We start from the raw sequence: 63,720 nt of genomic DNA on the forward strand, positions 1-63,720 counted from the left end.
AACAGTAACTAAGACGCATGGGTTCCCTGTCCCCAAATGGCCACACAGGGAAGCATTCCTTCAGAGTCAGCCTGCAGGGTGCATAGAGGCCAAAGCAACTGTGGTCATCATGGTCTAGCCACAGTGTAGGGACAGGCTACATATAAAGCTGGCATTGGAACTTGGCAGCATTATCAACATGCTACTGGTTTAATGGTTATGCAAAATACAATAGTTAGTGGGTCACAGAGGCTTGACCAAGGTCACAGAAAGCTACTGAGGGCAGGAAATGTGTGGCAGAATCTGGTTCCCTGCAAGGAAGCCTTGAGAGGCCACTGTGTAAAGCTGGGAAGGTAATGCTTCAGTTGCAATGGAGACTCCAGAATATTGGACACAGTAGGACTGTGGGACGTTGGCCAAGGAAAGCCTTAAGTGTGGAGCAGTGCTAGTCTGTGGAAGAGGGCGCGTGATAGAGATTGCAGAGCTGAAGAGGCAGGGCTACCCAAGCCCTTCGGAGCCCAGATGCTGCAGGATTTGAGTGTGATTTGGGCACTCTGAGCCAGTCTTTGCTGGTCACGTTTCCATTCCTCCCTTTTGGAAGGGCAATGTTCATGCTGTGCCATCGTGTATCCTTCGTACTGACTTGATTTTACAGGGGCTCTGTCTTAGTTTCTGTCCCTGTGATAAAACACCCTGTCCAAAACAGCTTGAGAGAGAAAGGGTTTATTGTGGCCCACAGTTCCACTCCATCATGGTCAGGAAGATATGACAGCAGGAATGTGCTGGCCGTCACAGTGCGCTGGCAGTCTGGCAGCAGAGAATGCTGGACGTGGAACTAGGTTACCCAATCTCAAGTCTGTTCTCAGTGACATGCTTCCTTCAGCCACGTTCCACAACCTTTCCAAACAGCACCTCCAGCTGGGGACCAAGTGTTCAAACACATGTGCCTATGGCTGACATTTCACATTCAAACCACAAGAGGCTCAGAGTAGAGACTGGCTTCAGTCCTAGAAGACCCTTTGGACTTTTTAACAGAGTTGGAACTTTGAAGGTTTAAGGGCCTTTTAGAGATGGACTAAATAAGTTTTGCAATATGAGATGAAGGAGACTTAAGGGCCAAGGGTGTAATTGTTACTACTTAGTGTGCTGTAATTTGGTGTCACATTGAGAAAAGATGGAGTTGTGCTGGTCTTCTTTGTCAGCTTGACTGGATTTAGAATTACTGTTGCAGGCAGCAAAGCTGGAAGGATGGATCTAACTGAACTCTTTTTTGTTTGTTTGTTTGTTTTTTGTTTTGTTTTTCGAGACAGAGTTTCTCTATATAGTTTTGGTGCCTGTCCTGGATCTTGCTCTGTAGACCAGGCTGGCCTCGAACTCACAGAGATCCACCTGGCTCTGCCTCCCAAGTGCTGGGATTAAAGGCGTGCGCCACCGCCACCCAGCTCTATCTGAACTTTTCGACATCAGATATGGAACTACAGGATTTTGAGTTTGCCTTGCTGGTTTTGGTCTTTTTGGTCCAGTATTTCCTCTCTATGTCCCTTTCCTCTCTTTTGGAATGGTAATGTATATTCTGTGCCACTGTATGCTGGAACTCTGTAATTTGCTTTTTGAATTTACAGAGAGTTTGGTGTAAGAGTTAAGAGATTGCCTTCAGTCTCAGAAACAACTTTAGATTTTTAAACTGTACTGAGACTGTGAAAGACTATAGGGACTTTTGAACTGGACTAAACGCATTTGTTTATGATATGGCCACCTATACGGATCAGGGAATGAAATGCAGTAGTTTGAATGAGGATGACCCCCATAGTTTCATGTTTTAATATTTGGTCCCCTTACTGCCAGGCATGATGGCACACACCTTTAATCCCAGCACTCGGGAGGCACAGGCAGGCGGATCTCTGAGTTTGATGCTTGTTCTACAAAGCAAGTTCCAAGACACAGCTAGGGCTGTTACAGAGAGAAACCTTATCTCAAAACACAAAACAACAATAGCGAAATAAAAAAAAAATGGTCCCCAGTTGGTGGAACTGTTTGGAAAGGATTAGGGCTAGGGTTAGGGTGTGTCCTTTTTGAAGAAGGTGTGCCACTGGGGGACTTTGAGGTTTCAAAGACTCAAACTATTCCCAGACACTCTCTCTCCCCATCTCTCTCTCCCTCTGTCCCTGTCTCTCTCTCCCTCTGTCCCCCCCCCCCCCCCCCGTCCCTCTCTCTCTCCCTTTGTCCCTCTTTCCCTCTCTGACTTGTACTTGTGGATCAAGATGTGAGCCCTTAGCTGTCCCTGCCACTATGTCCTCATTTTACTATCTTGGACTCTAACCCTCTAAAACTGTAAGCTCAAATTAAATGTTTTATAAGTTGTCTTGGTCATGGTGTCTTTACTATTTGTTTATTTTTTTAGAGACAAGGTTTCTCTGTGTCCTAGAACTAGCTCTATAGACCAGGCTGCCTCTGCCTCGCAAGTGCTGGGATTACAGGTGTGTGCCACCACCATCCGGCTTGTGTGGTGGTTTCTAGCTCCTCATTCCTTCTTTGTATATTAGTTGGTATTTCATAATAGGGATTTTTCTATCTTTTACATTTTTATTTTTTAAAGTGTGTGTGTGTGTGTGTGTGTGTGTGTGTGTGTGTGTGTAAGAGGCAGGAAAATGAATGGCAAGGTGTGCCCACAATAAACTCAAGAGTTATATGGAGATAAACCATGAAAGGCGAGTAGGAGACATGGTTTGCAGGTAGACTGTCAGCCTAGAATCCACCAGTGACAGTGGCTTACTGCAAAATATTTGTTTACACTGTGTGAAGATGTGTCACTGTGATTTGTTTAATAAACAGCTGAATGGCCAATAGCTAGGCGGGAGAATAGGTGGGACTTCCGTGGAGAGAGAAACTCGGGAAGAATTGAGTGTGCAGAGATGCCAGCAAGACACTGAAGTTGGACACATGGTACAGAGAAGAGGTAACTGAGCCATGTGACAGAATGCAGATTAATAGAAACAGGTTAATTTAAGTTATAAGAGCTAGTTTGAAAAGGCCCAAGCTAAGGCCAAACTTTCGTAATTAATAAGTCGTCTCTGTGTCGTTTTTTATGAGCTGGGGGCCCAAAGGAAAGTCTGGCTACAGTGGCTCAACCTTGGGCACATAACCAGCATGCACAAGCACACGGTTTGACTCCCAGCACAAGAGGAGGAGGAACTCTGACAAGGCTCAACCTTAGAACACCTAAAGAAAGAGAAACTCAGTTTCTTTAGCCTAGCGGTGGTGGCGCGCGCCTTTAATCCCAGCACTTGGGAGGCAGAAGCAGGCAGATCTCTGTGAGTTCGAGGCCAGCCTGGTCTACAGAGAGAGTTCCAGGACAGCTAGGGCTGTTACACGGGGGATGGGGTGGGGGGACGGATGGGGGGAAAGGAGGAGAAGAAGGAGAGTAGAGGCCTGCACTGGTTGGTCACCATCTATGATTCTGCACAGTAGGTGCTCAACTGATAAATCGATTGTTAAAATATGCTCCATAGTGTCTTCTTACACAGCTTTGCTAGCCAAGCGCTCTGTAGCTCTCTGTGCAGCTTCGGAGCCTTTATACACCCTATATCTCCACCCATGTGTCAGTAGAGCCAGGACCGAGCCTGGTACCAGGCAAGGGCACTTAAAGACTGAAAGACTGAATGAATGCACGATTGCCTTTGTCTATTGTGTGGGGTGGAAGAAGCAGAGACACGCGGGACCCTCCCCATTCACTATGGCCCACTCCCTGGAATCAAAGCATCTTTCTGAAAGGAAGCTGGGCTGGGGGGTTGCTTTCGGCCCCCTCGCTGACTTCCCAAAGATCCTGCTTTCCTGGACGCTGAGCGCAGTCCTCCAAACCCCGTCATCTGACTTTTACTGCCACCTCCCGCCCCGTCCACCCGTCCGCCCACCCGCGCAGCCCCGCAATGGTTCAGCCCGCCGCCATTTAGACCAAGTGAGGTCGGACCACTGCGCGCACGGTGTGGGGGGAGGCCGAGGCGCGGCGGAGGGATCCCTCGGAGCGTTCCGACGGCAGGCGCCCATTGGCCGCGAGTGCAGGCGGCCGCCGCTGATTGGTCCGCTCGGGGCGCCGGCCCCGCCCAGGTACCGGAGGCCGAGGGAGAAGCCGGGCGGAGTTTCCAGAGGACCGAACCGGGCGCGCGGGGTGGCGGCGGCGCAGGTGAGTGTCCCCCGGCCGGGGGCGGCCTCCCGGGCGTGGAGCCGTGGCGGCGGGGTGGGGCTGGCCGCGTCGGGACCCCAAACACGGACCCCTCCCCGCTGGCCGGGGCCTGCGGGCCGCCCTGCCCTCTGCTCCCGGGACGCTCCCTGTTGGTGGTGGGTCCCGACCCCTCCCCGGCCCCTGCCCAGAAGCTGGCCGCGGGGGCACCGAGACCACCCAGGTCCGGATAACGAGAACAACCGCAGCAATAGTTTGAATCCCCCCCTCGCTAGCCCGGACCCAGCGCTTCCTCGTCAGACGCTTATGGTGCACAGCACTGAATCAAAACAGCCTCCTGGGAGGGGCTGTTAACTTCTTTTAGAAGTGAGGCATCAGGGCCAGAGAGGTGGAGTGTCTCACTCCAGGTCACACAGCTAGTAAGTGGCGGGTGGGGATGAGGGACCCATGCCTTTGGGTCCAGAAACTAGTCGCAGAGATCGTCCCTGACCAACCCTGCACGCATTGCACACCGCCGCCTCCATAGTCACTTCGGAGCCGCACCTGCTGGGTTTTGCTTCCTTCCCCGCGCCCACAGGTCACTAGACAGCTTCCAAGTTGCTCTCGTGTCCCTTCTCTTGAGCTGGAGAGGCAAGGCCCAAACACCGTGGGCCCTTTCATCGCATTCCCTCTCCGTCTACCCTGTCACTCTTTACTGCGGAGAGAGATGACTGGGAGTGTAGAGGCTGGGTGTCTCGGGAGCGGGGCTACGGCGGCCAAGACAGGGCAAGCACCGGGCAAGCGGTGCGTTCACGCCCCTAGCCCCCGCCCCGGAAACACTGGAGAGATGAAACCTTCAGGATCCGGTTTTTCAAGAATGAATCAGAGGCCTCCCCGCCCTCCTCCCCAAAGCAGTACTGTGCTGGGGGTTAGGAGGGAGAGACGACAGAGGAGCAGGTGTAGTGTCCCCTAAGCCAGGCTGTTATTTGAGCCCCAGGAACCCCCTTCCCTACTTCCTGCTCCTCCCACTTAGCTTTTCTGTGACTGCGGGTTGCTAAGTTTTAGGCCCTTCTTGGGATGAGAGCGCTGGACTCCGGAAATCCATCCAACCCACTTCCCTTCAGCTCCTGCAAACAGCGGGGAGGTGCTCAAAGCTCTCTAGCAGTCATGTTGGTGAGGCTTGGGCCACGGTCAGGGCTATAAGACATTCATTCTACAGTTCAGCCCTTGTGGAACCCGAGGCCTCACATGCCAGGCAGGTGCTCTACCTCTGAGCTACACCCCCATCACCTACAAATACTAAGCAGCCCTGTGCCAGGCACCATATTTTGCTTGGAGGGGACTGTCCTCCAAATGCAGGACAGAATTCTCATTCTGGTGGGGAACAGGCAACAAGTTAACATGGGCAGCCATTGCAGATCCTGAGCATCACTGGGCAGGGGGAGATCACACACACCCCAGACAGAGCAAAGTATAGACTAGATGAAGCTAGAGATGGATTCTATAGAAGTTTGGGGTGCCTGGTACACAGGACACATTTTTTTATTTTTCGAGTTTTCTCCTATCCGGTGAGATCCCTTTGTAAGGACAGAGATAGATGAGTGATGCCACCTGGTTTGCATTTTTTGTTTTGTTTTGTTTTGTTTTTCGAGACAGGGTTTCTCTGTGTAGCTTTGCGCCTTTTCCTGGAACTCACTTGGTAGCCCAGGCTGGCCTCGAACTCACAGAGATCCACCTGGCTCTGCCTCCCAAGTGCTGGGATTAAAGGCGTGCGCCACCACGCCCGGCTCTGGTTTGCATTTTAAAATAGACACAGGCTCAGAGAGTGCATGCTAGGAGTTCGGTTCCCAGCACCCACATGGTGGTTCACAAATGTCTCTAACTGCAGTTCTTTCTGACCTCTTCAGGCACCAGGCACCCAAGTGGTGCACAGGTGGACATGCAGCAAAGCCCTCATACACACAAAATAAAAATAAAATAAAATAACTTAAAAAATAGAGACACAGGGTTGGGGATTTAGCTCAGTGGTAGAGCGCTTGCCTAGCAAGCGTAAGGCTCTGGGTTCGGTCCTCAGCTGGGGGGGGGGGGGGGGACACAAAGATAAATAACAGCTGGGACGTTGGGAGATGAGCTCTGTTAGGGTAGCATACAGTTAAGTTCATAGGCCTGAGTCCTGTGGAGCAACTCCCATGGGCTGGGGCAAGCCAGCTGCCTGGAGAAGTCAGGAATAGGCCTTGCCAGGCAGAGGAACTGGGTTGCTCCTGGGCCAGGGAAGGAAGGATGTAACAGTAATACAGACTGGAGCAGTCTGGAGGTGTGGGTCAGTTTAGCGCTGCCGAGACTCCAGCAGGGAGGGGTGAGGTCAGCAGTGGAGTGCCTTCCTAGCAGATGAAAGCCTCTAGCTTCTGTCTCTTTGACTGCAAATAACACTCACTTCCTGACGTGGTGCACTAAAGTACTGAGCAGGTCACATGCAGCACAGTCTGTGGAGTCCCGTAAGTACCCCGAGAGACATGAACTCTGCCAGATTCTCACATGAGGAAACTGGGGCCTCATAAAGCTAAGCACTTGGCTTTGTCTGTGTCACTGGTGAGTGTCAAGGATGGAACTTGACCAGGCCGCCATACTGTCTCGGTCTGCGGCACTAGTCACTCCAGAGCCGTAAACATGTACAGAGACAGAGAGGAGGCTGGGGTGTGGGGTTCCAAGACAGGGAGGAAAGGGGGTGCATCAAGACTTACACACCCCCAATAGTGTTCTGAGAGCTGTCCCAGGCCCACACATGCACTTACACACCCCTAATAGTGTTCTGAGAGCTGTCCCAGGCACACACATGCACTTACACACCCCCAATAGTGTTCTGAGAGCTGTCCCAGGCACACACATGCACTTACACACCCCCAATAGTGTTCTGAGAGCTGTCCCAGGCACACACATGCACTTACACACCCCCTAATAGTGTTCTGAGAGCTGTCCCAGGCCCACACATGCACTTACACACCCCCAATAGTGTTCTGAGAGCTGTCCCAGGCACACACATGCACTTACACACCCCCAATAGTGTTCTGAGAGCTGTCCCAGGCACACACATGCACTTACACACCCCTAATAGTGTTCTGAGAGCTGTCCCAGGCACACACATGCACTTACACACCCCTAATAGTGTTCTGAGAGCTGTCCCAGGCACACACATGCACTTACACACCCCCAATAGTGTTCTGAGAGCTGTCCCAGGCACACACATGCACTTACACACCCCCTAATAGTGTTCTGAGAGCTGTCCCAGGCCCACACATGCACTTACACACCCCCAATATTCTGGGAACTGTCCCAGGCACATATATGGTTTCCTTTGAGCTCAGAGTGGTTAAGACACTTGGCCTAAACTGGGCAGTGATGGTGCACGCCTTTAATCCCAGCATTCAGGAGTCATAGACAGGCACATCTTGGAGTTTAAGGCCAGCCTGGTCTACAGAGCAAGTTCTAGGACAGCCAGGGCTACACAGAGAAAACAAAACAAGGAATATGATGATCAAAAGAGTGTACCAGGGAGGTTCCGCCACTGCTGCTGCTCTCTACTATTGAATGTGGTGACATAATTTTAGAGGACAGTTCTATGTAATTCATTTCAGTTTACCTTTGTCAAATAGCCAGTGAGTGACTGTAGTATACTAGGATACAGAACTGTGGACAGAGAGATGAAGGAACCAGTAAAAGACTAGTGCCCAGAATATATAAAGAGTTCTCACAAATCAATAATAAAAAGGTCATCCAAGTAAAGCCAGCCAGCCAGGTGTGGAGCAGGCCTGTTATCCCAGGACATGGGAGGTGGAGGCAGGAAGATCTTCAGTTTGAGGCTATTCTGTATTGCACGAGGAGACCCTCCTTAGAAAAGCAAAGCAAAAGAAAACCATGCAAGGGCCATGCAGACTGTGGAGATGGCTCACTCGGTAAAGGGCTCGCTGTGCCAGCTGAATTTGACAGTCAGAACCCACATGACAATGCTGGGCCTTGTTACCCCAGCACTGGGGACATAAACAGGAAGACCTATGGGGCTCATTGGCCGGCCAGCCTAATTGGAGAGCTCAGGCCCAGGAGACACCCTGATTCAAAAAGACAAAGTGGTGCTGGGGACATGGGCTATAACTTAGTGGTAGAGCCTTTGCCTAGCATGTCTGAGGCCCTGAGTTCAATTCCCAGTACAAAAGGAGTGGCGCACTGGAGAGATGACTGAGCAGGTGGCCATCAAGCCGTGACCTGAGTCTGATCCCCAGACCCACATGGCAGGAGCAAAGGACTGACTCCCACAGCCTCTGCACACCGGCAACACGCATGCACACAATAAATAGAAGTGACTTTTTTTCTCTTTGAGATGGGGTCTCATTATGTAGCTCTCGTCCTAGAACTTATTATGTTGGTCAGCCTAGCCTCAAAGTAAATTTTTTTTATTTTATGTGTTTGAATATTTGCTTGCATGCATGTCTGCGCACACAGGGCAGAAGAGGGTGTCAGCTCCTCCTCGGAGCTGGAGCTGGAGTCAGCTCTTAGCTTCATGTGGGTTCTGGCGGGTTCTGGCATTAGACTGTTTTTTGTTTTTCGAGACAGGGTTTCTCTGTGTAGCTTTGCGCCTGGAACTCACTCTGTAGCCCAGGCTGGCCTTGAACTCACAGAGATCCGCCTGCCTCTGCCTCCTAAGTGCTGGGATTAAAGGAGTGCGCCACCACCGCCTGGCAGGTTCTAGCCCAGAACCCAGGTTTTTTGGAAGAGTAGGCAGTGCTGTAACCACTGGGCCACCTCTCCAGCCCCAGTAATTGGTTTTTTTTTGTGTTTTTTTTTTTTTAAGTCAAGTGATGACATTTGAGGGCCAGTACCCAAGGTTGACCTCTAACCTCCACATGTGCCACACATCTGTGGGCATGAATGAGCACGTGCCCACGGAGCACGGTAAGGGCTGGAGACATGGCTGTGCTTGCTGTTCTTCTGGAGGACCTGAGTTTGGTTCCCAGCACCCATGGGTGGCTTGCGACTGCTTGTAACTCCATACTGAAGGGATCGGTGCCTTTGTCCTCTGCAGGCTCCTGGCTCACAGACCCACACGCAGACTCCTACCTATACACATAATACAAAATGCAGTCTTTTGGAGGAGGCATGGCTCAGTGGCTAAGGCGCTCGCCCCCAAACCTGAAGAGCTGGCTGTGCCCTCCAGGACCCACACGGTGGAGGCAAAGAAGTGACTCAGGCATGTTCTCGGGCTGACACACACACTGAGTGTGCATCCATACAAACAGTAAATGTAAATGACATAGGTTAACAACAGGCAGCCCACTGAAAAGCCCATCAGGAGCGTCACAAATGTGTAAAGGGGGCTTGGCACCATTGACTCGTCAAGTGCAAGAGCAGGCCTACAGCAAGAAGTCAGGTGGTGTCTCCCTGCCCAGCACTGCCCGGAACAGGTGAGGGCCATGGGGTGGGGCTTGTGCTGTCCTGGGAGATGGCCAGTCCTGCCTTCCTCCCTCAGCCACACAGGACACTCACTCATCAACATGGCTTATCTGTGGCTGCTCAGTGCCATCACTAGTGACACACAGATCTCTCCCCTCAGCAGACAGTGGACAAAGACATAAGATACCCATCCCAGCTGAAGGAGGTAAGGAGGGTACAGAGAGAGGAGAGGAGCAGTGCGAAGGCCCTGCGGCAGCTCTGGCCTAACTGTGATCCTATGGAGGAGGCCCCAGTGGCTGATGGGAAGGAGCTATAAAGTCGGGTGTGGGGCAAAAAAGTTAGGGGTGACAGTGGGATTCCTGGGAGAGCAGAGCAGAGGATGAAGTGACATGAGGGTCATTGTAGCTGCTGTCTTGACAGGAAACTGCAGGGTAGAGGGCGCCTGAAAAGCAGGCAGCTGTAGTGTAGGTGAGTGGGGTGGGAATGGAGCACGTGGGTCAGAAGAGGAATGCATGGTGGGTTGAGCAGGAAGCCCTCTCAGGAAGGTGTGCTCCAGCCAACTGTCAGGAGGGAGAAGCTGCAGAGCACAAGAAGTCCCTAGGGCGTGGGAGACTGAAGAAGAAGGTCAGGGGTTGAAGGCAAGCCTGCGCCACTGGTGTGACCCTGCTCAAAATGATGAGATGGACTGAGCCAGGAGTGCTGATGTACATCCGTGTTTCCAGCACTCAGGAAGATACATAGCAAGTTTGAGGCCAGCCTGGGCTACATGATCCCCGGTGAGGTGGGTGAAATGTCACTGTGGCTAGTTGTCAAGGCCAAGGAGCTTCCTCAAGGAATTAAAAATCAGACACCCTTGAGTGAGCATGTGGCTTTTTTTGCTTTAACATGTGACTTGAAAATGAAGTCGGGCTGGGTGTGGTTCAGTGATTGTTTACCTGTGTGCAGAGGCCTGGGTCCATCCCAGCACTACCAGAAGGAAGGCTCTGCCTCCTCCTCCCTCCCCCACTCCCTCCAGCCACACTTAAAGATGTGCTGAGTGTGAACTACTTTACCTCAGGGCCTTTGTACTGTTCCCATCTACCTAGAACATTCTTATCACAGATGTTTGTGTGTGGGAGGTCAGGTGGGGGTGTTCTAAAGATGGGACCCAGGGCTTCTCACGTGCCAAGCTTCTTTCTCTGCCGCTGGGGCCACGCTCCCTGCTCCAGCACCACACAGTTCTCAGTGGACGGTCCGCTCCAGCTGGCTTATTGTACCTCTTGTAAGTAATCAGAAAGATAGCTTTCTTCCAGAGGCGCAGGGCACAGCAGGGGACAGCCCAGCAGGCAGCTGTGGGTAGGGGTTCACCCCATTGGCCACCTTAATACCCACTGTGTCTGCAGCATAGTAAACAACCTGCAACTGGGTGTGGTGTTCCTAGTCAAGGGTCTGGTTTCTTAAAATAGAATAGGCCTGAGCATGGTAACAGACGCTGGTAGGCCAAGCTGCTCGTAGGCTGAGGCAGGAGCATTACTGGACCAGAACTCAAGACTAAGCTGGACAATAAAGCAAGACCCTGACTCAAAATAAAATAAAGCTGGGTAGTGGTGGTACACATCTTTGATCCCAGCACTGAGAAGGGCAGAGGCAGGTGGATCTCTGAGTTTGAGGCCAGCCTGATCTATGAAGTGAGTTCCAGCACAGCCAGAACTGTTACACAGAACCCTGTCTTGAAAAAAACAAAAGAAAAAAAAGCAAAACAATCAAATCAATAAGTAAAAATGAATAAAACAAGTGCATAAATATAGTTCTACCCCAAATAGTTTGTTTGCGAGAAGGAAAGGGGGAGGGGCTGGAGAGATAGATAGTTGCTGCTCAAGTGTGAAGACCGGAGTTCTGATCCCGGGACCAGTATTGCTGCGGCTTGATGGCTGCCAGACTAGCCAAAGAAAAAAGAAAAAGGAATAGGTGGAAAGTGATAGAGAATACCATGTGGCGTCCTTTGACCTGAGCACAGGGACACACACTAAAAAATAAACATGGTGGCCCACACTTGTTTTGGCAGGGGTGGGGTACAGTGAGACAGGATTTCTCTATACAGCTGTGGTTGGAACTCTAGATCAGGCTGGCCTTGAAGTCACATAGATCCACCTGCCTCTGCCTTCTGAGTACTCAGCTTCACACGTGTGTGTATGTACAATATGTTCTTAAAAGGATGAAGACAGGTACAGGGCCACTTTTATGCTCAGCAGGTGAAGGTGTTGGCTACTAAATCTGACCCGACCCAACACTCAGGCACGTGTGTGCCCTGGCACCTATGTGGAGGTCAGAGGACAACCTCGGCCCTCAATTTTCACCTTGTTGGAGGCAGAGTCCACATACCAGACTAGCTGGCCCATAAACTTCTCAGCCCTCTGTCTCCACCTCTCACTGTAAGAACGCTGGGATTATCACATTATCTGGTGCTACGTGGGTTCTGGGGATTTGAACTTAGGTCTTCATACTTACACTGAGCTTTACCCACTAAACTCCCTGGTCCTTGCTTTTCAGACAGTAGTCACCTTGTACTCCAGCCTGGCCTCAAGCTCATGACAGTCCTACCTCAGTCTGAATCCATGCTGCACCCCTGTGCCTGGCTGGTACTTATGCTCTTGCTGCACATACATTGCACCTTGTCAGAACCCATACATGCTGTCTTAGTCACTGTTCTGCTGCTGTGAGGTGACACCATGACCAAGGCAACTTAGCAGAGCAAGCACTATTTAAGGGCTTGCTTACAGTTTCAGAGGGCACGTCCATGGGCATCGTGGCAGAGAGCGTGGCGGCAGGCAGGCAGGCATGGTGCCGGAGCATATTCTGTTCGGAGGCAGAGAGAAAGAGACTGGGCCTGGCACGGGTGTTTGACACCTCAAAGCCTACCCTCTAAACACATTGCTCCACAAGGTCACACCTAATCCTTCTCAAAACAGTCCTGTCAGCCAGAGACCAAACATTCAAATGTATGAGCTTATGGGAGCATTCCCATGCAGACCACCACACTTACTGTCACTAAAGACCCACCCAGCCTGGTGACGGTACCACCGTGTCAGCTCTTGCTGGTCATGCTCTCTAGGAGCTATATGGCGCGGGAGAATTTTGCTCCAGTAGTTATGTTTCTGTGGGGATGTGTCACATGTTACTTCCTCTTAGAACTCATTGGCAGAGCTAGTCATCAGCCTGCCCTGTCCCAGGGTTGGTTTCCTCTGCGGTGTGCTTTATTATTGATCTGTTGTTTCTTCCATGTGCGTACGCATGTGTGGGCACACATGGGACAGTTACACGTGAAGGTTGGATGACAGCCTGCATGTCCTACCATGTGGGTCCAGGGCACCAAACTCCGCGGCCCGGTGGCAACTGCTTTGGCCCACCAAGCCATCTTGCCAGTCTCCCTCCCACCTTGGTGTTTGAGACAGGCTCTCACCTGGGACTCACCAAGTAGGTTAGGCTGGTTTGAGCACTGGGGATCCTCTCTCCAGCTCTGGGATTGCAAGTGCATGTTACCATACCTGAGTTTTATGTAAATTCTGGGGATCGAACTCCATTGCTTAGAAGCACTTTGCTGACTGAGTCGTCTCCCCAGCCAAAGACTAAGAAGTTTTTTGCACATAGCATTAATGATCGCGGCTGATAGAAAAATGAAAGGAAGCGGAGAGCAGGAGGTTGTGAGTTCTAGGCCAGCCTGGACTATAGAGTGAGACCCTGTCTCAGAAATGAAAAACCAAGGGAGGTACCAGCACTGTGTCCTCCCTTCACTTATCTGTTTAAGTGGGCGTGGCTAGAGCAGGAGGCATTAAGGAGCTCTTGAATGAGGATTGAATGAGGTCACACACAGCAGGTGGTGTGGGGCTGTAATAGGTGTCAGCTGTTGTGATTACTGCTGTGGGGGTGAAGCTTCAGTCTGGTGCTGGGGTCAGACCTGGGGCTTTTTAGCCTGTGATCCTCCACTGAACTGCACCCCAGCATCTGGGTTCTATGTAGAGTCAGCCCTTTACCTTCCATTTGTTGTGGATGCCCAGCTCGAGTCCACTGCAGATGGAGCACACCCGGGTCAGGCAGACGTGCTGGCATATGCCTGTAATCCCAGCCACTCTGGAGGCTGGGCAGGAAGATTGTAGGTTCAAGGATCACCTGAGCAACTAAGAGATAAATGTCTCAAAATAAAAAGAAGCAGTCTAGGCATGTAGCGTGGGTACACAGGTACATGACCAAAATCTAACCCCAGTATGGAGGAAGGAAGGAGAATTGGTGGATTCGGGGAGAGCCTTGCACCTGTGCTGAACATGGACAGAGTTTTTTGTTATTACCCCTTAAATAATACAATGGATCAAGAGTTTCCATAGAGTTGAGTCTGTAGAGCTGATTCTGGTGCATGGGAGGGGCTGCAGCTCTGTGGCCCAGCACTAGCTAAGTGTGGGGAAAAGAAAGTACACCCTCAGCAGAGTGCAAACACAACACAGGTGTGACAGGATTCTGGAGGTGCCCGGAACCCTGTGCCTGGGAGCCCAGAGTCATGTCATCAGGGCTGGTTTAAAGCTCAGTGGGGGAGCATCAGCCTGCACCAGGCCCCTGGGTTAAGGATGCCTGCTCTGCAAAACAGGACAATATTGGTTAGTGTTGGTATCCTGTGGTGGCACCCGAGGCTGTTGTTACTCAGAGCATGAAGCCCACTTCTCTTTCTGCAGGTCTCCTGGCCGGGTCCCCACTTCCGGCTGCTCATGCCACTGGGACTGGGGCGGCGGAAAAAGGCACCACCTCTGGTGGAAAATGAAGAGGCGGAGCCAGGCCGGAGCGGACTGGGAGTGGGGGAACCCGGGCCCCTGGGTGGAAGTGGAGCAGGGGAATCCCAGATGGGCTTGCCCCCACCTCCTGCTGCCCTCCGCCCTCGCCTCGTATTCCATACCCAGCTGGCCCACGGTAGCCCCACGGGCCGCATCGAGGGCTTCACCAATGTCAAGGAGCTGTATGGCAAGATCGCTGAGGCCTTCCGACTACCAGCTGCTGAGGTACAAGTGGGGCCAGGGTCCCCTGAGAGCCAGCCACAGGCCTGGGCAGCTGCTGAGGTACCAGTGGGGCCGGGGTCCCCTGATAGCAAGCCACAGGCCTGAACTTGCATTCTTGTGAGCTGGGGCTCAGGTGCTCATGTTCCCCGCTGGCAGGCAGCCCCTGAATCTAGGAGGTATGGCTGCAGCAGGATACTGAGTTCCTATCTGGCCTTGAGAGACTTGTACGCCAGTAGGTATGTGGGAATGGGTTTCCCATCAGGCCTTGAGAGGCTTGTAACCTAGTAGGTTGGGGGGGGGGGGTTTGCAGGTGCTGATTTCCCATCATGTCTGGAGTAGCCTGGTAGGTTGCGGGGTGGTTGGTGGCCACATGTGGTAGCTGGATTTCTATGAGGCATTAAGAGGCCTGTGCCCTAGAGCACTATGGGAGTTGGAGGTCAGGAGCAGCTCATATTTCTCCATGATGCACTGGAGGCATGACCCCAAGATAGAAGCAGAGAAGCCACAGTGAGGGTAACAGTGGGGCTGAGCATCAAGTGGAGACAGGTGGAAGGCTAGGTGGGAATCTAGACTCCTTCATTCATTCCTCAGCATTTATTGAGTGCTCACTGTGTACCAAGCTAGCACTGAGTTCTTACCGGGACAGAGATCCTACTCGTAACATTTGATGTACTAGTGGTCCTTGCCCCGGCTCTGGGTATCACCAAGCCCTGGGATAGGTATCTTTTCCGAACTCCCCTCCTCTCCCAAGTGTTAGGAAAGGGGACCCCCAAGAGGAGGGGGATGAGCATCTCGCCCCACCTCTGCAGGTGATGTTCTGCACCCTCAACACCCATAAAGTGGATATGGACAAGCTCCTAGGGGGCCAGATCGGACTGGAGGACTTCATCTTTGCCCACGTCAAGGGGCAGCGCAAAGAGGTGGAAGTGTTCAAGTCTGAGGAGGCGCTGGGGCTCACCATCACCGACAACGGGGCCGGCTATGCCTTCATTAAGGTGCCCGGGTGGGTGGCACACCCTTAGTCAGTGGTCAGGGTCTGTCATGGGACCTAAGGTGGAGCTTCCAGGGCTGATGCCTGCCCCTCCACAGCGCATCAAGGAAGGCAGTGTGATAGACCACATCCAGCTCATCAGCGTGGGTGACATGATTGAAGCCATCAACGGGCAGAGCCTGCTGGGCTGTCGGCACTATGAAGTTGCCAGGCTCCTCAAGGAACTGCCCCGAGGCCGCACCTTCACCCTCAAACTCACAGAGCCTCGAAAAGCCTTTGGTGAGCAATTCTTGGACCACCCACAGGGATGACCTTGAACTCTTCAAAATGTGGATTGCAGTACTGGGAAACACCAGCAGGTGGCACCCAAGCCTGCACTACAAAGTGGAGACAGCCCCACCCTACCCTAGACTTGGGTGCTGGCTGGCAGCCTAGCCTGAAGGAAGTTGCCCCCACACCTAACTTCCAGGAGCTATTAGCCCAGCCAAGTGCCCCCAACCCTGGCCAGCCCCCTCAGCCTGGAGAAGTGAGGCTTGGCTGCCCTGTACAACTCCCATGTCCTGCCCCCGTTTCTACCTGGCTTCACTAACTCTGAGGAATTGGCCTGAGGCGCCCCTGGTGTGGGTAGATAGGACTGATCTGGGACCCAGCAGTTATACCCACCCCTTCCCAGCTCTCGCCCCTTCAAGTAGAAGTAGAAACTGCCCTTGATTCTCTTCTCTCGCTTCTTTTATGCTTGACCCCCACTGCCCTCTCCATTCATGCCAAGTCCTGTCCTGGAATCTGGCAGAACTTGGAGATGGTATGTAAGCCTAGCTGCCCTGTACTGTACTGACTGTGCTGAAATTCCCATAGACATGATCAGCCAGCGTTCAGCGGGTGGCCACCCTGGCTCGGGCCCACAACTGGGCACTGGCCGAGGGACCCTCAGGCTGCGATCCCGGGGCCCTGCCACAGTGGAGGATCTGGTAAGTGAACCACCTTTGGCCAGTGACAGTGTTCTTATTACCTGAAGGTCTCTGGACGCCTGCTTAAGTCTACCTCCTCCCAGCTTTGGGACCTTCCTTGGGCAAGTGAGACTTGGTTTTCCTATCTGTGAAGCAGAAGTCTTAGTACCCCCTTATCAGAGTGGACATTAGGAACACAGACAAAAACTACAGCCGGGCATGGAATCTCAGGCAACTTAAACCACAAGAGCTTGTCACCAAAAAGAAAATATATGAAAGCCAGCCCAGTGTGGGCATGCACCTGTAATTCTAGAGACCTGGGAAGCTGAGATAGGAGGGTTTAGTGTTCAAAGCCAGTTTGAGCAACGTAGAAAATGTCTCAAAATAAGAATAATAATATCTGAATGTTGGGACTGGAAGGATGGCTTAGCGGTTTAGAGCACATGTTGCTCTTGCAGAGGACCCAGGTTCAGTTCCAAGCACCCATAGTAGGTGGCTCACAACCACCCATTAACTCCAGCTCCAGGGCATCCAATGTCCTCTTCTGACCTCCATGGGCACACACCTAGTACACATACATGCATGCGGGCAAAACACTCCTACACATAAAATTAATAAACGTAAACACATAGCTGGGGGTGCAGCTCATTGGTGGAGCTGCTATCTAGCATGCATGAGGCCCTGGGTCCTGTCCCCAGCACTGTAGACATTCACTGTGTCTCACAGCAGTTCTGTTGACACTGCTGTACAGCTGTCTTGTCCCCTCCTCCACAGCCATCGGCCTTTGAGGAAAAGGCCATTGAGAAAGTGGATGACTTGCTAGAGAGCTACATGGGGATCAGAGACACAGAACTTGGTGAGTGGGGGCCCCGCTGTCTGGGGGGTGGGAACAAACAGGCTTCCAGGGCGCACCCAGGCTGAGGTGAGGCAGCACTTTCGTCCCTCATGTGTCTGTGTCTCCATCTTTGTCCTCTCTGACAGCTGCCACCATGGTGGAGCTGGGAAAAGACAAAAGGAACCCAGATGAACTGGCAGAGGCGCTGGATGAACGGCTCGGTGACTTCGCATTCCCAGACGAATTCGTCTTTGATGTCTGGGGAGCCATCGGGGATGCCAAGGTTGGCCGCTACTAAGACTGGAAATGACCTGGACCTTGAGATAACATGGGCGTGGCCTGGCTGGGGCCTCCAGATCGGGTGCCACAGCCACAACCTGAGCATCCAGCTTAGGCACATAACGCAGCAGCCTGGGGATGGCACGGGGTAGAAGTGGCCTGTGGCCCTGGCCCCACTCTATCACCACGGTGCCCAGCCTGGTTAGGGTCCCCGGCCATCCCCTGCCGGGTTCCCCACCTACCTCAGTAGAGTAAGTGCATGGGGAGGGACCAGCACTGGGCAGCCACCTCTGTCCCCAACACTTTCCACCGTCAGCCGGCAAACTGCCCCTCTGTCTCCCTGGACCTCAGCTCAGTTTGGGGTCATGACCTCCCTACTTTACTTTTTTGCTTTGTTTTTTCAAGACAAAATCTCACTACCACTACGTAGCCCTGGCTGTCCTGGAACTCACTATGTAGATCAGGCTAGCCTCCAACTCACAGAGATCTGCCTGCTTCTACATTGCCGTGCTGGGATTAAAGGTGTGCACCACCACGCCTAACTCTCCCTACTTTCTTGACACCAGAAATGTAGAAAGGGGGCACAGCCCCCCAGTAAAGGCAATAAAGCCGTCCCCTTGGCATCTCCCACCTGAGAGGAGTCCTCTAAGTGGGGTTCTGTTACCTCCCTTTGAGTGGGCACTGCTATGAACCCTGGTCCTTCGGCATCGCCCTTAGCCAGTGCCAGAGGAGGGGTGAGCAAGGCGGTGGCCCCATACCCTCACTCTCTGGATGTAGAGACTCCTCTGGGAGCTGTTTGGCTTTGGGATAGGAGGGGTGGCCAAGGAAAGAATGCAGCAGCTGAAATCTATCTCCTGGATCCAAATTGAATTAGGAGTTGGCTGGCCCACTGCCCCCTCCCCCTGGCTCTAGGCCATCTAGCTTCCAGGCAGTGGTGGAGATTCTGGCTTACTTGAGGTTCAGACCTGGTTCCCCACTCACCAAGGCCTCACATGCCCCTCTCGTACGAGGAGGCAGCAAAGCCTGCTGCCCTATTGCGGTACCCTGGTTGAGGCTGGTTGTGCTTTGGGCACAGGCATCCATGGCACAATGCTTCACAGGGATATAAACCTGCCAAGCTTGTTTTGACAGTCCATTTCATCCTAGGATTTAGGGAGATCAAGGAAAGGGTGGGGTGGGACCCTGGCCAGACCTGGAGAGGAGGGAGGCAGTTAGAGCAGGGAAGCCAGGCCAGAGGTCCCTCTCCAGTGCCCAGGAGGAATGTTCGGGGGCGAGCGCAGCAGAGACTGTCACTGCAGGAAGGCTGAGCAGGCCTGGTCCCTGACTCCAGGCAGGAGATGAGTACTCTGGATACCAGACAGTTATGTGCACAAGCCCTGTGGACAGCCACTCTCGGGATGACTTGCTATCCCTGATCACTGAGGTCGTTTTTCAGTACTTACGGTGGAACCCATGGCCTCACATGCTAGGAATGCGCTCTATCACTGAATTATGCCTCAAGTCCTCCATTGGGGTCTTGCAAGTCTCTGATGGGAGCAGCTGGGAATGTGTGGCTTTGTTGAGTGGAACTATGAGTAGTGGATGATGGGTAACCACGTTGAAGCAGGGTTGTCACCACTATGGGTAAGCACTGGGTCCTCTGAGTTTCAGGGAGCTGTGGGGTGTGGAGTGTGGTCATCTAGCGGTGTCCAGTGTGTGCATGGGTCTCAGGTGTATCCTTATTTGGGGGTCGGGTAAACAACTAGGTCTTAAAGAGTGTCTAGAGACGTGATTATGTAGCTAAGGTGGGACAAGGTCTGGGTGCCCATGGGCATTGGTTTGGGGGAGTATCTCCAGGAAGTGTGCTCCAGGACTGCAACAGACTTTCAGTGCCAAGTGAGATTTACACCCTATGTTAAGGTGTGAGCGAGCATCAGTTTCAAGGGGTCTGTATTTGGGAACATTAAAGGAGTGGGTATTAACGCCAGCATTGATGGGAGCTACCTGGTGTTTACTTGCCATCATGACTGACTTGACAGTGACTGCATGTCACTGCATGCTCCCCTTCTCAAGACAAAGTGAGGCTGTAGCTGTGAGTGCAGGATGTGGCTCAGGTGCCCTAAGAATTGCTTACTCCACCTTAAGACAGGATGCAGATGCTAGCCTGGCTCCTCAGAGCGATCAGCCACCTCCCTTTCTCCTAGGATGACTCCCCGTTGCCTGGTCTGGGCTGCTCCCCTCCACCCCCACTGTGACATCCACAAAGGCTTAAGGGCAGGCAGCATTACCAGGTCCCATCACACAGCCAGCTCCAAAATCCTCAAGCCCAATGGGGACAGCACCCCACCCCCATGAGAGTGCGTAGACCTCCCAGCCTGCCCCAGGCGATGCTCACATTTTCCAGTGTTTAGATTTTATCCACTTTATTAATGAGGCAGGCAAGAGGCCCGGGTGAGGGTGTGGGGGTTTGCTTCTGCCCTGATGAGAGGAGGGGGTCACAGACTCCAGACCAATTCAGAGAACTTCAGTCCCTGGCGGGAAGAAGCTGGGCCCAAGTGGCCCTGACCATTGCCAGCAGCAGAGGTTTTGCCCACTCAAGGCTCCCAGCCCTAGCGGGCAGACATGCATAGGGTGGAGCAGCCCCTGGAGGCCAGTGGGGTGCGGGTGGAGGCGGCACAGAGCCGAGGAGCCGCCCCAGGAAGAGGGAGCGGCCTGCCGGGAGCCAGGGAGCAGCTGGCGCAGGCAGCAGGATCCTAGTTCCGGGCCATGGGGACCCTGCATCCTGAGCAGCACTGGGTAAGAAGTTGGGACTTGAGGGTCCACAGGCAGGGAAAAGGAAAGCATTTTGAAAGATGGGCTGTGGCCATCCTGGGCTCACTGTGTTCATGGCTCTCAGCCCAAGGCTGTCGGTCTATCCCTTAGGTCTGCTTTAGCCCTCTCAACTAGAAAACGAAGAACAAGCCAGAGGCTGGTTCACATAGGAGTATGGGGTGGGCATCTGAATGAGGCAATGTCATACTGCTGAGATTGCCATGGAGACAGGTGTAATTCTGGCAACAGACATGGGACTCTGGGGAAAGAGGTGGGTCCTTGGAGTTCAAGAGCACCGAAGAGATCAGAGATGGGTCCATGGAAGTAGGGGTCTGAGGACAGACCATGGAGGCAAGAGGATGCACTACAGGGTACAGCAACCTTGGGGCACAGAAATTAGTCTTTAAGTACGGAGATGGCTTGTTCGGGGAGAGATGAAACTGGAGATCAAGAGTGGTCTCTGGAGGCAGGGACATTGGAAAAGATGGGCTATAGTAATGAAGCTGTTGGGACATGGGACATCAAGGGTAGGATTAAAAGGTGACCAACAGCTGGTCATGGTGGTGTGAACCTTTAATCCCAGGACACAGGAGGCACAGGTAGGGGGATCTCTTTTAACGCCAGCATAGTCTACACAGCCAGTTCTGGGGCCAGCCAAGGAGACTTACAAAAAAGGAAGGGGGGTGGCAGACATGGTGAAGGTTGGAGTTGGGATCAAAAGTGGGTCAGGATCTATTCCATGGGGCCATGGACCAGGAATCTGATGTGCTGGGGGGGGGGGGAGGTGAGGACAGACACTGAGGACCTCTGCCACGTCTGTCAAGTCCCCAAAGCAGTAGATAGAGAAGACGATGCCGGGGCAGAGTGAGGTCAGGCACAAGGGATGAAGTAGTGAAAGGTGAAGTGGGATCTGAAATGGAGCAGCCAGGGTCCTGTAGAGGTGCCCTGGGCACAGAGGCCACATTGTTACATGGATCCTGGTGATGGGTGGTGGGACACTAGCCTCACTGCACCCTCCTCTTATCTACTTAGCCCTCTTGGCCACTGATATGAGCCCCTGCGGGCTTAACGCGAGCCTAGTGGACGAGGAGGCAACAACGTGTGCAACACCCAGGCTCCCCAACACATCTGCGGTGCTACCAGTAGGCGATTCCAGCACATCACCAGCGCTGCCTATCTTCTCCATGACCCTGGGTGCAGTGTCCAACGTGCTGGCGCTGGCGCTGCTGGCACAAGCTGCAGGTCGTCAGCGGCGGCGCCACTCAGCTGCCACCTTTTTGTTGTTCGTTGCCAGCCTGCTGGCCATCGACCTGGCAGGCCATGTGATCCCGGGCGCGCTGGTGCTTCGCCTGTATGCTGCGGGACGTTCACCTGCTGGCGGGGCCTGTCATTTCTTGGGAGGCTGCATGGTCTTCTTCGGCCTGTGCCCACTTTTGCTTGGCTGCGGCATGGCCGTGGAGCGCTGCGTGGGTGTCACGCAGCCGCTGCTCCACGCGGCGCGCGTGTCGGTGGCCCACGCACGCCTGGCACTGGCCACGCTGGCCGCCATGGCTTTGGCAGTGGCGCTGCTGCCGCTAGCACATGTGGGTCGCTACGAGCTACAGTACCCTGGCACCTGGTGTTTCATTAGCCTTGGGCCTCCTGGAGGTTGGCGCCAGGCATTGCTTGCCGGCCTCTTCGCCGGCCTTGGCCTGGCCGCGCTCCTTGCGGCACTCGTGTGCAATACACTCAGCGGCCTGGCGCTCCTGCGAGCCCGCTGGAGGCGTCGCCGCTCTCGACGTCTCCGTGAGACCACAGGTCCCGATGATCGCCGGCGCTGGGGGTCCCGTGGACCCCGCTTGGCCTCCACCTCGTCTGCCTCTTCCATCGCTTCAGCCTCCGCCACCCTCCGCAGCTCCCGGGGCGGCAGCTCGGCGCGTAGGGTTCGCGCACACGACGTGGAGATGGTGGGCCAGCTCGTGGGCATCATGGTGGTGTCGTGCATCTGCTGGAGCCCTCTGCTGGTGAGGGGCGCAACCGCTCCTCAAGCCACACTCCTTCCTGCCCCCTCCTGGGCTCCGCCCCCTTAAGACCCTGCCAGCACAAAAAGCCAACCGTTTGTCTTATCCCTCTGCTATCCCTGGCTCTACCTTCGCCCTCTTTGTATCTCTGTAACGTACTCCCACCCACTCAAGCCTGTCCAGTTCGTCCTTCCACTTCATTCATTCATTCCTAGCCTTCTTCCTCCCCGGCTTTTTGACCTTTCTTCTGTCCTGTGTGCTGGTATAACGGGTCTTCTCTAGCTAGACTCCGCACTCACTGACGATCTTTGCTTAGTCACTCTCCTTCCCACACAGTATTTGCCCTGCATAGCCCACCCTGGTATCCTAACCTTACACCCCACCCGTTCTCTCACATGGGCTCCACTGCTCACACCTGCTTTTCTCGCAGGTGTTGGTGGTGTTGGCCGTCGGGGGCTGGAATTCTAGCTCCCTGCAGCGGCCGCTCTTTCTGGCTGTGCGCCTCGCGTCGTGGAACCAGATCCTGGACCCATGGGTGTACATCCTGCTGCGCCAGGCCGTGCTGCGCCAACTGCTTCGCCTCCTACCCCTGAGGGCCGGTGCTAAGGATGGCCCAACCGAGCTGGGCCTAACCAAGAGTGCCTGGGAAGCCAGTTCATTGCGTAGCTCCCGGCACAGTGGCTTCAGCCACCTCTGAACGTGCCCAGAAGCTAAGCCAAACCACTGCACAGGGTTCAAGGGTATAGAGAGCCTCAAACACAGCGTGCCATGGGCGATGCGTCCTGTGGGGCGGCAGCACACACTGTGACAGCACATTGGTGCAAGAGGCTCCACCCAGACGAGTACAATTCTAACGTTGGCCACGCGATGGCGCAGACACACGGGACGTTCCAAATATCAGAGGTGGGATGGGTCCCCAGGTCAGCAGCTCCAATAGCATGAGCACAATGCTGAGTCTTAGTTCTGAGATTGGAGCTGCCCGTAAAGGCAGTAAGGTTTTGGATTCACTCCCTGTCTCTGCTGCCGCCACAATAGACTCTTGCAACCATTCTGCTCATTTTGGTCCCTAACTATCCTAACAGTCTCAACACCCTGTACCCACTGCAGCCTGAAAACCCCAACGCTCTCCAACACAGCCCTGAGCCCTGTCCTCGCTTCCCACTAATGCATGTTCCCAGCTTGACCTTTCAAATGAGCCCCATCACAGTTCTGTCCCTGAGTCTGCCTGCCTCCGGCACCTGCTCCAAGCACACCCTACCCCAGATTGCACACAGAGGCTGAAAATGCATGTATGGGGTAAACCCCAAAGGCCTTTTTAAAAACCAAGAACTCTTGGGCAAGGCAGGGGCTTGGGGCTAGTAGCCTTCTGCCACAAAGTCGAAATCCCGGAAGGCCGCCTGCTCGGCAGCTGTGAGGGGCCGGGCATCCCGGGGTGGGCTCAGCGTGGGCGACTCCCCAGTGAACTCCTCATCGAAGTTGCTGACATCTGTGCGCCCCGAAAGTGTAGGCACGAAGGGTGGGGGCAGGCGACGAGCCAGCAGGACGTCCCAGCCCAGAGTCTGTGGAGAGGGGGACAGAGTCATGATGGAGACTGAGGGGAGTCTGGAGACCAGCAAGAAATAGACAAGGTGCAGAGGGACTGAAGCTCAGATCACTCAAGGAAGTCTGGGGTAGCTCAGGATAGCCCTGGAATGCCATGGGCCTGGAGAAGCAGAGGGAGTGAGGAGTGGGGGTAATGAGGGGTACAGACAAAAGGAGCTAACATTTGAGAGGAATCATGGCGGATGGGGGGTGAGGTGGGGGGCGGCGCGACAAAACTCTTGAGATGGAGCAACTAGATTTGGGGTGGGCATGAACTGGGAGAAACATCCAGGTCCTTGGGGGTGACTGACAGGGTGGGGAGGAAGTCTGCTCACCCTGAAAAAAGGCTGTTTTTTCACATCTTCTGCATCTCGCTCAGTGGATCCCAACCTCCTCTCTGGGTTCCTCCGCAGCAGCTGTGGGATGACGCACATGCCAATGTGTATCCGATTCCCGTCCCTCAAGACCCTTTCCTGCCCACCTTGTACTCCGTGGTGGGGAGGTAGGGGGTGTGCTTACCCTTCTCATGATGCCAATGGCCTCTGCCGACAGGAAGCGGGGATAACGAACCTCGTCGTTGACAATGCTGTCAAAGACCTCCTCCTCATCATCCCCGGGAAACGGAGACTGGAGGGCAGAGAGCCAGGTTGAATAAGATCCCACTTTTAGCCAATCCAGCTCACCCGGCACTAACAAAGGGCCCTACCCCTGGGGGTGCACCCACCCTTGCACCAGCCCTGGCTTACAGAGGGTAAGTGTCCCATTTCAGTTACAGAAACTGAGACCGCAGAGGCAAAGCTGACGCGCAGTAGGAGCAGATTCCCGTCCCAGGCAGGGACACATGCATGCCTCACCTCGCCAACCAGCATCTCATAGAGCAACACGCCCAGTCCCCACCAGTCCACTGCTCTAGTGTAGGATGTGTCTGTCAGAACCTCCGGCGCCAGGAACTCTGGGGTTCCACAGAATGTGCTGGTCCGGTCTCCATAGCCCATCCCTGGGTGGAGTGGAGTGCAAAGCCATGTGAGCCACTGGTGGTTCGGGGGAGTAGAGCGTGAGGCAGCCCTACCCTCGAATCAGTATGGGAGTGACCCGGGGTGGGGGAGGCGACCACAGTTGGGAAACTACCCTGAAGCTGTTAGGGTGAGAAGGTGCCTGCAGACAAAGCCCATAGAGAAGAAAATGTCGCCTGACCACCTACGTACAGAAGGTAGCCCACCCCTACTCCTCTTTTCCCAGGACTGCAGCCCCTCACCCTCCTTGCAGAGGCCAAAGTCTGCGATCTTGACGTAGCCCTCAGTATCCAGGAGCAAATTGTCCAACTTCAGGTCCCTGGGGAATGGGCGTGTCAGGGGATGTAAAGAGGGATGATTGGCAGTGGGGACTGGGGCTCTACACAGAGCTTAGCATGTCCAGTCTCTGGGCAGAACATGCTCTCATGTACACACCTGTAGACAATCTTGTGTTCATGGAGGAACTGCAGCCCCAGCACCACACAGGCCGAATAGAAGCTGCAGAGATGTACAACATCACACAAGCCTGGCTCCACAGGAGCCAGGATCCCTAACCCCTGGGGTCCCAAAGCTGTGTGGGAGTCAGGCCTCAGGATGGAGGGGCGGGAGGTAGGGTGGAGGGGCGAAAGCAGGGTGGAGGGGAGGGCGGGGCCTCCAAGGACGGGTAGGAGAGAGGCATGGTGCTGGAGGAAGGACTCACACAGCCCGAGGCTCTGAGAACACATCACTGTGGATGTGGAGCATCAGGTCTCCGCCCGCTGAGTACTCCATCACAAAGCACACGTGCTCTGGGGTCTGGAAACAGCCGAAAAGGTTCACCAGGAAGGGATGTCCTGCCCTGGTCACGGCCGCCAAAATCCGCTTCTCACACATCAAGCTGGGCAGGAGGCAGAAGTCAGAGGGCCCAGCTGCTCCCTGACCTATGCCCATTCCCTCTGGGGCTCGCTCAGCAGATCTCTGTGGAAGGCCTGCATTGCTGTGCAACTTTGGGCAACTGGATTACTCTCTCTCAGTTTGGGCAGCCTGGGTTGCTACACATCCAGCATCTACGCATTGTCTTGGGAAGCAGGTGAGGGCACAGGCTCAGGCTGACCAGAGCAGTCCAATCCATGGTGGGGCCTGGGTTAGGGACCAGCACCAGTGAGGACTGAACCGGATCTGATCTTTGGTGTGGAAAGGCTTCTCTGTCTCGTGAGAGAAGTGGAAGCTCAGCCCACAAAGGAGCACACAACCAGAAACATCCTCAAGCACCTGGGCACAGCAACGCCATAAGGCAGACACGCCGGCTTCTCTCCAGATCAGTAAATAAATTCCTGACTCATTTAAACTTTGAATCAGGTTCCTGGTTATTACAAAGGTGACCGGGAAGTCTAGGGACAGCTTGACGCCTCTAAAGGGATCAAGGACTGTGAAGAATACTTTAAATAAACCTTCTTCCTTGATCCACCAGACAATCCTATGAGGAAGGCATTTCCATGGGTATTTGATGGATAGATGAGAAGGCTAACTTCTGAAGGGAGGCCAGCTTTCCCCAGCATCTGGAAGCACAGCTGGCAGAGGCATGATTGTAACCTGGGACCCTGACCCCTGAACTGAGGCGGTCCCACATCCCTACATTTGAGTCCTGAACCTCCTGCCTGCCTGCTGTGTGACCCCTGACTGTCAGATCATGGGCAGAATGGAAGACAGTAACAGTGCTCACTCTGGAAGGGGAGAAGGGGGCACAAATGAGTCACAGTAACTACTTCCTAAGTCATTGCTCTTAGGTAAGAGGGTCGTAAGTTCTAGTCACGTGAGTCTCTCTCACTGAAATGCTCAATAGTGACTACTCTTGGTCTGTTTCCCAGAAGTCCTCAAGGGCCAGGACAGGGCCTCACCTCTCCACCTCGTCTCGGGCTACAATGTCACCTTTCTTCAAGGCTTTGATGGCAAAGAGCTCCCCACTGGAGCGGAATTCGGACAGCAGCACCTGGCACACAGTGGGCACAGGGGCCTTAGTGGACAGCCTGGGCCCTTGAAGGAAGTACGCCAAGCCCCTAGGCCCTTCCCCTGCCTCACCTTCCCAAAATGACCCCGACCCAGCACTGCCAGGAACTTGAAGTCCTCAAGCTTCAGGGGTGACTTCCTCAGGGGGCTGTGGAGAAAGGGGGCTGGTGAGCTCAGAGAGTAGGCAGGAGTGTGTGGGGGGCCAGGGAGGGGCATCACCTGCACACGCCAGGGCCTGAGGTCTCCGGGGTCTCTGAAGGCAGCTCTGGAGAGGTGGTGGATTCATGGGTTGGAGAACTCTGTGGTACAGAGGTCACAGTAGCCACAAGTCAGAACTATCCCCAAGAGCCAACAGAGCCCTGAGCTGCCCCCCCCCCCCCCCCCCGTGCCTGGCCCACACCCCTCCCCAGGACCTTTTCCTTCTCAGATTACTTTGCCTTCAGGTTTACACGATTTTTTTTGGTAGGACTAGGGATGAACCTGGGCCATCACACATGCTATCCCTGGCACTCTTTATTTTCTTTGAGCAGGCCCTCACCAAATTGCCCAAGCTACCCTTGGACTTGTGATCTTTCTGCCTCAGCCTGCAGGGTAACTTAGACCCCAGGCATGCATCAACAGGCCCAGGTCTCCCTCCTTCTGTGACCCTGTGCAGGTATCGGCTGACTCCTTATTGAAAAACAGAGCTCCTCAGAACACCCTGTCCATCTCTGCTCCATTTTCCTCCCAGTATACTTCATATTCAAATACCTTTTATCTGATTATTTTATTTTCTGGTTTCAGCCTGGACAGACTGATAGATTGATTGATTTATACTGCTGGGCATGGAATCTTGGACCTCACACCTGCTAGGTGAATGCTCTCCTACAGAGCTTCATCCCAGCCTAACCATGCCGCGTGAGCACATAACTGAAGAGAATCAGGCCTGAGGCAGCCTTCAAGATGGCTCAGATAAGGGAGGGTGCTTACTATACCAAGTCTGGTGACCAGAGGTAGCTCCCAGCACCCACACAGTGAAAGGAGAGAACCAACTCCTGCACGTTGTCCCCTGACATCCACACTTGTGAGGTGTAACATATGTGCACCCCCCAAAAAACAACAGCATACAAACATACACATTGAAAGAGAGAGAGAACCAGGTGCTGAGGGTGCAATTTGTGGTACAACACTGGCCTAGCCATGCGAGAGCCCGGGTTCCATCTTCCGTCTCCTTTCCAAATGGAAAAAGGGGACAAATAGGTGCACAGTCTCAGCACCCAGGAGGCCGAGCAGCCAGGTACAGTGGTGCAGTCTCAGCACCCAGGAGGCTGAGCAGTACGATATGAAAAGAAAAGACAATGGCCAACAACATGCCTTGGTGGGTAAGGTGCTTGTTGCCAAGCCTGACAACGTGAGTTTGAGTCTTGGGACCCACATGGTGGAAGAAGAGAACTGAATCCTGCAAGTTGTTCCTCTGACCTCCATGAGCGCACACACGTTCACACAAAATAAATAGAAAGATGGAAACTTTAAAAAGAAGCCAGGTGTGGTGGAACACACTTTTAACCCCAGCACTCAGGAGAGAGAAGGCAATCTCTGTGAGTTCAAGGCCAGTCTGGTCTACAGAGTGAGATCCAGGACAGCCAGGGCTGTTAACATAGAGAAACCCAAAACAAACAAACAAATAAATGAATATAAGAGGAAAATAGATAAATACTGCATACTAATGGGCCAGCCTATGGATACATAGTCTACCAGCGCTAGAAATGGTTGGAGGGAATGTGAAATAAAATGGTGAGTGGCACTATTAGGAGGTATGGCCTTGTTGGAGGAAGTATGCCATTGTTGGGGCGGGCTTTGAAGAATCTTTTGCTCAAGCTTCACTCAGAGTGATACTCATACCACTTTCTGTTTCCTGTAAGATATAGGACTCTCAACTACGTCTTCAGCATCATGTCCCCTGCAAGCCACCATGTCCCACCATGATGATAACGGACTGAACCTCTGAACCATAAGTGAGTTGCCCCAATTAAATGTTTTCCTTTATAAGAGTTGCCATGGTCATGGTGTCTCTTCACAGCAATAGAAACCCTAACAAAGACAAGGGAAAAAAAGAAAAGGGGTATCTGGTAACCCACACAAGTTCTATCTATGACATTCCCACTATGTGATCGAGAGTAACCGTGGAGCCTGGCTGTAACCACTCATCCACACAGCATTCAACAGGCTCACCACAGAGCTAGAGGAGTCAGCTGGAGGAGACAGCTGCACTACCACTTCTCCTGGTAACCCCCACCAAGAGAGCAACACAGTCTGTCTTTGATATAAATTTTTTTTCCTTCATGTTTTGGACCAACAGCTCTCTAACCGGACTTAAGACCCACTCAACCAGAGGGAAACCATGCCGGGTACTAGAAACCCAGCCAACTGCCCAGGGCAGTGAAGTCATGGCTCTTGGAGGAGAACCTGCAACCTCCACTTTACTAAACCAGCACCATCCCTAACTGCACTCTAAATACTTGTCCTTAGACCCACAGGTGAGTGCAGTCCTCACCTATCATCAATGAAACTTCTCTTTGCTACAGATGGAGACCACTACAGAAAACCACAACCAATCAGAATCCAGAGCTGTGGGGCCCAGTCCCAGTGGACACATCTACAAAACTCTCCCACACCTAAGGCTCAGGGACTCTGGAAGAGGAGGGGGAACAACTCTGAGAGCCAGAGGATGGGGGTTTGCTATGGGACTGTCTCCTTCAGGTGTCAGAAGCTACACCTGTAAAGTCTCCACAGCATGACTGCCCAGCTGTGAGCTGAACAAGGACAGTAACAACAAGACATGCCAAAGTGGATGGGGAAAAGCCCATGAGGCCTCAACGCTATCCAAAGAACTACAGGCATCTAAGGGATGCTTAGAGTAAAAGAATTAGTCTTCCCCAGGGAAAAGTACAATAATAACTGGTTATCCGATATTAAATGCTCAGCCTTGAAATCATATAAATATGTGACATTATAAAGGCTGAACAGGTTGTATTTAGGAATATATAAATGTTTGCACATACATATATGCATGCAACAGCAATTAATGAAAAAAGAGGCCATGAATTTGAAAGAGAGCAAGGAGGGGTCTACAGGAGGACTTGGAGGGAAAAAAAGGAAGAGGGAACTGGTATAATTATATTATAATCTCAAAAAGAAAAGAAAAATGCCCCCCCCCCAAAATCTGCTACATAGTTGAAGATGACCTGAGTTCTCACTCCCCAGAGCAGGAATCACAGGTGGGCACCTTTTCTGCCCTTTCTCACTATCTCACGGTTCATGTTTCTTTTTTCTTGTTCAGTCTGGGGATAGAACCCAGAGCTGTAAGCACACTGCTCAAGAGCTCTGCTAGAGAGAGAATCTCTAGCCCCCAAGCTCACATCCCCCTAGCTTTGGTTTCTGAGACAGGGTCTGGGTGTGTAGCCCAAGCTGGCCTAGAACTTGCTATGTAGTCTAGGCTAGACTCAAACTTGTGGTGACCACTCTGCCTCAGCCTCCCCTTGCTGGGATGCTATGCTCACATCACTTTGCCCAGCTTCCCAGCTGACATTCTGAAGCTAGGATAGAAACAGCTGAGGTACTGGGATGTAGTTCAGTTGGCAGAGCATTTGCCTAGCATGCAGAAAGCCCTGGATTTCATCATCGGTACCCTATACGCCAGGCTTGGTAGTCTCAGCACTCAGGGGACAGGGGCAGGAGGGGCAGGAGTTCAAAGAGTTCAAAGCCTGAAACTATACTCAACAAAAACAAACAAACAAACAAACAAACAAAAAGCCTGGTCCTACTGTGTGATCCTTGGTTAGTTCCTGGAGGTTTCTGAAAAATTAGCTGGTTCCCTAGGCTGCCCTGCTTAGAGGAGGTGAACACTCACCAGGCTACATAAGGTGGAGGGCAGCCCTGGTGGGCTCTTCTGGGACGAGCTGTCTGAGTCAGCACCAAGGTTCAACTTTTCCATGGATATATCTCTGCAGGAGAGGGAGGGGGATGAGTTGGGGACCTAGCACCCTGGAAACAGGAGGGCCAGGTAAGACTGGGGCCATTCTCCTTCCTTACCCAGTGTGCCGGACCTCGGCACCTGGAGATGCGTTGGGACTGAAGGTGCCCGTGGTGACAGCATTAGGGATAAGTCTCCGGAGCAGCCGCACCCAAGTTGCCACATCAATGTTCATCTGTCTGGCACGCTGAAACGCCTTCCCTAGGATAGCAAGGCTAGGGTCCCCGCCTTGACATCCCGAGGTTCCCGCGCCGGCCCACCCGGTGCTCGGGCCTCTCCTTACCTTGCTGCTTGGAGAAGATTTTTTTCTGCCTTTGGAGCCTAGGGATCCGCTCAATGATGGGGTTGCGGAAGGTGACCTGTGGGGACATGCTCAGCTGCAGTGGTCTCAGGAACAGAGGCACTCATGACCTTAAGTACAGGGCACTAGGCGTCTCTGAGGGCAAGTGGTTTGACTCTAGCAAACATGTAAAGCTAAGTCTTCGGCAGTGACTGTGCGTGCACAGTGCAATGACCTCCCTCATGGATTCATCTCCTGATGGGTTCAGAGCACGATGGATTAGTGGGAAGAGGAAAGGTGTCATCACTACCAGACCTCCTCCTCTCTTCTCTTCCCTCTGTCTCCCTGTCAGCATGAGAGAGAACAGCTCTACTCCATGTCGTGCTTCGCCACAACCTGGAAGCAATGGGGTCAAACCGTTGTGACCTGAGACCACGGACCCAAGGAAACCTGCTGCCTTTGAGTCTATTTCCTCGGGCCTGTTGTCCTGAGGACAGAGGATCAACACAACTCACTGCTTGCCTTCGGAAGCGCTGCACTGCTCTCTCCTCACTGACAGAGTAGTCTGTCCTTGTGCACAGCTTAGGGAACACAGTCCGTCACGGAAGGAGACATGCAGCTCAGGCAGTGAGGTTCACGGTGGCACAAGACTGAAGCAGACACTTCTCCCAGGACCAGGAGGCAGAAAGCCAGCAGGAAGGAGGCCTAACTATAGTCCTCATGGTCTGTCCCCTAGTGACACACTTCCCTAAGTGAGGCTCCACCTCCCGAGGGTTCTATAACCTCTTAAAACAGCCACCAACTGGGGAACAAGTGTGCAAACACAAGCCCTCATGGGGGTTGCAATAGTTAGTGTTAGTTATCAACTTGACCAGAATCACCTAGGAGACCAGCCTCGAGGCATACTCGTGAGGAAGGCCAGCCTCGAGGCATACTCGTGAGGGATTGCCCAAGGTAGTTATGCCTGGCAGGGAAGGACACACCCAATGTGAGAGGCACCTTTCCCTAGGTGGGGATCCTGGACCAGCAGTCACCTCTGCTCCCTGATGTCACTTCCTACGCAAGTGACCAGCCACTTACAGTTCCCACTGTCTTGGCTTCCCCACCATGATGGACTGTGAGCCAAAAGAAACCCATTCTTCCTTAAACTGCTTCTGTTAGGGTAGTTTACCACAGCCACAGGAAGAGTACTTAAGAGGGAACATTCATATTCAAACCATAACAGGCTTCCATTTTGGAAATGGAGGAAGCAGGCAATTAGACCCCCCTCTGGAGGGAAGGAAGGGGTCTGAACCAACAAGACTGATGTGTGAGTCCAGAAACCAGTGTCACATCATCTACTGACTTGATTCCCAAGTGTGGTCCCAGGTTGGCCACACTGGCATCATCTGGCACTGTTGTTGAGCTGAGCAATGTCCCCAAATGGCCCTGTGTATTGAAGATTTGGTCACAAGCCTGTGGTTCTAGTTGGGGGGGTGTGTGTGTAAGCTTTAGAGCAGGTCCTAGTGGGAGGAAGTGATGTCTTTGGGGCATGTCCTCATACAGGATATCAGGAGCCCAGCTCCTTCCTGTGTCTCTTTGCTTCGGCATCCCATTAGGTGCACAGGCCTCCTGCACTTGTACTGCTGGATAACATGCTGAGCTACATGTGGTGGTATTGTGTTCCCCAAAATATTGTGTACCTTAATAAACTTATCTGGGGTCAGAGAACAGAAAAGCCACAAGATATTTAGGCTAGAAAATGTTAGCACACACCTTTAATCCTAGCATTCCAGAGACAGAAATCCCTCTGGATCTCTGTGAGTTCCAGGTCGCATTGGAAACAGCCAGGCCTGGTGACTCATGCCTTTAATCCCAGAAAGCAGCCTTTAATCCCAGAAAGCAGCCTTTAATCCCAGGGAGTGGTGGTAGAAAGCAGAAAGGTTTATAAGGCGTGAGGACCAGAAACTAGAAGCATTTGGCTGGTTAAGCATTTTAAGCTTTTAGGTTTCGAGCACAGTTCAGCTGAGAGCCATTGGGATGAGGAAACAGGACCAACTGAGGAATTGGCAAGGTGAGATAGCTGTGGCTTGTTCTGTCTCTCTGATCATCCAGTGTTCACCCCAATAACTGGCCTCGGGTTTGATTTTATTAATAAGACTCTCTAAGATTCCTGCTACAGCTATAAACCTAGATGAGTGGGGCTAAGGGGCCATGGACAGAAACCATGGCCAAAATAAACCCTCTCTCTTTGATTATTTCAGGTATTTATCACACTGACAGAAAAACGCCTTATGGACCTGGGAACTTCTAGAAATATATTCTCAGGCCCCTGTATCTCTTCGACTGAATCAGAAACGTAAAGGATAGAGCCTGGCTCTTTGTTTCAGAAGCCCCCAGTGATGACAAGGTCACCTATGAAGGGAAACCATGATGATTTAGTTTAGTATTCCCAACTCCAACACATTACAGGTATTGAATTCTAGACTCAGAGTGTTCCTGTATAGTTGCCATGTGTGGAGATCAAAATTTAAATTACTTAAAACTTCAGTGAGGTAAAAACTTTGGTTTCCACTTACACTAGCTACACTTCAGACAGAACATTCTATCCACAAAGGAACTCAACACGATAGGCTCGGTGAAAACGGAGCTCCAGGAAGTTCTGTGAGGTGCGGCCTTCACTGGCTCTTCGGCACCAGCAGCATCTTATCTCTGTTTAGATGGTTGTTGCTGCTGTCTTGTCGTGCTGGGGATGGAAGCCAGGGCTCTGAGCGTGCTAGCCTCATGCTCCATAGTAGGCTTCACCACAGAGTTTGGTTTTTTGACACAGACCTCACTATATAGCCCAGGCTGAAGTGGCAGAAAATAGGGGTTTGGGGCTTGTTTTTGTTTTCCAGACAGGGTCTCTCTATGTAGGCCTGGCTAGCCTGGAACACATTATATAGATCAAGCTGCCTCAAACTCAGATCTGCCTGCCTGTTTTCAGAGTGCTGGATTGAAGGTGTGCACCACCACATCCAGCTGTTTGTTTTTAAGGTAGGCGCTCTCTCTCTTTCTTCTCCTTGGTTTTTCGAGACAGGGTTTCTTTATGTAGCTTTGGCTGTCCTGGAACTTGCTCAGTAGACCAGAATGGCCTCAGATTCAGCGATCCACCTACCTCTGCCTCCAGAGTGCTGGGATTAAAAGTGTGCACCACCACCTGGCTTTGGGTTTGTTTTTTGGTAAATCTTTTATATTCCTGGCCTCCTGTTCACCATGTGGCTTGAGGTTATATGACAGCTAGTTTTTTTTGTTTATTTCATGTTTATTTCAGGGTGTTTTTCCTACACGTATGTCTGTGCACTACATGTGTACCTAGTGACCAAAGAGGCCAGAACCCCTGGAATTGGAGTTAACAGACAGCTGTGAGTGGCCATGTAGGTGCTGGGAATCAAACCCAGGTCCTCTGGAAGAGCAGCCAGTGCTCTCAACTGTTGACCCATCCCTCCAGCCCCCACATCTAGTTTTATCTGGACTAGAAATGGGACCCAGGGCTTGGTGCATGCTAGGCAAGCATTCCACCCATTGAGCCCCATCACCAGATCAACATGTAATCTGCTGAGCACAATCTTCTGGGAACTCATCACATATGTGGTCTGTTACTGCTGAGCCTTTCTTAGGTGAGACATGCTACCCCTGGCCTCCTTCCCAGTTTTCAGGAGCCTTACTTCCCAGGAAGGCTCAGAGCCATCTGAAGTGAATCTCCCCAAGCTGGACAACCAGGGGCAAGGGGTCAGGGGTCATCAGGCTGTACCTCAGCCACCAGGCAGCCCTGGGGTTCCATGTCTAGCTGCACCTCATGCCTCTCGTTGTCCAAGAAGTCCTCCAACTTCAGAAATTTGAGCGCACACAGGCCCCTCTGGTCCCGCCAGAACACAGCCAACTCCAGCTCCCGGGCCTTGAGGGAGAAGAATGGGGATGGGGCCATCATTTCAGGTGTCTGAAGCCCAAACTCCTCCTCCTCTGACCCACTGTCCCCCAGTTCAGCTCACCCTTTCCAGCTCCAGGGTAAAACTCTGGTCCCAGGCATGGGGGCCACATGGCTTCCAGGCTGTCTGTCCCACCACTGCATTGTCCAGCTTGAGCACAGTGCTGACCTCAGCTGAAAGCAGGAGAGGGAGGAAGAAAGGGGGGAGGGGGCGTGCTTGCTCCACATCTTGTCCATGTCTTCCTAAAGACCTCCCTCAACATTCTGCTAGCTTGCCTTGCACAGTAAAGCCTTCAATTCAGATGGTGGGTTTGGGGAGAAGAGATTGTTCATTTTGTGTGTTTTCCTTTTGGTTTTGAGACAGAATCTTACTCCAAAGACCAGGCTAGCCTAGAACTCACTATGTCACACAGACTGGCCTTGAATCCTCCCACCTTAGCATCTTAGGTGTGAGGATTACAGGCACGCACCACTATGTCAGTCCTCATTTTTGTTTTAAGTTGAGATAGTGTTTCATGTAGCCCAGGCTGGCCCTGAACTTCTCTGCCCTTCCTGCTTCTACCTCCTAAATTCTGGGAGGTTTGTATGATACCAGACGTGCGTCTGGTTAGTTTGTTTTTGAGACAGAGTCTTGTGTAGCTCAGGCTAGCCTTGGATACACTTCTAGGCTGATTATGAACTTTTTTTTTTTTTTTTTTGATTATGAACTTTTTATTGCCCTGTCTCTACTTCCAAGCCTGCTGGGATTACAGCTGTGTGCTAGCATACCTGGTTTATCCAGTGCTGGGAATCAAACTAACGACCTCACATATGCTAGGTGAGCACTACACACAACCTCTGTCCCTGGCCTACTGCCATGCCCTACCAATACCACTCATCTCCTTCACTCCAGACAGGCTCTGAGCTTCAGTTTAAGAAGATGTAAACCTCTTTCCCTAGTAAACACTCTCTAGCCCAGCACCTGCCATTCTGTTTCCTGTCTCCGAGGGTCTGATGGCTCTGTGACACGCTATGAGTAGAATCAGGCGGTCCTTGTCTTCTTGTGACTGGCTTCTTTCACTTACCACACAGTCCTCGGTGTTGATCCATGCTGCGGCATGGCACATAGTCTCCTTGCTTTTGAGACTGAATCTTAGTCCACTGTTTGCCTAAAACACAGTGTGCCTCTCCATCCATGGACATGGCTTCTCCTTTTACCATCATGAATAATGCCACAAACTGGGTGTCTAACACCTCAGACCCTCACTCAATTCTTTGATGGACACACAGAAGCTGAATTGCTAGGTCACGTGGTTATTGCTAATTTCCTTTTTTATGTTTGCTGGGCTTAGGATGGAACGAGGCCTCAAATATATTAGGCAAGTGCTCTACCCCAGCCCGTGATCCCAGCCCCTCACTGGGGATTACAGGCAGGAACTCTACCACTGAGTCACACTCCGGCCACTGGGGGAGTCTAGGCAGCTCCACCACTGTTCCATGTCCCCAGCCCTGTGCTACTTCCCACAGTAGCTGGGAAGTAGCTTTACTGCTTTACTCTATTCCCACACCCCATGTATGCAGGTTCCAATTTCTCTACATCCTTCCTTACGTTTGTGGGGTTTTTGTTTTGTCTTGTTGTTACTGTTTTGGTAAGTCATGCCAATGAATGTCACCTCATTTTGTACCCTCATTTTGTATTTTATGTATTTAATCTTAATTTTTATTTATCTACTTGTATTTTTATGTGTATGAGTATTTTGCCTGCTTGTATGTATGTGTACTAGTTGTGTGCCTGGTACCTGAAGAGGTCAGAAGAGGGTATCAGATACCCTAGAACTGAATTTATGAAGAGCTGTGAACAACTCTATGGATGGTGGGAACCGAACCCAGGTCCTCTACAAGAGCAGCAAGTGCTCTTAACTGCCGAGCCATCTCTCAGGCCCCTAATTTTTATTTTTTAATTATGTATATATGTGTATATCTGAGTGGGAGTTTGTGCACATGAGTATAGTGACCAGGGAGGTCAGAAGAGGGCATCAGATCCCCTAGAACTGCAGTTATAGCAGTTAGGAGATACCTGATGTGGGTTGGGGTCCTCTCCGGTGCCCATTTAATAGTACAAAAGTCAGTGCCCCTGTGGTCCTAGCTGAGCCCAGAATCTGAGGGCAGCCTGGGCCACACAGCGAAACGCCGGCCTTAAATAAACACGCAAATGGACAGATCAATGATAAAACACCACAAACGCAGACACCCCCGCCCACCCACCCACCCACCCACTCACTCACTTGTGTTTTCAGCGTCCCCCTTGACGCTGCTCCGTCCACTAAGGCTTCCACTTCTGCTGTAAAAGCCCCGAGCTGGGCGGCTTAGGAAAGGGGTGCGACTGTCAGGAGCCCCGGATGCCCCCACTGAGGGGGAAGGGCTCCAGGGGATGGTCTCTGGAAGATCCCTGCAGCCCACCACTCGTACTTCCAGGGTCCCTGCAGGAAGGGCAGGTTCATGGAAGGCAGGCTGAGGAGACAGAGCAGCAGGGAAAGGACCTCTGCTCATGCAAGTGGCGTCGGAGAAAGCTAGTGGGGGCCTGACACGGGGTCAGAGGACAGGACAAGTAGTTTAAGGAGGCTCAGGGTGCTGACGTTCTGAGAGAAAAAAAAATGCTCAGGGCAGCCAAAAGTGAGGCCTAAGGAAGAGAGTAGGTATGGGGCTAAGGTTTAACGATCTGCCACGGGCTAGTGACTGGGCAGAGTCTAGAATCAGAAGAGAGCAAGAAGATGGGGTGGCTTGGCTAGCAGAGGCAGAGATGGGGACCAGGATAAGAAGGGGAAGGAGGCGGTGGGATAAGCAGCATTCAGGGCTGAGAAGCCTGGAGACCCAGGTCTGGGACCCAGGTCTGGGAGCGAGGCTCCGAGGGTGCGGTCAGTCTGGAGCTCACCTGTCAGTGGGGCGGGCTTGCTCAAGGTGCTGTAGTGCGTGGCGGGGAAGGGCCCGGGCAGTATTGCGCTGAAGGCGGCTGATGAGGCCGCAGTGAGCTCCTCCCGAAGCAGCCGCCCCTTGGGGTGGTCAGCCGGCAGCTCCCCGAGGCGCCGCTCCAGTGACTCCCGCAGCAAGCCCAGCTTTTGGTTAGATTCAGTCAATTTCTCCTGAGCCTGAGACAGAAGGCAGAGAGCTGAAGACAGGCATAGATAGGCCTATCCCCAAGAACCCGTCCATCCCCGGCAACTTCTCCCTGAGGCCTAAACCTCAAACCTATTTGGGGCCATCAAGTGGAGCCTTAAAAACTAGGCCTTGCCCTTCCTAGATCCAGGACCCACTGAGGCTCCATCCTCACCAAAGCCTTTCCTTCCTGGAGGCCTGTCTGCTTCTCACCAGGGCCCACCACCTCACATAAAGGCCCGCCTCCCGCTGCTGCTCTACCTCTCACAGGCCCCAGTTTAGGCTCCACCCCTCCCCGAGACTCCGCCCTGCTCCTAGGATTTATCCTGATGAGCTCCTCTTATTGCGGCAGGCCATCTGGGTCGCAGCTCCATCTCACCGCAGCTCCATCTCACCGTGAGCTGTTTCTGTTGAATTTCCCCTTCTCTCTATGTACCGGACCCCATCCTCCCGCCTCTCTTGAATGCCCCTCCCCTAGCAGAAGCCCTGGGTGTCACCTCGCTGACTGCCTTGCGGTCTGGGGCCTTGGAAGCACTGAGCAGACGCAGGACGTTCTTGGCACCTTCCGCCACCGCATGCTCCACTCTGAAATGGTGTCTCAGCTCCTCAATTCGAAGCTCTACCGCCCCCAGGTCTGGACCCCCTACAGGCATGGGCCATGTGACAGTGAGACATCCTTCAGACTAGCCTGATCCCAACGCACCACCATGCACAGACACAGACACACCACACACACCACCGAAAGTGCATCATGGTTTTTCCACTGGAAGGGACTGTCACACTTCCACCCAAACTCAGTCACTCTTACTCAAACACCATAACCCTAGGGACATGGTTACCCAAGCACATTCATAGAAATGGCACACAGGCACATTTATAATCCAGACTCAGGGACAGACAGACTGTAACAGCCTCGTCATCCCAGGGAACAGCACAGCACAAAGGGAACACTATAATCTACAAGAGCAGACACTATCTACACCCAGTGGCCATCACCCATACATTACATCTTTCACCAAGGGACTGTCATCAAGACATAACTCAGACATTCCAAAGATGTGGGGACCCTGCACGTCCTAATGAACTGCCACCCATGGGGGCACAGTAAGTCCACTGAATGTGGACTTCAACTCTAATGAGATGGTATTTGGAGATGGGGCCTCTGGGCTAGATGAGGTCACAAGAGAAGAAGCCACATAGCTAGCAGTGTAACACACACACACACACACACACACACACACACACACACACACGAGCAGCAAGGACAAATAAAATAAGAAACTAAAAAACCAAACGAACAAAAAGCCAAATGTGGTGGAGCACACCTCTAATTCCAGGACTCGAGATACAGAGCCAGAAGTTTAGAAGTTAAAGTTCCATAGTGAGGCCCAGGCCAGCCTGGGCTACATGAACCCTACCCAAAAACGAAAGAAAGCAAAAGAAGGAAGCAAAGGGCGGGGAGCCTGCTAACAAGACCGGCAACCTGAATTTGATTGCCAGAACCCACATAGTGGAGAGAGAGACTGACCCCCAAAAGTTGACCTCTGACCTCATTCTCTTGTGCCAAAACATACACAAAAATAAATAAATAGAAAAAAATGAACAAAAAGAAAAAAAATGGTCATAGTAGCACAAGCCTATAATCACAGCACCTGGGAGACTGAGGCAGGAGAATTGCCAAAGGTTCAAAGCCAGCCTGGACTACAGAGTGAGGCTTTGTCTCAAAACATCAAGAATAGTGACCTGGGAGATGGCTCAGTGGTTAAGGGCACTTGCTACTCTTGCAGAGGACCAAGGTTTAGTTCCCAGCACCCATGTTGGGCAGTTTACAACTGTCTGTAACAAGAGCTCCAAGTGGGATCTTCTTCCTTCTCCAGGCACCCACACACATGGCACATGGGCACACACATAATTTTTTAATTAAAAAAGAACTTTAGGGCGCCAGGAGATGGTGGCGCACACCTTTAATCCCAGCACTTGGAAGGCAGAGCCAGGCGGATCTCTGTGAGTTCAAGGCCAGCCTGGGCTACAGAATGAGTTCCAGGAAAGGCGCAAAGCTACAGAGAAACCCTGTCTCAAAAAAACAAAACAACAACAACAACAACAACAACAAAAAGAATTTTAGGGCAGTCAGAGATCCTGTACCAAATCAATTAGTTAATTAAAGTAGAGATTGATACAGGAAGACAATTGATGCTGACCTTTGGCCTCTAGAGCTATGTGTACACATGCATACACAGGCGCGCATGCGCGTGCACATACATACATACATACATACATACATACATACATACATAATACATACACATACACACACACTGACATCCTTATGCCCAAGCACAGGGTCAAACCCAATGGTATAGTGACACACGTCTTTAATCCCAGCCCTCAGGAGGCAGAGGCAGATAGATCTCTGTAGTTCACGGTCAGCCTGCACTACACAGTGAATTCCAGGATAGCCAGAGCTGCATAGTGAGACCTTGTCTCAAAAACAAAAACAAAACAAACAAAAGAATAAAAAGAAAAAAAGAAAGAAGAAAATGGGCAGAGTCATAATGTGGCAAAAGTCCTAGGACGAAGGTGGGTGTAGTTGTGCAGGTTGGTGATACCAGCACTCAGGAGGCTGAGGCAGAACGACCACAAGTTCTAGGTCAACCTGGGCTACCTAGCAAGTATGAGGCTAGCTTGGGCTACAGTGAAGACTGTCCCAAAAGAAGACGGTGGTGCAAAGCACTTTGTTTTTCCAGAAGACCTGGGTTCAGTTCCCAGCACCTACATGGTGGCTCACAATCTACTGTAACTCCAGCTCCAGGGGATCCGATGCCCTCTTCTGACCTCCACAGGAACCAGACACATGTACGGTGCACAGACATGCAGGTGAAACATGTGTACATACATAAAATAAAACAATAAGAGAGGAAGGGAAGGGGGAGGGAGGACAGGAAAAAAAAGAGGGAAGAGGGGAGAAGGAAGAGGAAGATGAGAGGAGGAAGAGGAAGAAGAGGAGGAGGAGTTGTCTGACTCAAGTCTTGGGAGAATCCTAGGCACACCACCTCACTGCCATATGGACAGGGCAGAGGGCCAAGACAGGAAACACGACCACGTGACACATACAGAAGCAGCCCCAGTGCCAACAGGTGGGGACCCAGTGTCACTGGTAGAGAAAGTGGGGTCATCCCCACGACAAAGGCACAAGAGGATCAAGCCCAACGTGAAGCATGGTCCCTGGTAGCCCAGAGATGACAAGCTGTGCACAGGCACAGGACGTCTGTCACTCACAGGCACAGGACACTTGTCACTCACAGGCACAGGACACTTGTCACTCACAGGCACAGGACGTCTGTCACTCACAGGCACAGGACGTCTGTCACTCACAGGCACAGGACGTCTGTCACTCACAGGCACAGGACCATCACATCCATTCATGGCATTTTGAGGACAGAACCACTGTTACCCTGACTCAGTCACCGGTAGCTGGACTTTCTTGTCAGCCTTTCTTTGGACCACCAGCCCCCAAATAATGACACAGAGACTTATTATTAATTCTGAAAGCCTGGCCTTTAGCTTAGGCTTGTTCCCAACTAGCTCTTATAACTTAGCCCAACCTGTTTCTATTAACCTACATTCTGTAGCTAATTACCTATCCTCTGTAATATACATCCAACTTCCTCAGTGTCTCACTGGTGTCTTTTTCCCAGAGTTCCTCTCTCTACCCAGAATCCTGCCTAACCTCCCCTGCCTAGCTATTGACCCTTCAGCTCTTTATTAAACCAATCAGGTAGCCAGGTGGTGGTGGCGCACACCTTTAGTCCCAGCACTGGAGGCAGAGGCAGGCGGATCTCTGTGAGTTCGAGGCCAGCCTGGTCTACAGAGTGAGATCCAGGACAGGCACCAAAACAACACAGAAAAACCCTTTCTTGAAAAACCAAAAAACCAACCAAACAAACAAACAAACAAAAAACAAACCAATCAGGTGCCTTAGACAGGTGAGGCAAAACATAGACACATCTTCATGCAGTGTAAACAAGTATCTCAAAACAGTCACCCTATGCCTTTAGTTGTCTACAACAATTGGCATGGACACAGCTACAGGGTTACAGGGACATGTCGCCTTACACATAATCACACACTGGCTATTACATCCTCTGCCACACAACGTACACACACAGTGATGCAGACAGACACTACCGTTCAGAGCTCATCAACAGCTGATGCTCCTTTGCCTGTCAGAGTGGCACACAGTATTCACAGTGACCACGACTGATGCCTAGCTCTTGGCATCTGTGATGCTGTTTCTGTTTGTTTCGTCTCACTGTGTAGCCTTGGCAGGCATGGAACTCACAAGGCTCTGCCTGTTTCTGCCTCCTGCATGCTGTAATTAAAGGAGTGTGCCACACTCAGGTGCCTAGCACTGATAAAAATTGGTTTTACCCACAACTTGCCACAATCTAGAATTATCTAGTGAGGGAGTCTCAAGGGGGATTGTCTAGATAAAGATGGCCTGTGTGTGTGTGTGTGGGGGGGGGGTCTTGATTACCAGGAAAGACCCCCTGCTGTGTGCAGTCCCACTCCCTGGGCAGGGGAGACTGGATCGTGTGAGGGCGAAGAAGCAAACTGCGCACCAGCATGCGTGTGTCATTCCCTGCTCTTTACTCTTGGCAGTGGCTGTGATTACTGGCCCCTTCAAGTTCCTGCTGCCAACATGTCCCTAAAATGATGGACGGAAGCCTGGAACTGTGAGCCAAATAAGCCCTTTCTTCACGAAATTGCTTTTGTTGGTATATTTAAATATCTTTTTTTTTCTATTTTATTTTTATGTTGTATGGATGTTCTGGTTGCATTATGTCTGTGCACCATGTCATGCACTTGGTGCCCACATCAGCCAGAAAAATGTACTGAATCCCCTGGTACTGGTTATAGATTGTGAACCACCATGTGGACCCTGGGAATCTCAACCTGCATGCTCTAGAAGAGCAGTCAGCCTCTTAACCACTGAGTCATCTCTCCAGGTCCTCATAACATATATGTATACATTCATTTATAATATGTATTTAATAATATTTAAAAAATGTATTTAAAGCTACACAGCGAAACCCTGTCTCGAAAAAACCAAAAATTAATTAATTAATTAATTAAAAAATATATATTTAATAAATAGATATAGCTTTGGGCCTGCACACACAAGTAATATGCAACCACACTGGGAACACCTACAGCTTTGGACAGATGTGTCACAGACTAATGTGATAAGGGAGCCACATGACCCAGACTCCTACGCCCATTTCCATAAGGAGTTGGACGGGAGATATATTAAACTTTGTAGCCTTTTTGAGGCAGGATCTTGCTGTGTAGTTGAAGCTGAGGTCGGGCTCAAAACTCCCCTGCCTCAGCCTCCAGCATGCTAAGAGACGACACCTGCGTCACTACACCTGGCTCACTGAGGCTTGATCACCACTCCTCAGCTCTGTGGATGTGGTGAAAAGCAAACATGAAAAAAAATACCTGTGTGCCGGTAAAACTTTGTTTACAAAAGCACACCTGGGCCTGCTGTAATTCAAACACTCCTAAGGCGAAGGCAGGGAGGAACTGAAAGTTCAAGTCTGGCCTAGGTCACACAGTGAAACCTTTCTCAAAATAAAAATGAAAAGGATGGAGTAGGGAATGGTGGCACACTCATCCCAGCACTCAGGAGGCAGAGGCAGGTAGGTGGATCTCTGTGAGTTAGAGGCAGCCTGGTTTACACAGAGAGTTCAAAGCCAGCCAGGGCTATATAATGAGGCCTTGTCTCAAAACACAAAAACAGGCTGGATATGGTAATGCACACCTTTAATCCCAGCACTCAGGAGGCAGAGGTAGAAGGATCCCTGTGAGTTTGAGGCCAGCCTGGGCTACAGACTGAGTTTCAGGACAGGCAGGGCTATGTAGAAAGATCCTCTCTCAAAACTAAACTAAACTAAACTAAAAGCAACCAAAGGACAGGGCTGGAGAGATGGCTTGATCATTGCAGAGCTTGCTGCTCTTCCAGAGGACTCAGATTTGGTTCCCTAGACCCACACCGGGTGACTCAGTCATCTGTAACTCCAGCTCCAGAGATCTGATGCCTTCTTTGGGCCTTTGGGGGAACCTGCTTACATAATGTGCGTGCACACACATACATAAAAATAATTCTTTAAAACAAGCAACTCTTTTTTTAAAAAAAGGGGGGGATAGGGTGTGACTGAATGGTAGAGCCTACATAGTATCTACCAGTGAAGGGCTGGGGCATGGTCCAATAATACAACACAGGCCTGGTATATAGGAATTCTGGACTCTATCCTGAACACAACAAAAGGAAGAAAGAAAAGGAAGAAAGAAGAACCAAACAAACCAGCGGGTGCATTTGGCCTGAGGGTGGCATTTGGCAACAACTATCCCAGCCCAAATCTTGAATGGGACAAAAGGAAAAGTCAGAGATGGGCAGGAATAGGCTCCATTCACAGTGAAATTAATTCCTGCCTCCTTGCCCTCCACAGCAAAGCATTAAGGGGTGAAGGTTGACCCCAGGAATGTCCAGAGGAAAGTCTCACCTTGGGCCTCATCAGGAGCCACCTGGCTCTCTAGCTGGCCAGCCTGTAGCGCACGGCGAAGCTGCATGCGGATGATGTCAATCTTAGTCTTACTATCCTGCAGCATCTGCTGGGCCGTCAACAGCAGCTTCCGGTCCTGGAGACAGACATGCAAGGTGGCAAGAAGACAGGGAACTCAAGTCTGACCACCAACCCTGCTGCCATGCCAGGAAGGCCTTGGGTAAGTCAGAGCACTCGTGTGTGCATCCAAGAACACATACTCCCAGTGTCCTGGGGCCAGTACAGTGAGACAGATAGTCCAGGGGCTTCGATTCTAGCTCTGCCACCAACAGCTGAGTTTTGTGACCTCAACCATGCCCTCCCCACTCTCTGGGCCTCACTTCCCTTATCTGCAAAGTCTGGATCTCCACTGTCCAGTTCGGACCAGCTGGAGCTACATCCTCCTCAGCTCTCAGAACATCTGGGTGTTTGCAGGGCCACAGACAAATGGCTGTATACTGCAGTAATGTAAGATGCCTAGAGCAGGCCAAACCAGACAGGAAGCGGACTAGTAGTTGCTAACTGGGACACAGCCTCCTCTCACAGCGATGGAATATTCTAGAACACTGTCCCACCTTGGTGCTGCCATTGCTGTAGGTCTGGATCATGTTTTCTGCCCCCTGTTTGACCTTCAGCTCAATGGCCAGCTGTTTCTCCAGGCCAGCCACTCGGCTCAGGTTGGTGGATGAGCAGATAGGGCTGCCCTCTCCAAGGGACTGGGGAGCATCTGAGGAAACAAGAGAGTCACACACCTGCCACTTCAGGGTACCCAGGAGACCTTGCCCCAGCCCAGCCTCAGAGCTGTCCCAGAAAAGAGCCTGGGGCCAGTCACAGGCAGGAGACACATGGCCCTCAGTGTAGGAATGGGCCCAGCATGAAGGATGGCAGGCTAGTGACCTGGTATGCAGGTCACCTGGGTTAGCTGAAATAAATGCCCCCATTTACCTCAGGGTGTGTAAGCCTACTGGTGTGAGTGTGATTATGTCTGTAAGCCACAGGGGGGTGGCAGGAGTGTAGTGCCCTAGATGTGGGTGTGACAGGCTCAGGGAGGTCTGTGTGAGCTTTCGGTCACTGTTTCTGTTGGTACAGCTCAGTTCTGATCTCTAGGGCCTTTTGGGATTCTGGTTGGAGGCTTAGCTGTTATAGTCAGAGATGAGGTCTGCACCTCAGAGTGATGTATGGGGTCAGGGAGGACTCACTGCAAAAGGAGCTTATGAGAGTCTCAGCTTGACTCCACCCAGTGCTGATGGATAGTACTGGACCCCAACAGTGGACACAGCTGTATGTAGAGGGGCTGGAGCTGAGTCTGCTGGCTGCATGTAGTGTCTGCTGTGGACAGGACAACGGTGAGGCACCTCTGGGGTTGGTGTGACCAGGTGGACGAGCTCTGGTGTCACTGTGGGCTGGTGTCTCTCTCCAGGTATAAACACTGGATGCTGACATGACTATGGAACTGTCTCTGGGATCACAGAGTCATGTTTGCTGTGTTGCCCGGAAGGCATCACTGACTGTGCACGTGAACTCTCTGGGTATCCTCTGTGTTCCTGTGACCATGCACACCTTGTACAAGACGAGGCAGCTGTGGCCTTGTATTATTGCTGCATGAACACACATAACACTACTGAACTCTGGCAATGATAAATTATGTTGTGGGTATTCTCTCTCTCTCTCTCTCTCTCTCTCTCTCTCTCTCTCTCTCTCTGTTTTTTGTTTTGAGACAGGGTCCCACTATGTAGTTCTAGCTGTTCTAGAGCTCACTCTGTAGACCAGGCTGGCCTCGAACTCACAGAGATCCGCCTGCCTCTGCCTCCCGAGTGCTGGGACTAAAGGCCTGCACCACTTGAGACAGGGTTTCTTGCAGCCTAGCCTGGTCTCAGACTCAGTGTAGCTAAGGACGGCTTTGACCTCTTGACCCTCCCGCCAGCTGGAAGGCTGGGGTTACGGGTCTGTATGCTGCACCCAGTTTAGGCAGTGCTGGGGATGGCACCCCATTCTTCGTGAATACAGGCAAGCAATCCCTCAGCCGAGCCTCACCTCCAGCCCTAGACTCCTGCAGCATTTAAAGATTTTAATCTAACTCCGTCCTGGGCAGTTACTCAGGGCCTACACACCGAGTGAGTTTTGTGCCACTGGGCTATATCCCAGCCCTCTTCTCATTTTTTTTTTTTCTTTTCCTGTTTTTTGAGACAAAGTCTCACCAAGTTGTCCAGGCAGGGCTTGGACTTGCTTTAGTCTCGTGAGTAGCAGAGATTATAGGCCTGGACCACTAAACCCAGTAAGGCTCTCGGTTTTTGTTGTTGGTTTTTTTGTTTGTTTGTTTGATTTCTCAAGATAGGATTTCTCTGTGTAGCTGTGGCTGTCCTGGAACTCACTCTGTAGAACAGGCTGGCCTCGAACTCACAGAGATCCACCTGTCTCTGCCTTCAGAGTGCTGGGATTAAAGGTGTGTGCCACTACTACCTGGCTGTTTTTATTTATTCATATATGAATGTTTTTATCCGGAGTGGTTTTTCTTTTTTCTTTTTCTCCCCGGGAATGCAAGTATTAATCAAAGAACACAGAAAGATAGTCTATAACTGCAGTTGCATTAGTGTGATCGCAGAAAGCTCTGAGAGTGACGGCGTGCACTGTTTGGGTGTTAGTATGACTGAGTTTCTGGGTTTTCATGTGACGGATGTTACTCAGATGTTGTCTGGGAATAGCTATAGCTGTGCCCTGGGGTATCTGGTGACAGTCTGTGGGTCTTTAGTGTCATCTAGATGTAGGGATATCTAGGTATTCCTAATGCCAAAGACAGCTTTGGGTGGCATCTGGGTGACATCACATCTTGGTGTGATTGGCCCTGTGAGTCTGGCATTTGCCATGGCTTCTGTTGACCCAGGACAGTATCCTGATGGAGTGCAACTCCAGGTCAGTGAACCCCTGCCTGCTCCCGAGCTTTCTGCTCACCGCTCCCGGCTGCAGGGTCAGGCAGTACCACATGCGCATGCAGCTCCTGCAGCTGCTGGTGCAGCAAGTCAAGGCGTCGGGCAGAGCCCCGCAGCAGCAGCTCCACAGGGCCCAGGCTGCGGCCCAGGTCAGTGGTGGCTCGCCTCAGGTTCTCCGCGCCCTCCTTCAGCTTCAGCTCCTTGCGGATCTCCCGCTTCAGCCGCTCTCGCTCCAGTTCCAGCTGCTGCTGCACCCCGGGGGCTGCCAGGTCTGCCCCAGCCAGACCCAGCTGCTCCAGCAGCGACCAGCTGCGAGGCTCACTCTGCAGGGGGAGGGACCAGACACAGAGGTCAGGGGCTAGAGGACAGGTGGCCTCACCAGTCTACTGTACCCTAGAATTCCAAGAACAGAGGCCTGATCATCTTCCAGGACCCTCATAAATGGCAATATCTGGGCCAGAGAGATGGTTCAGGAGCTAAAGGCCTTTGCTGCCAAGCCCGGTGACCTGAGTTCACCCCCCCCCCCCAGGGATCTACATAGTGGAAGGAGAGAACCAACTCCTGAAAATTGTCCTCTGACCTCCACTACAACTGCACACACAAATAAATAAACAGGGAGTTGGAGAAATGGCTCCATTAAAGACATGTATTGCTCTTGCAGAGGAACTGAATTCAGTGTCAAGCCTCTAATTCCAGATCTAGGGGGACTTGATGCCTCTGGCCTCTGCAGCACTGGTGTGCATGTGCACACACCCCCACAGACACATACGCATAGTAAGATATAAATAAATAAATAAATAAATAGGAGGTCGAAGACTAGGCCAAGAACAAGCCCTCCTTCCTCCCGTTTGTACGGGCCAGGCTCGCCACAGGTGGGCCCTATCTCCCTTAGTTTGTGACCTATACAATGGGATTCTGGCAGGAAGGTTCCAGAAGATTCCTCTTTCCTTCCAGTTTCCTGCACCCCTAAACAGGAGGTCCCAAGGGCAGGTTACATGTTTCCTTTGCCAGACTCCAAATCCAGGAGAACCTTAGAGACACATCCTGACTTCTCTCCTCTGCATTCCCAAACCAGGAGGTCCCAAGGGCCAGCTCTGCCTTCCTGTCCTCTCCATCTGGTACTCCAAAGAACAACGCTCATCTCCTCCACATCTTGAAACCTAAGAGCTGACATGGTACCCAGAAGTTTCACCCTCCACCTGGAGAATTCTCACTTGTGCCCCATCTCCTTCCTACCCTTAGTCCCCAGTGTGAGGCACCCAGAGCAGGACCCCCAGCCTCAGCCACTTGGGGTCTCCTTCTGCCCATCCCATGGAGACCCTAGCCCCTACCTCCAGCTCCAGCTCCAAAGGGGGATCAGCAGCCATCTGGGTCCTGGGTCTGGTCTGAGGGCCACGCCCTCTTCCTGAACCTCAGCCCTGCCAGGGCCTCTGGACTGCCACTTCCTCTTTCCTGCCAGCTCCCAGCATCCTCTGCGCCAGGGCAGCTCTAGGGCATGGGGTTTTTTTTGTTCTGTTTTGGTTTTTTTGTCGTTATTTTTTTGGGGGATTGTTTTGTTTGAGACAGAGTCTCTCTATATAGCCCTGGCTGTCCTGGAATTCACTATGGAGACCAGGGTGGCCTGAAACTTATGGAGATCCACCTGCTTCTGCCTCCTGGATGCTGGGACTAAAGGCATGTGCCATGTAAGAGGTTCTTCCCACATCACCCCCTAAATGGCCATGCCTGCTTCTCTGGAGGCAAGCCAGGGACAGGCAGCCCTCAATCCCTGACCCGAGAGCCACCCTGGACATAAACACCCACAGTATGTATGCAGCAGACAGGATCTCACATGGTACACAGCATATGTATGGACCATAGGCTCATAGGTATGATCACATTTCCAGCTTTGCAGGCGTGAGCTCTGCACACAGGCTCACATATGCGCACACAGTACAGGCTCATATACATGTATCCCCTTGTCACAGCTAGTTTCAGTTGTCAACTTGACAAACGTGTGAAGAGGGAACCTCAGCTGAGGAACTGCCTCTGTCAGACTGACCTATGGACATGTCTGTGGGTCATTCTCTTGATTGCTAATTGATGTGGGAGGCCCAGCCCCTGCGGGTGGTGCCACCCCTGGGCAGGTGAGCCTGGACTGTACCAGAAAAGGAGCTGAGCAAGCCAGAGGAAGTGAGCCAGTAAACAACGTTCCTCTGTGGCTTTGCTTTAAGCTCCTGTCTTGAGCTCCAGCCCCGACTTCACTCCATGATGGACTATAATGTATAAGACCAAATAAAGCCTTTCTTCTCCAAGTTGCTTTTGGTCAGTCTTCTACCACAGCAACAGAAAGCGAACCAGACCAATCCCCACCTGCAGGATTGTGGGCAGAACACGGGGTCACAGGGTGTGCAGCTTCTAGCTCTGCAAGTCTGTGCCTCGCTCACTGTGTGCACAGAGTACTGACTCACATCAACATGCACTTCTCCACCTGCAGGTGTATGCCTGGAATACAGGTTCATGTGTACACAGAGTAGTCCCCACATACTGCACGCCCATCCATCTGAGCACGCGGGTGGAACACAGGCTCACAAGTGTGTGCACTCCCATGCCTGCCTGCACTGACCCTTATAGACAAAGCAGCTGTGAGTGCTCTTTGAGGTCCCTCTGGAAGCTGCTCAGACTCACTCCACCTGCCAAGTGGCCACAGCCCACAAGCTTATGCACACGTATGTGCTCACACTTTTTGTCTTTGTTTGTTTGTTTTGAGGTGCAGGGCTTGTACATGCTCACACTTCTTTTCCTTTCTTTTTTTTTTTTTTTTTTTTTCAGGTGCACCGCACATGCCCCCACAGCAGCCCTGAGGTCCCTCAGGCTCTCAGCCTCGATAATGTCTGTTCATGTCATGTCATGCCCCTTGTCCCCAACTTCCCCTTAAGGATCAGAACAGTGAGTTCTGTAGCAGTGTGTGTGTGTGTGTGTGTGTGTGTGTGTGTGTGTGTGTGTGTTTGTGTGTGCATGCGCGCATACAGCTTCCTGTAGACAGGCAGCATCAACTTCCTGCTTCCTCCTCCCCAGATGTCCACCAGCACTGATCACAGCCTGGAGGCCTACGGGATCCACCTGGCCTAGTAGTAGCTCCCTGAAGCTAACACCAGGAGGAGACAACCCTAAGTGGCCCCAAGCAGCAGCTCACAACTGCTTGCCAAATAAATATACACTAAATCTCAACTATCAGTGATAGCAGTTGCAAGGCTGTACATATCAGGGACAAGGTATATATGAAAACATTCTATTTTCCACTGCTCTAAAAAATACCATGTTTTAAAACAGTAGCAGTTGCTGAAGAGATGGTTCAGCAGTTAAGGGCTCACACTGCTCTTCCAGCGGACCTGAATTCACGTCTAGTAGCCCTGCCAGATGGCTCACGAATGCCTGTAACTTCAGTTCTAGGTGGATCTGATGTCTCTAGCTTCTGTGGGCATATGTACATACCCCCTAACATACATAATTAAAAACAATAAAATCAATAAAAGTAGTAGTACGGTGATAAGAGCAGCTACAGGCAGCGGGGTGGAGTTTGGTAGCATGTACAAGCTCTGTACCTCAAAAGTAACAATAACAGCAGGTACTACAATTCCGTCCAGGTCTCAACTAATGCAGTCCACCTTACAGGTATTATTTGTTTTGATCTGCTTCATATTGGTTTGTGCTGGGATCTCATATAACCCAGGGCAGCTTTGAATTCAATACAGAGCTAAGGCTGGCCTTGAACTCCTGACCCTCCTGCCTCCCTCTTGCCAGTGCTAGCACCTAGCATGGCACGATGCAGATGCTATAGATAGATACATAGGCAGACATCAAACTATCTTCAAAATGAAGAAATTGAGGCCCAGCAAGGCTTGTTGCCACACGCCTTTAATCCCAGCACTCAGGAAGTGGGGCAGGAGGATCTCTTTGAGTTCCAGGCCAGCCTGGTCTACACAGTGACACCCTGTCTCAAAAAACCCCACCAAGAACAAAAACAGGAAGAACAGAAGAAAAGAAGAAACTGCTGAGGCCCTTTGCCCAAGGTCCCACAGCCAGCAGGAGACAGGGCCAAGCTTCCTAACACTGGCTGGGAGGAATCCCGGGTCCATCACACCTTGCAGCTGTGAGCCAAGTCCTCCGAGGCTCTCAAGTCCCTGGAGGGTAGCTGAGACTGCAGGCTGAGAGCACAGGGCTTGTCTTGTCACCTCCTCTTTATATATCTGAGTGGTCACCATGGGGGAAACTGAGGCTGGCTCTCAGTGAAGGCGGGGTTGTTTTCTCATCACTTCTAGAAATACATGTCAATGTCTGGGGTTGCTGTGTATGGGGACACCTATCAAATGGGGGCCACTACTGCTCAACATCCTGAGGTGCACAGGACAGCCCCCACCACCAAATGACTGATCCAGGCCCGAACGCCACTGCCGGGGCCTCGGGAAGGGGCATGGGCTCCCAGCTTGGATTGCCAAGCTCCATGTTCACCGGTAAAGATGTCACAGAAGTCCTTAGAGCGTTGGCTGAGGCTCCACCTCGCTCCTCATGACCATTCATAACCCCACTCCCTCCTCCAAAACAGGAACAAGACCCAAGAGTTGGTCAGGGAAGACAGACAGCATTGGGATTGAAACCCAGCCTCGGTGAGCAACACTCGGATGTGACCAGGCCCCACCCGCTGTCCCCCACCAGCACCCCCACCACCAGCAAGCAAAGCAGGTACACAGCCAGGAGCACACAGGCAGAGGAAAAGTGAAGGCCCTGGGTCCCACCTCCAGCAGAGGAGGCCTGAGACTGTGTAAAGCATGCAGGGATGGAGGCAGGGCCTCCTGGGTCCTCCTCCCCTGGGTGATTCACTTCTGCCCAGGGACAAGGAGTCACTTGAGGGCAGCAGGGCAAACGCCTGGCCTGGTCTTGAAGAATCAGAACTTGGGCCTCTCCACCTGCCCTCACAGACCTGGAGACACTAGACCAAGAACTCTCACCTCAAGGAACCCGTCTTGGCAAAGTAGCTAGGGATCCAGAACCCCACATCCTGAGATTTCAATGCCTGGGGCGTTTCCAGAATCTAGACAGGACATCCGTTTGCCAGACACAGACAGACAGGCATGGAGGTAGTGGGACAGGGCAGCAAGTCCAAGCAGGAATGAACTTAAGGGAGAAGACAGGAAGGGGACCGAGATGTGGGTCCAGCCTCATTCTGGGAATCACAGCCTCCATATGTGTCCCGTGTGGGCCACACCAAGCACATGCATGCACTGGGAGAGCCCTACACAGCCTCTGTGGGCTTGAAGGGGAGCCGGCACCCAGTGCATCACGCCTGGAGGTCTGACCTTGTGAGATCGGCAGCACCAGATACGCCCAGCTCCTCGGCAAGGCCGGCAGGCCATCAGCAGGACTGGGGAAGAGGTACAGGAGAGTACAGGGGAGACATGGGGGCAGGTGTAGAAGATGAGAACCAGTTACACAGGACAATGGACTGCACGGTGAAGCACCAGTGGAGCCACAAAGATACAAAGATCTCAGATTTGGGTCATTGAATTAGAGGGTGGGAAGTCACCCTGACCCTGCTTCCTCTTGGGAAGGTGAGTTCAGTAATGCCCAACAGGTCACACAGGGAAGGCCACGTGCCTGGCAGATGCCGGTCACAGGTGTCTGTTGTGGGGGAGTGGTGACGCAGCCCTGTCGCCGTCCAGACATAAAATCCTTCCTGCCTGTGTGACAGGACACGCCCCACCTGGGATACAGCTCCATCTGTCAGCCTGAAGGGTGGCTCCGGGGAAGGAGTGGGGGAGCGGGAGGAGGAACCCGGCCTCTGGCCTAATGAAGTGACTTAGGCACTTCCTCCAACAGGTGCCCATCTGGGTGGCGTCAAGACCATCGTAAAGACGTCTGCGGGCGGGGGTGGCCCGGGCTTTGTAGTGCGGGGGAGGGGCACGGTCCGCGGCAGGGCGCCAGGCACCTGCTCCAGGTGAAGCGGTACCTGCCTGAAACCAAACGCTGAGAACACAGCCGAGCAGGGCGTGGGGACGAGAGGCACCGGAACCCGCAGCTGGCCTCAGACACCGAGGTGGGGCCCCCGCTGCGCCCGCTGATTCTCGGGGAGGGCCGGAGGAGGGGGTGCGGTGGCAGAATCCCGAACAGCGCCCCTCCCTCCGACCACGCCGGCGCCCCCACTTGCTACCAGGGCCCGCGCGGGCTCCCGATGGGGACCTCGTCCCGGGCTCTCCCCGTGCCTGGGGTCCTCCGCGCCGTCCGGCCGCCCCGCGGGTGCGGACAAGTCGCCTACCTGCACGGCGTCGCCGGCCATGTCCTCCGGCCGCCCGCCAGGGGTCCCAGCGCCGAGGGAGCGCTTGCGAGCGCGCGAGCCGGCACGGCGGGAGGCGCGACGCCCAGACCCTCCCTGGCGCGCCTCGCGCTCTGGCCTGCTCCGCTCGGCCCGGCCTGGCCAGGCCTCCGCCGAGCTGCGCCCTCCGGCCCCAGCGGCTGCAGGACGGGTCACGTGAGCGCCGAGGTCCGCGCCTGGGGAGGAGGCGGGGCGGGGGCGGGGCTCCCGGCGGCCCCCGGGGCTTGCAGCGGGGAGTGGGGTCCCGTTCGCTGTGCCGCGCGGCTTGCACCGCCCGAAGCGTGCTGGAACTCTGAACAGGCCTGAGCCGCCGCGAGCTGCAGAGGCCTTGCTCCCCGCCTCGGACCCCTCGAAAGAAAAATCACGATCCACCTCCCCAGCGCCCAGCGGCACAGGCGCATCCTCCCGTTTCCCCGGAGGCAAGCGACTGGGAGAACAGGACTTCAAATCCCAGGGCCCCAGGCCTTTGGAGACCACCGTACCCTCAGGGCAAGGATGTCTGTAAAACTTAAAGAGGAGGGAGTGGGCCAAGCGCACAAAAAATGCCAGCAGCTGTCACGTTCATTGTTTGAAGATTTTATTTTATGTGTGTTAGAAGTAAGTTCGAGGTGGCCAAGAAAGAGACCACCATTCTAACTGAAATGTCTGAACAAGACAAAATTTACTTGATGAAGACAGTGCTGGGGAAAAGCAACCACACGGAGACAGGAAGTACATTTGGTTTTTGTTCTAACTCAGGGGACCTCACAATCTTATTCAACTGGCTGGTCTGAAAAAACTCGGTGCAGAGGAAGTGGAGGGGGAAGGGGAAAGGGTCACTGGTCCAAGCCGTCAAATTCCTAGAATGGAGCAGGGAGCCTTTGTGTAAACAAAAGTTTTACTGGGTAGGGAGGATTAAACATCTCCATAAAGTTACCAGGTAGGGGAGACGATGATTGTAATTACTGTCCAAAACACAAGTTTTATAGTATTTGGGAGGAGAGACTCTTATTTCTTACCTATGTATATATGTGTGTCTGTGGTTTATGCACATGTGTGCAGGTGCCTCTGGAGGTCAGAAGACGACATGGGATCCCCTAGAACGAGGTCATAAAGTTTGTGAGCCATCCCACCTGGGTGCTGAAAGTCAGACTTGGGTTTCTACAAGAGCAGTGTTGCTTCTAAACACTGATCCACCTCTCCAAACCCTATTTTAATTTTTATTCTGTTTGTGTATGTGTGTGTGGTATGTATGTGTATGTGTGCGTATATGTGTGTGGTGTGTGTGCACGCGCGCGCGCAGTGGACAACTTGCAGGGTCAGTTCTCTTCTCCGGCCCTATCGTTTTGGGGGGCCCAAACTCAGGTCATCAGGCTTGGCCTTAAGTGCCTTTACCTGCTGAGCCATCTCAATGGACATGTGGTCACTTTTAATATATGTGCCACTATTGATTAAGGGATTTGAACCTCAGCATGGCCTCTGATGCACTGGGCCCTGTGGATCCCCAAGGGCTCTAGTTTTTGCCCTCAGTGAAGTTTTGCTGGCTTCTTTTTCCTAGATGCTGCATTCAGATGGCCACCATCAATGCACACTAGTGTCCAAATGGAATGTAGAGGCTTCTGCAGGATTTCCCTTGGGGGACCAGAGTAATGCAGGTAGTTTGTATTGTGGTAGCTGTGAGGACCTCTCACGCAGAAACCCAGCGAGGGATCCAAACTTTGGTCCCCAGGGCTCCAGGCAGGACACACTCGGTAGAGGCAGTGCCTACAGTGGGTGCCCTCCAGGAATGGGCACTGGCACAGGAGGACAAGAGTGTCTTACGTGTCTCTGTCTTCCCAGGGACAAAGCTGTGGAGTCTCTCTTTGGGCCAGTTTTTGGGGTATTTTAACAGAGAGGAGGAAAATCACAGCAGTAGAGAAACCACCCCCTCTGCACCTTGCCAAGTCCTCAACAGGCCCAGTGCACCATCACTGACCTCTCTGGACCAGAGTGGGACCCTTCTTCCTTGTCTCCCAGCCTCCTCCTACTGTCTCTTCTCCAACCACAACCCAAGGGGGCCTGTGTGACACTGCCCTTGCCTTCTCTTCAGCAAACTGACATCCTAATTATACCTCAGATGTTGGCTGGGTGATTTAAATAGTTGCCAAACTAGTCATCTAGCTTCCTTTTTGCAGATTGATAAGAGAGAAACTCCTTGCCTTCATAATCAAGACAGGATGTTCATGGGCCCTGTATAGTGGGCAAGGAAACCACCCATTTTACAGCTGAGGAGGGCATGGGATTGGCAGGGAAAACCCTTGCCCAGGGCCCTGCCTGCCAGGTTCTGAGCTGCCTCTGGGGATGGAGCTTGGGAATCCAGCCAGATTCTCCTTCAACCTTCCAGCATTCATTTACTCAGTGAGTCTTTATCACGGTCTGCGAGGGATTTGGGTGCACTGGAAACAGAGCTGTACTCTAGGCTTTAAAAGGAACAAAGAACTCATTATAACAATGATAAAAATCCCAGCAGATTCCTGAAGCATCCCTGGTCTCTCTCCAATCTAGTGCCTGGAAACACTAGATCCCAGACATGTTAGGTCTTACCACGGTCTGCCTCTCTATGCTGCAAAGTCTAGTCCTGTCTTTGAAGCAGCCTTAGAAAAGGTTTCTCGGGCTGGAGAGATGGCTCAGAGGTTAAGAGCACTGACTGCTCTTCCAGAGGTCCTGAGTTCAATTCCCAGCAACCACATGGTGGCTCACAACCATCTGTAATGAGATCTGGTGCCCTCTTCTGGCCTGCAGACACACATGCAGGCAGAACATTGTATACATAATAAATAAAATAAATCTTTAAAAAAAAAAAAAAAAAGGTTTCTCACCTTCATTTGGCTTTCAAGGTAGTGATTCATTTTCTTGCTGCCAACCACAGGGCCTTTGCACAGGCTGTTCTCTGGTCTAAAATGTCTTTCCATCATATTTCCCCAAGGCTGGTCCCCTGTGCTCAATTATTTATTTAAATTCTTATTACATTAAAAATTGTATTTAAATGTATTTTTATGTGTGTGTAATGTCTGTGTATAGATATGTGCACATGGGTCCAGGAGCCCACAGAGACCAGAAAAGGGTATCAGATTCCCTAGAACGGGAGTTACAGGTAGTTATGAGCCTTAACTGCTGCCATCTCTCCAGCCTGTCACTGACCTATTTTAAATATTTTTTATTTGTTTGTTTTAATCAACTGTTTACATATCACCATTCTGAGACCCTCACAGTCCTCCCCTATGGCTTGAGTCTGCATCTCTAGTCCTTGACATGGTTTGACTTAATTGTCAAAGGCCTTCTGCTCTGGTTGTGGTGGTTTGAATGAGAATGGCCTCCATAGACTCATATATTTGAATGTTTGGTCCCTAGCTGATGAACTGTTTGGGAAGGATTAGGAGGTGTGGCCTTATTGGAGGTAATGTGACACTGGGGGTGGGCTTGGAGGTTCTAAAAGCCAATGCTAGGTCCGGACTTGCTCTCTCTCTGCATTGTACCTGTATATGAGTATGAAAGCTCTCAGCTACTGCTCCAGCACCATGCCTACCTGCCACCACTTCCCACCATGATGATGGTCATGGACTAAGCCTCTGAAACTGTAAACAAGACCTCAGTTAAATACTTTCTTCTATAAGTTGCCTTGGCCATGATGTCTATTCACAGTAAACAGAACAGTAACTTACAGGCCTTGTTCTCTCCATCTATAGAATGGAGGAGTGGACACAGTGAGAGGTAGCAATGGAACATTATCCCTATGGAGGCCTGAAGACAACCACACCATGGTGGGGGATAAGCCGGGCCAGGGTTCTCAGAGCTGGCCCTGGAGTTGAGTGTTAAAGAATGAGCAGAGATGTGCCCAATGGTTAGAAAATCCCAGAATCCAGAAGGTAGAAGCAGACATCTGTGTGAATTTGAGAGGCCAGCCAGGCCACATAGTAAGACCTTATCTCAAAAAAAAAAAAAGGCCAGGTGTTGGTGTCCTACACCTTTAATCTCAGCACTTGGAGGCAGAGGCAGGCAGTTCTCTGTGAGTTCGAGGCCAGCCGGTCTACAGAGAAAATTGCAGGACAGTCAGGATTGTTACACAGAAAAACCCTGTCTTGAAAAACAAACAAACAGACAAACAAACAAACAAAAAAGAGTAACAGGGAAGAGGCCCAGGGTCCTTAGGGAAAACACCGAAGTTCTGGAGTGCTATTGGCTCCTCTGTTCCCCGTCTTCTACCTCTCTCCTCCATCAGTCCACTCTGGCAATAGGGGCCTCTCATTGCTCCTCAGACAAGACAAACCTGTTCTGACCTCAGGACCCTGAACTGGTTCTTCCCTCTATCTGTAACACTGCTCCTTTTCATCTTCATTAACACTTTTGTTCAAATGCCACTTCCTAAGCCAGACCTTTTCTGTCACCTTCACCTAGAACAAGCCCCATCCTGCCCTTCCAACTCTACCCTGCAAATTATAATATATATTTATTTTCTTTTCTGTGCATGAGTGTTTTGCCTGTATGCATATCTGTGTACTGCTGTGGAATAATCCTCTTGTACACTGTAAAGATTTGTCACTCGAATTGGTTTGATAAAACGCTGATTGGCCAGTAGCCAGGCAGGAAGTATAGACGGGGAGACCAAACTAAGGATGAGAAGGTGAAGGGCCGAGTCACCAGCCAGACACAGAGGGAGCAGGACATGAACGTGCCATGCTAATAAAGGTACCACCATGTGGCAAAGCATAAATGGAAATATGGGTTAATTTAAGTGTAAGAGTTAGCTAGTAACAATCCTGAGCTATGGACCAAGCATTTACAATTAATATAAGCCTCTGAGTGGTTATTTGGGACCAGGCAGTCGGGTCAGGAAATGTCCATTTACAGTGTACCACATACATGTCTGGTCCTGCAGAAGTCAAAAGAGGTCATCAGATCCCCTGGAACTGGAGTTATAGATAGTTGTGAACCACCAAGTGGGTGCTGGAAGCCAAACCTGGATCTTCTGCAAAAGCAACAAGTGCTCTTAACCACCAAGCCACCTCTCCAGTGCCCACAACATCTATATGTGATACTTGTGACTGAACCCAGGGCCTTGTGCATCTGGACAGGTGTTCTACTGATCAGCTACAACCTCAGTTCCCCTGAAAAAAACGTTTTATTTTAAATTAGTTTACATGTCTGGGTGTTTTGCCTGCATGCATGTCTGTGTACTATATGCATGCTTTATACCCTCAGAAACCAGAAGAGGGCATCAGATCACCTGTGTTTACAGAAGGTTGTGATCCAGTGTTGGTGCTGGGAATGGAACCTAGGTCCTTTGGAAAAGCAGCCAGTGTTTTTTTTTTTTTTTGGTTTTTTAGCCCCATATCAGGGCAGGGAGCACACCCTCCTTCCTCATGCTCATCACCATATCTCTTCATTGCAGTTTCTTCCCAATTATAAATGGGGCCCGAGCACAGTAAATAACTCTTGACATTCATGAAGGAAAAAAAAAAAATCAACGTGCCAGAGACAGGGTTTCTCTGCATAGCTTTGGCACCGTTCCTGAATCTCACTCTGTAGACCAGGCTGGCCTTGAACTCACAGAGATCCGCCTGGCTCTGCCTCCCAAGTGCTGGGATTAAAGGCGTGCGCCACCACCGCCCCGGCGAAAAAAGGTTTTTAGAATTATTTATTTATGTATACATGCATATCGTGTACATGTATGCAGGTGTCCACCAAAGCCAGAGGGGGCATTGAATCTCCTGGGGCTAGAGTTACAGAGGTTGTGACATGAGTGCAGTGACCCAAACTCATGTCCTCTGCAAGAATACCGCTCATAACTGCTGAGCCAGTTCTCCAGCCCAACTTTTATTTTGAGACAGTCTTGCTACCTAGCCCAGGCTGGCCTTGAACTCACCATGTAGACTAGGAAGCTTCCTATTTCAGCATCTGGAGTAACAGAATTACAGGCTTGTGCCACTAGGACCCACCAAGGGTTAATAAATTTTCTCTGTTGTTCCTTGTCTCTCTGACATTAGGGATTTATCTTGTTCATAACTGAGTTCCAAGCTCCTCCAATGAAGTCTAGAATGTACTAGAAATTTAGTCAATAACTGCCAGAGGTGAGAACACTTGCCTAGAGTCCTCCAGTGAGGAGCTAGGGACATGTCTCAATGGTAAAACACTTGCCTGGCATGTGGAAGACCTTGGAATCCATGCCCAGAACCACCAAAGATAAATAACAACAATAAAAAGAGCTGCCACGTGACTGGAGAGAGGAATATACAGACACGCTGGAATCTGGTCTGTGTCTGACAGAGGGGTGTGGCCGTGGGTACAAGCTGGCCTGTTAGAGAAGCTCAGCAGAGGAGAGGCCATGGTACCTGAGACAGGAGCTCCACTCCATGTGTCAGGGCAGTTTGTCCTCCAGAGCCGGAAGGAAGCCACAGCCTCATGCATGTGAGGCCAGCATCTAGCAGTGCCGCACACCCCAGACACTGCCACAGTATTTGAACTAGACTCTGAGTCAGTGAAAACATAGAAAGTTCTTATCAGGGTGGAGCTGAATGAGGTTGCGTTGCTCCCGAGATAAAGTTCTTTGCCAACCAAATACCAAGCTCAGCACAGTGGCATGGGCAGTCATCCCAGCATTCCGGAAGCTGAAGCTGGAGGTACAGTGCTGGTTCAAAGCCAGCCTGGGATATTCAGAGAAACCTTGTTTCAAAAAACATGCTAAACAAATAAAGCAGGGAGAGGTGGCTCATCGATTGAGAGTTTGACCATTCCTGGAAAGACCACAGTTTGATGCCCAGCACCCATGTTCAGTGGCTGTAACCCCAGCTCCCAGGAGGTCTTCATACAGACACAGAAATAAAAATAAACCTGAAAAGAAATCAACCCTTTCCTTTTTGCAAACAAGTTTTTTAAAAGGAGATGGTTTGATGTGTAAGAGTTCTCGCTCTGCAAGCGTGAGGCCCGGACTTCATGTCCCCGCACCCATGTACAAACCTGGGCATGAATGTGGCTGCCTGGAACCTCTGCATGGCGAGATGGAGACAGGTAGCAGCAGACACGGCAAGCTTCTTCTGTCGAGAGACGGACAGATGGACAGTGATGGAAGGAGTCTTGTTTTAGTAGATGAGAGAGATGGTAGCCCAGGCCTGGATCCCAGGACTTACAGGTAAGGCAGAGGGTCAGGGGGTTCAAGATCATCCTCCACCTTAAACCGGGCATAGCAGCACACATCTTTAATCCCAGCACTCAGGAGGCAGAGGCAGGCAGATCTCTGAGTTCGAGGCCAGCCTGGCCTACAGAGGAACCCTATCTTTTTTTTTTTTCACTTTTTTAAAAATTTATTTTTCTATTATGAGCTTGATATAGTATAAATTCTTATCCTAATTGTGAAATGTTTCATTGAGGCTTGCCCAGTAATTGAGTAAAACCAAAACTTATAAGCCACAGTCATCCTAGGGTCCCCCCTGCTATATAGCCTCCCTGGGAACCCTGTCTTTAAAAAAAAAATCATCCACTTTGGTTCACCCTCCTCAGCTACTGAGTGAGTTTGAGGCCAGCCTCAGCTACATGAGAACCACAAAAACAGGGACTGGAGAAATGATTCACTGGTTGAGAGTTCTTCCATGCCAGGTGGTGGTGGCGTACGCCTTTAATCCCAGCACTTGGGAGGCAGAGCCAGGCAGATCTCTGTGAGTTCGAGGCCAGCCTGGGCTACCAAGTGAGTTCCAGGAAAGGCGCAAAGCTACACAGAGAAACCCTGTCGGGGGGGGGGGGGGGAGTTCTTCCATAAGATCCAGGTTTTAACCCTTTTGTCTTTACTCAACCTATTCTACCTTAAATTCTGCTATGCCCTTCACAGGCCTCGTCCCAAAGATCCATCACTATAAATGATCCTGTTCTTGAACTTCCCAAGGCATAGAATCATCAACACACAATTCTTCAGCACTATCTCCTTCCACTCAACATGTTTTTGTTTTTGTTTTTAGTTTTTCAAGACAGAGTTTCTCTGTGTAGCTTTGCGCCTTTCCTAGAACTCACTCTGTAGACCAGGCTGGCCTCGAACTCACAGAGATCTGCCTGCCTCTGCCTCCCAAGTGCTGGGATTAAAGGCGTGCGCCACCACCGCCTGCTATGTTTTTGTTTTTTGAGATAGGGTCTTGCATAGCCCAGGCTGGCCTCAAACTTGATATATAGCTAAGAATCTTTTTTGTTGTTGTTGCTAAAACAGTGTTTTCCTGTATAGTCCTGGCTGTCCTGGAACTTGCTCTGCAGACCAGGCTGGCCTTGGTTCAATAAAAGAGAGAGTAAAGCTCTTTGTTACGGACACACATACAGGGACAGATTCCCAGGACAATCTTCGGGTAGGAACAGACTCAGGCCCAAACAACAGACAAACAGGGAGAGCAACGTAAAGAATTCAAAGCAGGGCTTGCTCTTGATTTACTGACAAGGGGAAGTGCTTTGATTTCTTTCCTTATGTGACACAGATGCATTATTGGTGACTCCAAGTTAATTATTAATTCGTTCAAACCAACTGCACTTTAGGAGCAAGGATCTCACTATATAGCCCAGGCTAATCTGGAATTTAAACTCCTCTTGCCTCAGCTTGCCAAGTGCTGGTACCACAGGCATGAGCCACAACACTGATAGCTCTCATCAATGTGTTCTTGAGAACAAAACATGTTTCAATGATCAATTTCATGGTCATTTCATGGATCAATTCATTTGGGGGTGTCTGTGCACACCTGTGGAAGTCAGACGATGACTATCAGGGATCCAGTATCTCCTTTTTCTACCTTTATGTACTTTTCAGAGAATTAAAGGTGTTCAGGCCATCCTGGACTACATGAAACCCTATCTCAAAAAAATCAAAGCCAGAGCCAGACATTGGTGGCACATGCCTTTAATCCCAGTGCTGGGGAGGCAGAGGAAGGCAGATATCCGAGTTTGAGGCCAGCCTAGTGTACAGAGTGAGTTCCAAGACAGCCAGGGATACATAGAGAAACCCTGTCTTCAAAAACCAAAACCAACCAAACAAAAAACAAATAATAACAACAATAAAATAAAATAGAAAAAAAAAAATCAAATCCAGGCCTGGAGAGCTGGCTCAGTGGTTAAGAGATTGTGGCTCTTGCAGTGGACAGGGAGGGGTTTGGTTCCTAGCACCCATATGACAGCCCATAATCGCCTGTAACTCCAGTTCCAGAGGATCCAATGCCATTTTCTGACCTCTGGTGGCACCAGGCACACATGTGGTACATATAATACACGTAGGCAAAAGGCTCATACACAAAATAATAAAAAATTAAAAAACAAACCCCGAGACCAAACCAAAACAATGAAACTGGTTCTAGCTCAGCAGCAGAGGCTTGCTTAGCATAGTAAGCCCTGATTCCACCCTCAGCCCACCGAATAAGAAAAAGAGAAAACTCTGAGAACCCGCCGATTAGAAAGCACCTACTCTAGCAGGGCAA

General features: G+C 51.6%; 3 protein-coding genes across 5 annotated transcripts; 2 read left to right on the top strand and 1 right to left on the bottom strand.

Moving 5' to 3' along the window:
* The first annotated feature begins 4,075 nt into the window (after nt 1–4,075).
* Nucleotides 4,076–18,061, top strand: Gipc1 (GIPC PDZ domain containing family member 1). Its single transcript, XM_059264365.1, has 7 exons — nt 4,076–4,159; nt 14,278–14,598; nt 15,405–15,590; nt 15,685–15,865; nt 16,442–16,554; nt 17,308–17,389; nt 17,515–18,061. Exons 2-7 carry the CDS (start codon nt 14,311–14,313, stop codon nt 17,664–17,666), a joined length of 1,002 nt encoding a protein of 333 aa, XP_059120348.1. The 5' UTR covers nt 4,076–4,159; nt 14,278–14,310; the 3' UTR covers nt 17,667–18,061.
* A 1,804-nt stretch (nt 18,062–19,865) lies between these two features.
* On the top strand, nt 19,866–23,485 carry Ptger1 (prostaglandin E receptor 1). Of its 3 annotated transcripts, none has more exons than XM_059264369.1 (3): nt 19,866–20,808; nt 21,470–22,440; nt 22,868–23,485. In XM_059264369.1, the coding sequence occupies exons 2-3, from the start codon at nt 21,487–21,489 to the stop codon at nt 23,132–23,134; spliced, it is 1,221 nt and encodes a 406-aa protein (XP_059120352.1). In that variant the 5' UTR covers nt 19,866–20,808; nt 21,470–21,486; the 3' UTR covers nt 23,135–23,485. The 3 variants fall into 3 exon arrangements, with proteins under 3 accessions (XP_059120352.1, XP_059120351.1, XP_059120350.1); XM_059264368.1 differs by having other exon boundaries at nt 19,869–20,422; XM_059264367.1 differs by lacking the exon at nt 19,866–20,808 and having other exon boundaries at nt 21,427–22,440.
* Nucleotides 23,486–23,721: 236 nt separating this feature from the next.
* Nucleotides 23,722–54,312, bottom strand: Pkn1 (protein kinase N1). The gene is made up of 22 exons (XM_059264366.1): nt 54,212–54,312; nt 47,942–48,242; nt 45,568–45,719; nt 44,954–45,089; nt 38,885–39,030; nt 38,167–38,380; nt 37,520–37,714; nt 35,320–35,429; nt 35,082–35,225; nt 31,313–31,388; nt 31,089–31,230; nt 30,907–31,000; nt 27,237–27,316; nt 27,090–27,165; nt 26,909–27,000; nt 25,732–25,908; nt 25,467–25,529; nt 25,274–25,350; nt 24,873–25,015; nt 24,538–24,645; nt 24,354–24,434; nt 23,722–23,996 (listed from the first exon to the last, which is right to left on the bottom strand). The coding sequence occupies exons 1-22, from the start codon at nt 54,230–54,232 to the stop codon at nt 23,793–23,795; spliced, it is 2,832 nt and encodes a 943-aa protein (XP_059120349.1). The 5' UTR covers nt 54,233–54,312; the 3' UTR covers nt 23,722–23,792.
* Between the last annotated feature and the right edge of the window lie 9,408 nt (nt 54,313–63,720).

The sequence above is a fragment of the Peromyscus eremicus genome, chromosome 5, assembly GCF_949786415.1.
Source record: "Peromyscus eremicus chromosome 5, PerEre_H2_v1, whole genome shotgun sequence".
NCBI lineage: Eukaryota > Metazoa > Chordata > Mammalia > Rodentia > Cricetidae > Peromyscus > Peromyscus eremicus.

Coding starts and splice junctions, on each gene's coding strand:
- Pkn1 (XM_059264366.1), bottom strand. CDS start 54,232: ATGGCCGGCGACGCCGTGCAG. Junction 25,351..25,466: donor GAACACAAGATTGTCTACAG/GTGTGTACATGA, acceptor CCCATTCCCCAG/GGACCTGAAGTTGGACAATT. Junction 24,646..24,872: donor ATGAGATGCTGGTTGGCGAG/GTGAGGCATGCA, acceptor TCTGCCCTCCAG/TCTCCGTTTCCCGGGGATGA.
- Gipc1 (XM_059264365.1), top strand. CDS start 14,311: ATGCCACTGGGACTGGGGCGGCGGAAAAAGGCACCACCTCTGGTGGAA. Junction 15,866..16,441: donor AGAGCCTCGAAAAGCCTTTG/GTGAGCAATTCT, acceptor AAATTCCCATAG/ACATGATCAGCCAGCGTTCA. Junction 16,555..17,307: donor CTGCCACAGTGGAGGATCTG/GTAAGTGAACCA, acceptor CCTCCTCCACAG/CCATCGGCCTTTGAGGAAAA.
- Ptger1 (XM_059264369.1), top strand. CDS start 21,487: ATGAGCCCCTGCGGGCTTAACGCGAGCCTAGTGGACGAGGAGGCAACA. Junction 22,441..22,867: donor TCTGCTGGAGCCCTCTGCTG/GTGAGGGGCGCA, acceptor CTTTTCTCGCAG/GTGTTGGTGGTGTTGGCCGT.